Source organism: Ascaphus truei, unplaced genomic scaffold, assembly GCF_040206685.1.
Source record: "Ascaphus truei isolate aAscTru1 unplaced genomic scaffold, aAscTru1.hap1 HAP1_SCAFFOLD_576, whole genome shotgun sequence".
Lineage (NCBI taxonomy): Eukaryota > Metazoa > Chordata > Amphibia > Anura > Ascaphidae > Ascaphus > Ascaphus truei.
In genome coordinates this window covers 139,074-211,162 of record NW_027456908.1, presented here as the reverse complement: position 1 = coordinate 211,162, position 72,089 = coordinate 139,074, and the positions used below count along the sequence as shown (strand labels likewise).

At 41.8% G+C, this 72,089-nt stretch overlaps 1 long non-coding RNA gene across 9 annotated transcripts; it reads right to left on the bottom strand.

The window, feature by feature from the left end:
• Nucleotides 1-19,003: 19,003 nt before the first annotated feature.
• Nucleotides 19,004-64,935, bottom strand: LOC142485378 (uncharacterized). Of its 9 annotated transcripts, none has more exons than XR_012798409.1 (24): nucleotides 64,717-64,935; nucleotides 62,793-62,912; nucleotides 61,680-61,775; nucleotides 60,144-60,247; nucleotides 58,802-58,911; nucleotides 55,760-55,869; nucleotides 54,654-54,749; nucleotides 53,106-53,209; nucleotides 51,748-51,857; nucleotides 49,214-49,333; nucleotides 48,098-48,193; nucleotides 46,550-46,653; nucleotides 45,208-45,317; nucleotides 42,166-42,275; nucleotides 41,060-41,155; nucleotides 39,512-39,615; nucleotides 35,616-35,735; nucleotides 34,500-34,595; nucleotides 32,946-33,057; nucleotides 29,243-29,362; nucleotides 28,159-28,256; nucleotides 26,127-26,237; nucleotides 22,710-22,819; nucleotides 20,251-21,338 (listed from the first exon to the last, which is right to left on the bottom strand). It is a non-coding gene; the product is annotated as an uncharacterized LOC142485378 (long non-coding RNA). The 9 variants fall into 9 exon arrangements; XR_012798410.1 differs by lacking the exon at nucleotides 64,717-64,935 and adding an exon at nucleotides 64,228-64,556; XR_012798412.1 differs by lacking the exon at nucleotides 64,717-64,935 and adding an exon at nucleotides 64,203-64,326.
• Between the last annotated feature and the right edge of the window lie 7,154 nt (nucleotides 64,936-72,089).

The following is a 72,089-nucleotide window of genomic DNA, read 5'->3' as shown; positions in this document are numbered from 1 at the left end:
GCATAATATTTTTATTACAGCACAATTACTTTCTTTTTGACCAGCACTTCTATCTTCAAAAACAGGGCACTGCCATGGGTACTTCCTTTGCACCTTCCTATGCAAACCTCTTTATGGGCTTCTGGGAAAATAAACACATTTTCGGTGACACTAATCCTTTTCGTAAGCACATTATCTTTTACCGTCGTTATATAGACGACCTTATCCTGATATGGGAGGGGGACCACGACACACTGGGAGCTTTTATTGACTATCTGAATGACAATACTTTCAATTTAAAATTCACATCATCAGTAAACATTAATCATATAGACTTTTTGGATATAAGATTATCCATAGATGTGAACTGTACAATTCAAACGAATTTATTTCGTAAAACAAATGCCCGCAACTCTCTACTAAGGGCAAACAGCAGCCATCCGAGACCTCTATTACGAGGCATACCCAAAGGTCAATATCTCCGACTGAGAAGGCTTTGTTCTACTGAAGAAGCCTTCATACAACAGTCGGAGATACTGAACGAGAGGTTCAGGAACAGAGGATATCAAGAAACAGATATACAGTCTGCATTTATGCATGCACTGCAACTAAATCGTTCAGAATTGTTGAAAAATACAAAACAGAGGAAAAAAACAATAAAAACAAAGATCACAGAACCTGAATCTGAGACCCCGCTCTTTATCACCACCTATAGCAACCAGGCTAGTAAGATTAGAAGCATCATAGAAAAACACTGGAGGGTATTAGAACTAGATAGAGGGCTGAAATCGGTCACAAAAAATCTACCAAAATTTGTATATAAAAAGGCAAAAACCATAGGATATCATCTATCTCCTAGTTTATACACTGCAGGACACAAGACATCCCGAGATAGACTCCCAAAAGGCTTCCATAAATGCGGCAAATGTACATACTGTAGATATGCCACACCACTAAGTTCAGTTACTAATAAATATACGTGTCAGAAATACAAACTAAAACAATTTATGACATGTTCTACCAATTATGTTATATACAAACTTAATTGTGCTTGTGGTATGACCTATATTGGGAGGACGATCAGACCTCTAAAAGTGAGAATTTCAGAACACCTAAGATCAATAAAAAAGGAAGATCCTAACCTACCAGTGTCTAAACATTTCTCACATTGTCCAAAAGGCTCCAGTGACACTCTCTCATTCAGTGCATTAGAACACATTCCTAGACACACAAGAGGAGGTAATAGGGAGAATGTACTGAACCAGAGAGAAATGTTCTGGATTTATACCCTCGGGTCTTTGGCACCCGGGGGTATAAATACAGATTGGGAACTTAAGCACTTCTTGTGAAATGTATGTTCATTATTTTCTCCATACATCTATGTTGAAAGAAGAACTAACCTGTTGTACCTAACGTTATGCACATCAAAAATAATGCATATATTTACAATACATCACAAGACTATTTAAAATATCAAGATGTATATACATTGCCTTTCTCATATTGTCTTTATCTCCTTAAAAATATAAATAATAGAATGTAATTATAACGAGATGTATAACATATGCTTCACACATTGCTTAGATATAGTCATCAGTCTTTCTTAAATTACCTCGAATAAATCTGTGCAACTGTTCCAAATGTATACTTTCATGCAAGAATTGGCACAATAGATTCTTATTGGTATATTAATCCATCATGTATGATCGCAATATAAACTATATTACCCGTATCAATGATTCAAATCTTATCATTATAAACTATTTACATAGTCACCAGACACTCAAAAACGTTTACAAACATGAGTGCGACCATACATTATGGATAATATCAAATTGTTTACAAAGAGTCCTTCAGTTTATGCATAGTTTATATGCTTTAGATGTTGTTTTTAACCACCACCTTTGATTATGTATGTTTTTTGTATGGTGGGGTGATAATGCTGGGTCCCGTTTGTAATTATGATTTCCCCATTGCTACGGAGTGATGACGCTGCGATCTCCATGACTACAAGCATAGCTTGTAAACAAACCATCCAGGCATGGAGCCCGTCGCGTCACATCCGGTTCCTGACTTCCGGTGTCGTCACTTCCGGCCAATCGAGCCGCGGCTGTGAGCAATTTGAAACGCAATGAGAGGCACTATATCAAGGGGGTCCCAGCATTACTTTTTCACTCTCTGACGAAGCGCCAACGAGGCGTGAAACGCGTAAGAGCTCCCTCCATTTTCCTGACTGCACCATGATGTCCGAATAAAGAATATCTTTTAACAACAAGCTGCTTTCCTGATCATTTATGGCTGTGCTCTGACACACTGCCTCCAGCAGAATACCCACCTATCTACCACTTTTCCGGATGCACGCCACCAACAAGAAGAAACCAGGCTTTTTTCATGTGAGTTTATCCTTTATTCTATTTTGGAGGTATACACTAGGGTGGTTCAAGCGTGTGTGACATTGTCCTCATTAGGAGTGATGTGATGGAGCTTAACACTCTTCATTCACAACACCTCTAGGACTTCAATATACATGTCCTTTACACAGCGCTCACCTATATACCCAATACTCACCTGTACATTATTAGCCTGCATCAAGACATCTTCTATCAAGAATATTTGTATAGACATTGTTATCTTCATTATCCATAGTCATTTAGAGCACTATTGATGAACTCTGTTCTTCTACTGCTGTATAAACAAACCTAATAGTAGCTCATGACTGGATGATCTTATCAATTATTGGAATAAGGATTTCAGCTTATCTTCTATCAAGAAATATATACATTTTTTACATTTGACATATGGTGACAGCAACTGATTATGGATGTTTTATCTGAAGACTCTGACAATAGCCAATCCAAGTCCATGTCGTATGCACACATTTGCACAGACAATTCTAGACGCAGTAAACAAGCAGCACAGGTTTTTGAAGGACTGACATTACCAACTGATGATGATGATGACATTGACCTACCAATGTTCTTTAATAGATTCGAGAAAGCCCTATCAATAGACATACGACTATGGTGGGATATAACGACATTAGAGAATTATCGGTCAATGAATAGACTACCACGGGGATTACGTATTACCAAAACACCATCTTTTGGGTTCCCCACAAAAGAATTTGAGCTAAAATGGATTAAACTCCTAGATGAATGCTCATTCAAACTAATTGACCTGATAATAGAACACAAGGTAGAGGAGAAGAAATCCACATCAAAGACAGTTACAGACCTTCAAAAGAATTTGAATAATTTACAAAACTTTGAGGAATATAATACATGTGATGAGAAACTGAGTAAACATATCAAATCAATGGAACAGGATTTAATGACACAAAAACAAAAAAAGTATGAACGAGACAAAATGGACTATATACACAATCAAGTCTATATGTGGCAAAAGCCCAACCAATATAGAAATGCATATAAAAACAAAAATCAAAAAAGACACCCACAGAGAGATAGAGACAACTTTAACAAATCTACACCTAATAAGTCCATCCTGAAAAACAAAGCTGACAACTCCAGTATGTCTGATATCTCAGACAACGAAGGACGTCCTTCATCTGTTTCCTTTTCTAATGACACAGACACAGAGAGGTATACACATGCGAATAGCGATCAGGACTCTAGACCATCTACCTCGTATACCAGGAGATATGAGTCCTCCACTTCATATCAATCGAAGGCTCCAAAAAACTGTTCAAGAGAACAAGGCGCTCGGCCAAAAGAAAAAAGTCAGAAAGAAAAGAAAAGAAAGATGGACATTTGAATCTAAATGAGAATAATGTTATAAACATCTCTGGGACAGTCCTCATTCCAGATGAGATTGATTTACTAAACAAAGGGTTAAATTTCGCGCCGAATGACAACTTTGACTTGTTTACCACTGTAATTGATGTTCAAAGATTTATTAGGAAATTATTACTGAAGAAATGGTTCAACAATAGATCAGAGACTGCATGCCCCTCGTCCCCGCCTCGGGTTCCCGAGGCCTCTCCTCGGGAGCCACGGGTGGGTGCGACGAGCATGCATTCCTTTGACTTCAATGAGCTCACTAGGGTTCAAGATCTTAACGAGTTGCTAGCAGAACAAGAAGAAATAGAAATAGATGACTTTACCACATTCCTCACACATACAAAACATTCAGGGCTAAAAAATAGATCGACCTTTTGTCCAACATACAATAAGGGACCTTACTTAGAGACCTTTGAAAAACTAGTAGAGCGTGACCTGCAGACTTTAGCAAGGGGATACACTTTTTCCAACAAAAAACCTGACAATTTGACTACAGCAGAACGGAACACCCTCTTTCAGCTTAAACATAACAACACGTTAATTATAAAAAACGCTGACAAGGGCGGAGCCGTAGTAGTGATGTCCAAAGACAATTACTACAAAGAATCAATTAGACAACTAAGTGACAGTAACTCTTATTGTAGGTTGGACAAAGACCCCACATCATCATATCTTGGAGAGCTACAAACACTGATTGACCTTGGTAGGGAGTTGCGGGTATTGTCAATACAAGAATCTCAATATCTATTTAACCGATTTCCCACAGTACCTATTTTTCACCATCTCCCAAAGATCCACAAGTCCCTGGAGAATCCACCAGGCAGACCAATAATTTCTAGCATTGGATCTTTGGGAGATGGTGTATCTAGGTACGTGGATATTTATCTCCAACCCCTAGTAGTGGTTCTCCCGTCCTATATCAGAGATTCAACACATTTACTAAATTTGTTACAAGAGATCACTTGGTGTCACAATTATACATGGGTCACACTAGATGTATCATCACTATACACCATTATTAGTCACAATCTTGGCATCCTAGCTGTCACTCATTTCCTTAATTTATCAAATTTACACACTCCACAAATCACTTTTCTTTTGGATTGCATAATATTTTTATTACAGCACAATTACTTTCTTTTTGACCAGCACTTCTATCTTCAAAAACAGGGCACTGCCATGGGTACTTCCTTTGCACCTTCCTATGCAAACCTCTTTATGGGCTTCTGGGAAAATAAACACATTTTCGGTGACACTAATCCTTTTCGTAAGCACATTATCTTTTACCGTCGTTATATAGACGACCTTATCCTGATATGGGAGGGGGACCACGACACACTGGGAGCTTTTATTGACTATCTGAATGACAATACTTTCAATTTAAAATTCACATCATCAGTAAACATTAATCATATAGACTTTTTGGATATAAGATTATCCATAGATGTGAACTGTACAATTCAAACGAATTTATTTCGTAAAACAAATGCCCGCAACTCTCTACTAAGGGCAAACAGCAGCCATCCGAGACCTCTATTACGAGGCATACCCAAAGGTCAATATCTCCGACTGAGAAGGCTTTGTTCTACTGAAGAAGCCTTCATACAACAGTCGGAGATACTGAACGAGAGGTTCAGGAACAGAGGATATCAAGAAACAGATATACAGTCTGCATTTATGCATGCACTGCAACTAAATCGTTCAGAATTGTTGAAAAATACAAAACAGAGGAAAAAAACAATAAAAACAAAGATCACAGAACCTGAATCTGAGACCCCGCTCTTTATCACCACCTATAGCAACCAGGCTAGTAAGATTAGAAGCATCATAGAAAAACACTGGAGGGTATTAGAACTAGATAGAGGGCTGAAATCGGTCACAAAAAATCTACCAAAATTTGTATATAAAAAGGCAAAAACCATAGGATATCATCTATCTCCTAGTTTATACACTGCAGGACACAAGACATCCCGAGATAGACTCCCAAAAGGCTTCCATAAATGCGGCAAATGTACATACTGTAGATATGCCACACCACTAAGTTCAGTTACTAATAAATATACGTGTCAGAAATACAAACTAAAACAATTTATGACATGTTCTACCAATTATGTTATATACAAACTTAATTGTGCTTGTGGTATGACCTATATTGGGAGGACGATCAGACCTCTAAAAGTGAGAATTTCAGAACACCTAAGATCAATAAAAAAGGAAGATCCTAACCTACCAGTGTCTAAACATTTCTCACATTGTCCAAAAGGCTCCAGTGACACTTTCTCATTCAGTGCATTAGAACACATTCCTAGACACACAAGAGGAGGTAATAGGGAGAATGTACTGAGCCAGAGAGAAATGTTCTGGATTTATACCCTCGGGTCTTTGGCACCCGGGGGTATAAATACAGATTGGGAACTTAAGCACTTCTTGTGAAATGTATGTTCATTATTTTCTCCATACACTGGCGACACACTTTATTCGAGCTCGGCTAGTCCCACGAATTCGGGTATACCCGGGTGTATTGAGGTTTGTGACTGTTTTCTGCCCGAGTGCGTTGAGTTATTTTCCGGCAGGGATTGAAGCATTTTATTCCCGTTGGCTGCAATACTGCACACTACATATATATATACTGCATTATAATTCATGAATTTATGCCATCTGGTAGACACGCGAAGCATTGCAGCCTATTAAATCCTAATCATTATCATTTAACAGATCAGCCGCCCATCAGCCAGGCATGAACCCAGGCTGGGAAGGCAAATGCAATGGGGCTTGTCAGAGGTGAGGAGCGGCGCATTCCAGGTATCTGCCAGGTACATACCGGGTATTTGCTCGAATAAAGTGTGTCGGTGCAGTACATCTATGTTGAAAGAAGAACTAACCTGTTGTACCTAACGTTATGCACATCAAAAATAATGCATATATTTACAATACATCACAAGACTATTTAAAATATCAAGATGTATATACATTGCCTTTCTCATATTGTCTTTATCTCCTTAAAAATATAAATAATAGAATGTAATTATAACGAGATGTATAACATATGCTTCACACATTGCTTAGATATAGTCATCAGTCTTTCTTAAATTACCTCGAATAAATCTGTGCAACTGTTCCAAATGTATACTTTCATGCAAGAATTGGCACAATAGATTCTTATTGGTATATTAATCCATCATGTATGATCGCAATATAAACTATATTACCCGTATCAATGATTCAAATCTTATCATTATAAACTATTTACATAGTCACCAGACACTCAAAAACGTTTACAAACATGAGTGCGACCATACATTATGGATAATATCAAATTGTTTACAAAGAGTCCTTCAGTTTATGCATAGTTTATATGCTTTAGATGTTGTTTTTAACCACCACCTTTGATTATGTATGTTTTTTGTATGGTGGGGTGATAATGCTGGGTCCCGTTTGTAATTATGATTTCCCCATTGCTACGGAGTGATGACGCTGCGATCTCCATGACTACAAGCATAGCTTGTAAACAAACCATCCAGGCATGGAGCCCGTCGCGTCACATCCGGTTCCTGACTTCCGGTGTCGTCACTTCCGGCCAATCGAGCCGCGGCTGTGAGCAATTTGAAACGCAATGAGAGGCACTATATCAAGGGGGTCCCAGCATTACTTTTTCACTCTCTGACGAAGCGCCAACGAGGCGTGAAACGCGTAAGAGCTCCCTCCATTTTCCTGACTGCACCATGATGTCCGAATAAAGAATATCTTTTAACCACAAGCTGCTTTCCTGATCATTTATGGCTGTGCTCTGACACACTGCCTCCAGCAGAATACCCACCTATCTACCACTTTTCCGGATGCACGCCACCAACAAGAAGAAACCAGGCTTTTTTCATGTGAGTTTATCCTTTATTCTATTTTGGAGGTATACACTAGGGTGGTTCAAGCGTGTGTGACATTGTCCTCATTAGGAGTGATGTGATGGAGCTTAACACTCTTCATTCACAACACCTCTAGGACTTCAATATACATGTCCTTTACACAGCGCTCACCTATATACCCAATACTCACCTGTACATTATTAGCCTGCATCAAGACATCTTCTATCAAGAATATTTGTATAGACATTGTTATCTTCATTATCCATAGTCATTTAGAGCACTATTGATGAACTCTGTTCTTCTACTGCTGTATAAACAAACCTAATAGTAGCTCATGACTGGATGATCTTATCAATTATTGGAATAAGGATTTCAGCTTATCTTCTATCAAGAAATATATACATTTTTTACATTTGACATATGGTGACAGCAACTGATTATGGATGTTTTATCTGAAGACTCTGACAATAGCCAATCCAAGTCCATGTCGTATGCACACATTTGCACAGACAATTCTAGACGCAGTAAACAAGCAGCACAGGTTTTTGAAGGACTGACATTACCAACTGATGATGATGATGACATTGACCTACCAATGTTCTTTAATAGATTCGAGAAAGCCCTATCAATAGACATACGACTATGGTGGGATATAACGACATTAGAGAATTATCGGTCAATGAATAGACTACCACGGGGATTACGTATTACCAAAACACCATCTTTTGGGTTCCCCACAAAATAATTTGAGCTAAAATGGATTAAACTCCTAGATGAATGCTCATTCAAACTAATTGACCTGATAATAGAACACAAGGTAGAGGAGAAGAAATCCACATCAAAGACAGTTACAGACCTTCAAAAGAATTTGAATAATTTACAAAACTTTGAGGAATATAATACATGTGATGAGAAACTGAGTAAACATATCAAATCAATGGAACAGGATTTAATGACACAAAAACAAAAAAAGTATGAACGAGACAAAATGGACTATATACACAATCAAGTCTATATGTGGCAAAAGCCCAACCAATATAGAAATGCATATAAAAACAAAAATCAAAAAAGACACCCACAGAGAGATAGAGACAACTTTAACAAATCTACACCTAATAAGTCCATCCTGAAAAACAAAGCTGACAACTCCAGTATGTCTGATATCTCAGACAACGAAGGACGTCCTTCATCTGTTTCCTTTTCTAATGACACAGACACAGAGAGGTATACACATGCGAATAGCGATCAGGACTCTAGACCATCTACCTCGTATACCAGGAGATATGAGTCCTCCACTTCATATCAATCGAAGGCTCCAAAAAACTGTTCAAGAGAACAAGGCGCTCGGCCAAAAGAAAAAAGTCAGAAAGAAAAGAAAGATGGACATTTGAATCTAAATGAGAATAATGTTATAAACATCTCTGGGACAGTCCTCATTCCAGATGAGATTGATTTACTAAACAAAGGGTTAAATTTCGCGCCGAATGACAACTTTGACTTGTTTACCACTGTAATTGATGTTTAAAGATTTATTAGGAAATTATTACTGAAGAAATGGTTCAACAATAGATCAGAGACTGCATGCCCCTCGTCCCCGCCTCGGGTTCCCGAGGCCTCTCCTCGGGAGCCATGGGTGGGTGCGACGAGCATGCATTCCTTTGACTTCAATGAGCTCACTAGGGTTCAAGATTTTAACGAGTTGCTAGCAGAACAAGAAGAAATAGAAATAGATGACTTTACCACATTCCTCACACATACAAAACATTCAGGGCTAAAAAATAGATCGACCTTTTGTCCAACATACAATAAGGGACCTTACTTAGAGACCTTTGAAAAACTAGTAGAGCGTGACCTGCAGACTTTAGCAAGGGGATACACTTTTTCCAACAAAAAACCTGACAATTTGACTACAGCAGAACGGAACACCCTCTTTCAGCTTAAACATAACAACACGTTAATTATAAAAAACGCTGACAAGGGCGGAGCCGTAGTAGTGATGTCCAAAGACAATTACTACAAAGAATCAATTAGACAACTAAGTGACAGTAACTCTTATTGTAGGTTGGACAAAGACCCCACATCATCATATCTTGGAGAGCTACAAACACTGATTGACCTTGGTAGGGAGTTGCGGGTATTGTCAATACAAGAATCTCAATATCTATTTAACCGATTTCCCACAGTACCTATTTTTCACCATCTCCCAAAGATCCACAAGTCCCTGGAGAATCCACCAGGCAGACCAATAATTTCTAGCATTGGATCTTTGGGAGATGGTGTATCTAGGTACGTGGATATTTATCTCCAACCCCTAGTAGTGGTTCTCCCGTCCTATATCAGAGATTCAACACATTTACTAAATTTGTTACAAGAGATCACTTGGTGTCACAATTATACATGGGTCACACTAGATGTATCATCACTATACACCATTATTAGTCACAATCTTGGCATCCTAGCTGTCACTCATTTCCTTAATTTATCAAATTTACACACTCCACAAATCACTTTTCTTTTGGATTGCATAATATTTTTATTACAGCACAATTACTTTCTTTTTGACCAGCACTTCTATCTTCAAAAACAGGGCACTGCCATGGGTACTTCCTTTGCACCTTCCTATGCAAACCTCTTTATGGGCTTCTGGGAAAATAAACACATTTTCGGTGACACTAATCCTTTTCGTAAGCACATTATCTTTTACCGTCGTTATATAGACGACCTTATCCTGATATGGGAGGGGGACCACGACACACTGGGAGCTTTTATTGACTATCTGAATGACAATACTTTCAATTTAAAATTCACATCATCAGTAAACATTAATCATATAGACTTTTTGGATATAAGATTATCCATAGATGTGAACTGTACAATTCAAACGAATTTATTTCGTAAAACAAATGCCCGCAACTCTCTACTAAGGGCAAACAGCAGCCATCCGAGACCTCTATTACGAGGCATACCCAAAGGTCAATATCTCCGACTGAGAAGGCTTTGTTCTACTGAAGAAGCCTTCATACAACAGTCGGAGATACTGAACGAGAGGTTCAGGAACAGAGGATATCAAGAAACAGATATACAGTCTGCATTTATGCATGCACTGCAACTAAATCGTTCAGAATTGTTGAAAAATACAAAACAGAGGAAAAAAACAATAAAAACAAAGATCACAGAACCTGAATCTGAGACCCCGCTCTTTATCACCACCTATAGCAACCAGGCTAGTAAGATTAGAAGCATCATAGAAAAACACTGGAGGGTATTAGAACTAGATAGAGGGCTGAAATCGGTCACAAATAATCTACCAAAATTTGTATATAAAAAGGCAAAAACCATAGGATATCATCTATCTCCTAGTTTATACACTGCAGGACACAAGACATCCCGAGATAGACTCCCAAAAGGCTTCCATAAATGCGGCAAATGTACATACTGTAGATATGCCACACCACTAAGTTCAGTTACTAATAAATATACGTGTCAGAAATACAAACTAAAACAATTTATGACATGTTCTACCAATTATGTTATATACAAACTTAATTGTGCTTGTGGTATGACCTATATTGGGAGGACGATCAGACCTCTAAAAGTGAGAATTTCAGAACACCTAAGATCAATAAAAAAGGAAGATCCTAACCTACCAGTGTCTAAACATTTCTCACATTGTCCAAAAGGCTCCAGTGACACTTTCTCATTCAGTGCATTAGAACACATTCCTAGACACACAAGAGGAGGTAATAGGGAGAATGTACTGAGCCAGAGAGAAATGTTCTGGATTTATACCCTCGGGTCTTTGGCACCCGGGGGTATAAATACAGATTGGGAACTTAAGCACTTCTTGTGAAATGTATGTTCATTATTTTCTCCATACACTGGCGACACACTTTATTCGAGCTCGGCTAGTCCCACGAATTCGGGTATACCCGGGTGTATTGAGGTTTGTGACTGTTTTCTGCCCGAGTGCGTTGAGTTATTTTCCGGCAGGGATTGAAGCATTTTATTCCCGTTGGCTGCAATACTGCACACTACATATATATATACTGCATTATAATTCATGAATTTATGCCATCTGGTAGACACGCGAAGCATTGCAGCCTATTAAATCCTAATCATTATCATTTAACAGATCAGCCGCCCATCAGCCAGGCATGAACCCAGGCTGGGAAGGCAAATGCAACGGGGCTTGTCAGAGGTGAGGAGCGGCGCATTCCAGGTATCTGCCAGGTACATACCGGGTATTTGCTCGAATAAAGTGTGTCGGTGCAGTACATCTATGTTGAAAGAAGAACTAACCTGTTGTACCTAACGTTATGCACATCAAAAATAATGCATATATTTACAATACATCACAAGACTATTTAAAATATCAAGATGTATATACATTGCCTTTCTCATATTGTCTTTATCTCCTTAAAAATATAAATAATAGAATGTAATTATAACGAGATGTATAACATATGCTTCACACATTGCTTAGATATAGTCATCAGTCTTTCTTAAATTACCTCGAATAAATCTGTGCAACTGTTCCAAATGTATACTTTCATGCAAGAATTGGCACAATAGATTCTTATTGGTATATTAATCCATCATGTATGATCGCAATATAAACTATATTACCCGTATCAATGATTCAAATCTTATCATTATAAACTATTTACATAGTCACCAGACACTCAAAAACGTTTACAAACATGAGTGCGACCATACATTATGGATAATATCAAATTGTTTACAAAGAGTCCTTCAGTTTATGCATAGTTTATATGCTTTAGATGTTGTTTTTAACCACCACCTTTGATTATGTATGTTTTTTGTATGGTGGGGTGATAATGCTGGGTCCCGTTTGTAATTATGATTTCCCCATTGCTACGGAGTGATGACGCTGCGATCTCCATGACTACAAGCATAGCTTGTAAACAAACCATCCAGGCATGGAGCCCGTCGCGTCACATCCGGTTCCTGACTTCCGGTGTCGTCACTTCCGGCCAATCGAGCCGCGGCTGTGAGCAATTTGAAACGCAATGAGAGGCACTATATCAAGGGGGTCCCAGCATTACTTTTTCACTCTCTGACGAAGCGCCAACGAGGCGTGAAACGCGTAAGAGCTCCCTCCATTTTCCTGACTGCACCATGATGTCCGAATAAAGAATATCTTTTAACCACAAGCTGCTTTCCTGATCATTTATGGCTGTGCTCTGACACACTGCCTCCAGCAGAATACCCACCTATCTACCACTTTTCCGGATGCACGCCACCAACAAGAAGAAACCAGGCTTTTTTCATGTGAGTTTATCCTTTATTCTATTTTGGAGGTATACACTAGGGTGGTTCAAGCGTGTGTGACATTGTCCTCATTAGGAGTGATGTGATGGAGCTTAACACTCTTCATTCACAACACCTCTAGGACTTCAATATACATGTCCTTTACACAGCGCTCACCTATATACCCAATACTCACCTGTACATTATTAGCCTGCATCAAGACATCTTCTATCAAGAATATTTGTATAGACATTGTTATCTTCATTATCCATAGTCATTTAGAGCACTATTGATGAACTCTGTTCTTCTACTGCTGTATAAACAAACCTAATAGTAGCTCATGACTGGATGATCTTATCAATTATTGGAATAAGGATTTCAGCTTATCTTCTATCAAGAAATATATACATTTTTTACATTTGACATATGGTGACAGCAACTGATTATGGATGTTTTATCTGAAGACTCTGACAATAGCCAATCCAAGTCCATGTCGTATGCACACATTTGCACAGACAATTCTAGACGCAGTAAACAAGCAGCACAGGTTTTTGAAGGACTGACATTACCAACTGATGATGATGATGACATTGACCTACCAATGTTCTTTAATAGATTCGAGAAAGCCCTATCAATAGACATACGACTATGGTGGGATATAACGACATTAGAGAATTATCGGTCAATGAATAGACTACCACGGGGATTACGTATTACCAAAACACCATCTTTTGGGTTCCCCACAAAATAATTTGAGCTAAAATGGATTAAACTCCTAGATGAATGCTCATTCAAACTAATTGACCTGATAATAGAACACAAGGTAGAGGAGAAGAAATCCACATCAAAGACAGTTACAGACCTTCAAAAGAATTTGAATAATTTACAAAACTTTGAGGAATATAATACATGTGATGAGAAACTGAGTAAACATATCAAATCAATGGAACAGGATTTAATGACACAAAAACAAAAAAAGTATGAACGAGACAAAATGGACTATATACACAATCAAGTCTATATGTGGCAAAAGCCCAACCAATATAGAAATGCATATAAAAACAAAAATCAAAAAAGACACCCACAGAGAGATAGAGACAACTTTAACAAATCTACACCTAATAAGTCCATCCTGAAAAACAAAGCTGACAACTCCAGTATATCTGATATCTCAGACAACGAAGGACGTCCTTCATCTGTTTCCTTTTCTAATGACACAGACACAGAGAGGTATACACATGCGAATAGCGATCAGGACTCTAGACCATCTACCTCGTATACCAGGAGATATGAGTCCTCCACTTCATATCAATCGAAGGCTCCAAAAAACTGTTCAAGAGAACAAGGCGCTCGGCCAAAAGAAAAAAGTCAGAAAGAAAAGAAAAGAAAGATGGACATTTGAATCTAAATGAGAATAATGTTATAAACATCTCTGGGACAGTCCTCATTCCAGATGAGATTGATTTACTAAACAAAGGGTTAAATTTCGCGCCGAATGACAACTTTGACTTGTTTACCACTGTAATTGATGTTCAAAGATTTATTAGGAAATTATTACTGAAGAAATGGTTCAACAATAGATCAGAGACTGCATGCCCCTCGTCCCCGCCTCGGGTTCCCGAGGCCTCTCCTCGGGAGCCACGGGTGGGTGCGACGAGCATGCATTCCTTTGACTTCAATGAGCTCACTAGGGTTCAAGATCTTAACGAGTTGCTAGCAGAACAAGAAGAAATAGAAATAGATGACTTTACCACATTCCTCACACATACAAAACATTCAGGGCTAAAAAATAGATCGACCTTTTGTCCAACATACAATAAGGGACCTTACTTAGAGACCTTTGAAAAACTAGTAGAGCGTGACCTGCAGACTTTAGCAAGGGGATACACTTTTTCCAACAAAAAACCTGACAATTTGACTACAGCAGAACGGAACACCCTCTTTCAGCTTAAACATAACAACACGTTAATTATAAAAAACGCTGACAAGGGCGGAGCCGTAGTAGTGATGTCCAAAGACAATTACTACAAAGAATCAATTAGACAACTAAGTGACAGTAACTCTTATTGTAGGTTGGACAAAGACCCCACATCATCATATCTTGGAGAGCTACAAACACTGATTGACCTTGGTAGGGAGTTGCGGGTATTGTCAATACAAGAATCTCAATATCTATTTAACCGATTTCCCACAGTACCTATTTTTCACCATCTCCCAAAGATCCACAAGTCCCTGGAGAATCCACCAGGCAGACCAATAATTTCTAGCATTGGATCTTTGGGAGATGGTGTATCTAGGTACGTGGATATTTATCTCCAACCCCTAGTAGTGGTTCTCCCGTCCTATATCAGAGATTCAACACATTTACTAAATTTGTTACAAGAGATCACTTGGTGTCACAATTATACATGGGTCACACTAGATGTATCATCACTATACACCATTATTAGTCACAATCTTGGCATCCTAGCTGTCACTCATTTCCTTAATTTATCAAATTTACACACTCCACAAATCACTTTTCTTTTGGATTGCATAATATTTTTATTACAGCACAATTACTTTCTTTTTGACCAGCACTTCTATCTTCAAAAACAGGGCACTGCCATGGGTACTTCCTTTGCACCTTCCTATGCAAACCTCTTTATGGGCTTCTGGGAAAATAAACACATTTTCGGTGACACTAATCCTTTTCGTAAGCACATTATCTTTTACCGTCGTTATATAGACGACCTTATCCTGATATGGGAGGGGGACCACGACACACTGGGAGCTTTTATTGACTATCTGAATGACAATACTTTCAATTTAAAATTCACATCATCAGTAAACATTAATCATATAGACTTTTTGGATATAAGATTATCCATAGATGTGAACTGTACAATTCAAACGAATTTATTTCGTAAAACAAATGCCCGCAACTCTCTACTAAGGGCAAACAGCAGCCATCCGAGACCTCTATTACGAGGCATACCCAAAGGTCAATATCTCCGACTGAGAAGGCTTTGTTCTACTGAAGAAGCCTTCATACAACAGTCGGAGATACTGAACGAGAGGTTCAGGAACAGAGGATATCAAGAAACAGATATACAGTCTGCATTTATGCATGCACTGCAACTAAATCGTTCAGAATTGTTGAAAAATACAAAACAGAGGAAAAAAACAATAAAAACAAAGATCACAGAACCTGAATCTGAGACCCCGCTCTTTATCACCACCTATAGCAACCAGGCTAGTAAGATTAGAAGCATCATAGAAAAACACTGGAGGGTATTAGAACTAGATAGAGGGCTGAAATCGGTCACAAAAAATCTACCAAAATTTGTATATAAAAAGGCAAAAACCATAGGATATCATCTATCTCCTAGTTTATACACTGCAGGACACAAGACATCCCGAGATAGACTCCCAAAAGGCTTCCATAAATGCGGCAAATGTACATACTGTAGATATGCCACACCACTAAGTTCAGTTACTAATAAATATACGTGTCAGAAATACAAACTAAAACAATTTATGACATGTTCTACCAATTATGTTATATACAAACTTAATTGTGCTTGTGGTATGACCTATATTGGGAGGACGATCAGACCTCTAAAAGTGAGAATTTCAGAACACCTAAGATCAATAAAAAAGGAAGATCCTAACCTACCAGTGTCTAAACATTTCTCACATTGTCCAAAAGGCTCCAGTGACACTCTCTCATTCAGTGCATTAGAACACATTCCTAGACACACAAGAGGAGGTAATAGGGAGAATGTACTGAACCAGAGAGAAATGTTCTGGATTTATACCCTCGGGTCTTTGGCACCCGGGGGTATAAATACAGATTGGGAACTTAAGCACTTCTTGTGAAATGTATGTTCATTATTTTCTCCATACATCTATGTTGAAAGAAGAACTAACCTGTTGTACCTAACGTTATGCACATCAAAAATAATGCATATATTTACAATACATCACAAGACTATTTAAAATATCAAGATGTATATACATTGCCTTTCTCATATTGTCTTTATCTCCTTAAAAATATAAATAATAGAATGTAATTATAACGAGATGTATAACATATGCTTCACACATTGCTTAGATATAGTCATCAGTCTTTCTTAAATTACCTCGAATAAATCTGTGCAACTGTTCCAAATGTATACTTTCATGCAAGAATTGGCACAATAGATTCTTATTGGTATATTAATCCATCATGTATGATCGCAATATAAACTATATTACCCGTATCAATGATTCAAATCTTATCATTATAAACTATTTACATAGTCACCAGACACTCAAAAACGTTTACAAACATGAGTGCGACCATACATTATGGATAATATCAAATTGTTTACAAAGAGTCCTTCAGTTTATGCATAGTTTATATGCTTTAGATGTTGTTTTTAACCACCACCTTTGATTATGTATGTTTTTTGTATGGTGGGGTGATAATGCTGGGTCCCGTTTGTAATTATGATTTCCCCATTGCTACGGAGTGATGACGCTGCGATCTCCATGACTACAAGCATAGCTTGTAAACAAACCATCCAGGCATGGAGCCCGTCGCGTCACATCCGGTTCCTGACTTCCGGTGTCGTCACTTCCGGCCAATCGAGCCGCGGCTGTGAGCAATTTGAAACGCAATGAGAGGCACTATATCAAGGGGGTCCCAGCATTACTTTTTCACTCTCTGACGAAGCGCCAACGAGGCGTGAAACGCGTAAGAGCTCCCTCCATTTTCCTGACTGCACCATGATGTCCAAATAAAGAATATCTTTTAACCACAAGCTGCTTTCCTGATCATTTATGGCTGTGCTCTGACACACTGCCTCCAGCAGAATACCCACCTATCTACCACTTTTCCGGATGCACGCCACCAACAAGAAGAAACCAGGCTTTTTTCATGTGAGTTTATCCTTTATTCTATTTTGGAGGTATACACTAGGGTGGTTCAAGCGTGTGTGACATTGTCCTCATTAGGAGTGATGTGATGGAGCTTAACACTCTTCATTCACAACACCTCTAGGACTTCAATATACATGTCCTTTACACAGTGCTCACCTATATACCCAATACTCACCTGTACATTATTAGCCTGCATCAAGACATCTTCTATCAAGAATATTTGTATAGACATTGTTATCTTCATTATCCATAGTCATTTAGAGCACTATTGATGAACTCTGTTCTTCTACTGCTGTATTCCCCTATAACCTGGGCCAAACAAAAGTAGAAAAATAATCCTAAGTGTCAACCCTAACCCTAACTTTGAACCCTAACCCTAACTCTTCTCTGATTGGTTAGTACCCAAATGAGTCACATACCTAAATTTTCGTATTCCCCTATAACCCTGGGCCAAACAAAAGTAGAAAAATAATCCTAAGTGTCAACCCTAACTTTGAACCCTAACCCTAACTTTGAACCCTAACCCTAACTCTTCTCTGATTGGTTAGTACCCAAATGAGTCACATACCTAAATTTTCGTATTCCCCTATAACCCTGGGCCAAACAAAAGTAGAAAAATAATCCTAAGTGTCAACCCTAACCCTAACTTTGAACCCTAACCCTAACTTTGAACCCTAACCCTAACTCTTCTCTGATTGGTTAGTACCCAAATGAGTCACATACCTAAATTTTCGTATTCCCCTATAACCCTAACCCTAACCCTAAGTTTGAACCCTAACCCTAACCCTAACTCTTCTCTGATTGGTTAGTACCCAAATGAGTCACATACCTAAATTTTCATATTGCCCTATAACCCTAACCCTAACCCTAAATTTTCGTATTCCTCTATAACCCTGGGCCAAACAAAAATAGAAAAATAATCCTAAGTGTCAACCCTAACTTTCAACCCTAACTTTCAACCCTAACTCTTCTCTGATTGGTTAGTACCCAAATGAGTCACATACCTAAATTTTCGTATTCCCCTATAACCCTAACCCTAATTGAGGGAGCAAATGTATAACTCAAAACCTGAGGGGGAGGTATAGCACGAAAGCTTGCACAGCAGCTGATGAAGATTATAGTCTTAAAGTTACGTGTACCTGTCAGGGCATTCAAGAATGTCAATTCTCACAAGTGCAGAGTTTATGATAATGCTGAATCCAGTTCCCCTCCAATTTAATTTTAATATAACTTTTTCATTCTTCATTACTGCAAAAATCAAACCAAAAAAGAACACATTGTATAACTATTTTCCAAATGGATTGAATGGCATATTCAACATTGACTGTGTAATGCCAATACACCCCACTCACTCGTAGTGAAGCACATACTGTACCAGTGTTGAAAGTAGGCTGGTACAGTCAGGCAAAACAATAAGTGCGTGTACTAAGTACCTTTATGAATTAAAAGGACATTTAAATCTCACAGTCTCTCTCCATCTCCGCAACAGTGCGGGCGTCACATCAGTGACATGGATGCACATATATGGATAAGCCCATATTAAGGCCTCACACGTCACTGATGAGACCCAGCTGTGTATGGATATATGCAAAGAAACAGGGAGATGCAAGGAAAAGGAGGGAGAGAGACAGGGAGAAGGGAAACGGAGGCACGGATGGAGAGAGGGAGTTCTTCCCAGCTTCTGCGGGCCTCTCTCTTCCACTGGTGCATGCCGGGAGCTGGTCCAAACATCCACAAAGTGTGTGTGTGTATTATTGGTTGTATTTTATGGGGGTAGGAGGTTAGTGTGTATATTGTGTGTGTGTGGAAGTATAATATTGTGTTTAGGATATTAGAGTGTGCATATTATGTTGAGGTGCAGAGGAGAGTATTAGATTGTGTATCTTGTGTATGGGGTATTGTGTATATTGTGTTTGGAGCTATAATATTATTGGGGAGATATTATATTATTGAGGAGGTATTATAGTGTGTATTGTGGGGAGAATTAGTGTGTGTGTTGTTTGGGAGTGATATTCGGGAGGATTGTGTGTGCAGAAGGAAGAATGAGTGAGGGGGGAGTAAGGGAGCAGGATTGAATGAGAGGGGGTCATTGAGTGATAGCGGGGAGGGGAGGGAAGAGTGAGGAGAGTGGGTGTAGGAGGGAGCAGTGCAAGAGACCGTCGGGGGCAGAATACATGGTGAGAAGGGAGGCTGCCTAGAAGCATAAAAATCTACTTCACCACTGTTCTGTACTCTCTTCAATACTCTGTGTTACAGATCTCTCTGGCAAGAAATGGGGTCCAATGGCAAAGACTGCTCTAAATAAGATAGTATAAATGAACACAGAGAGAAATTCCAAAGAGTAACCCAAGAAAATACAAGTGAAATCTAATCGTAAGGTAATTAGTCCCATTAAGTGAAATACATAAAGGAATAGTCCATAAAAAAGCACAAAGGAAAAAAATAGGAGTACTTTATTGTGATGTTACATTTCAGAGAATATAAAATTATAGGAAAACAATTCCACTTTGTTCAGAAAACCAGAAAGTCTTGGTCCCAGGTGGACTGAATTTTTATTGCAAATAAGTTCCTTAATACACAAGTAAAGAATATAGTTACTTATTCTATTCTCTACTGTAAGACGTGCCACATTGCCCAATATTTGGGTACAGTGCCCAGATTGTGACCATGCACTACAGAGGTGAGATTCCCCCAACTCCAATTTGCTACACACTCCAAGAGAGATTATTGTGATCAGAGATGGAATGAGAGGGGTGAGAAGGGTCGCTGCCCAGGGAGTAGCCTGACAGGGGGTACAGAAATCTCTTTTGGTGCATATATTGCGGAGCTGCATTGATTGACTTGTCAATCAGCTCTGCTGCCTATCCCATTGACATCATGATCCGGCACTGTGATCAGCTGCAGCGCTGACCCAGGTGTGTTAGTGCAGCACTTTACAGGGAGGGAACAGAGGTTGTGGATGACAGATGCTGGGGATAGGCCATGAGTACGGGCCAGAGTAAGGTGGAGACTTTCTGTACTCTGCATACAGGACACTGCATGCATGACAGTGTCTGTGTGTGTGTGTGTGTGTGTGTGTGTGTATTCCAAGTGTCAGTGTGCATAAGTAAGTGTGCTCTGTAAGTATGCCTGTGTGGCAGGTGTAGGGGGGTGGTTCAGCTGGAGGAACTTATCCAGGCACAAAAGCACATAGATGCCCCAGATTATACCACCCCAAATGCTGATAATATCCTGCTGCACTTTACAGAAGATGATGCAGATGTCAGTGGGTGGTGGGTTCATTAAATCCATCCATCATATCATAGCCACACTGTGCATATGATGTACTGAATCAATCACAGGAAGACATCTCCATGGTAGGGGTAGAAGTTAACAGAATATGTCCAGCACTGTGGTGTGTAGCCCATAAATAATAATTGTGCACATTACAGAACATACTTGCAACTGCAAGATCATTTTGCTGCTTGTAGTGTTTGCTCTTGTCCTGTGCAGTGTTGTCGTAGATCTGTCTCTTCAGTGTTCACTGCAATAAAAGTAAGACATTGCATTAATATTACAGAAGTTTGGGAGCTGAAATCCCACTATGCTGCAGACATTTTCCCTTTGCATAAGATTCTTGTGCTTATATCTCAATGATGATCAATAACAACTACATCATAACACAGCCGCTCAATACAAAATATGTATTTGCTATCAATGGTCATGGAGGCCAAACGTCACACAATGTACAGATATACTGCTGCGGCCGAGTTTATTCGAGCATTTGCCCGTTCTTGGCCGCAGCAGTAACCTGGCGCACGCCGGAGGGTGCCGGGCCCACGCCGAAGCAGCGGAGGAGCGCCCTCCGATCGGGGCTTTCTCCCTTCCGCTGCCGGGTCCGTCGGGTCCCCCGGAACCCCCTGCCGCTGTCCCCCACATCGCGGGACACCAGTGCTCCCTCGGGGAGCCCTGGACACGCGTGCAGGGGGCGCAGGCACCCGCTGACGCGTGACCGTGCATCGGTGATGCGCGGCACGCTGAGGGAGTGCGGCTAGCACGCCGGGGCATCCCCCAGCTTGCGGTGCTAGCCGTGCTTCAATAAAACGTGTCGTTAGTGTAGCAAGGATTATTTCTTCATCTGGTGCATTATGATGGGATGTGTTGTAAGATTCTGCATTAGTAGCATCACTGAATCTTTTGGAAACTGAGTAATAGTCTATGTTTTAATGCAATATTATGGATGATCAGCCGGTAAAATAAAGCTTACTGTTTCTGTAGCCATGCTCTACCCATGATGTGCTGAATCAATGACTGCAGAGTGATTCAGAGTGGTAAACATGACTGGAACTCATCTCTGAATAGAGGACAGAACAGCAGTGCAGAGTAGGAGGTGAATGTATCTCAAATGGAAGACTTAGTAGCTGTGTGGGGAGTAGACAGTACAGACTGATCAAATAAATAGTTAAAGGAGTATCTTCAACATTACTTGGCTTTGTTATCCACATTGAAGTTTCTCTTGTTTTTTCTGTTCTTTAAATCACTACTACTGATGCCATGTGTAACCTGTACTGAGAGATATACTCTACTGGCCTAGATGAAACCATATGATGCAAACAGGATTCATCCCACTCCAGATTCATATGATTGCACCACTTCAACCTTTAATAAAACACATAGAACTACAGCAGTGCGCTACTGCACATGTTCTTGTTATGAATGGTAGTAGATGTGGTCCTTGGGTCAATACTTCATACAGCAGCCACACTCTACTCATGATGTATTGAATCAACAAAAACCTGCATGGTACAGATCACAGGAAGGGTAGAGTAGAGGGGAATATGTCCAATGCGAAACCCTTAGCAGCTGGATTGTGTGGAGTCAACAAAACGACAAATACTAAATGAGAAATATACACATTGCTTATCTGTCTCTGTGTAGTCATTTTCCTCCTCTTCAACTGTCTTTCAAAATTTCTCTTCTGACAGAAAAGAAACACATGGCTTCAATATTCACTGTTCTTCCCTCCTGAAATAAAAGTTAAGCATTGCATGGTTATGATCATACATACAATGAACCTTGCGCCAAACCATGTGATCCAAAGTAAATCCACCTCCCTCCCATAGCTGGGTTCCTTCTAGAGCTTCTACCACACAAGTCATTAATGTTCGTGACACTGTACTGCAGTCACAGTCTGCACACAAAGTACTGAATCAATTACATCACACTGAAAAGGCAGTCTACATGATGCAATAGTTAACCATAATAACTCTATCATGCAAATGACAGGAAAACCTATATGTATATCATTAGGGGAGAGGGGAAAAATAATTAAAAAATAAGTGCGACAAATAAAAACAGATTATAGGAAAGTAAATCCTTGCCCTGGGAACTTTACAATCTAATAGAAATGTTAGAAGACTTAAAGAGAGGCAGCAGTTGGGGGAAGAAGTGCAGTAGATGACAATGCTTGTCCTTAATGGTGGGTACAATTAGTAGAAAGCACATCTTGGGAACAATAGTTGGTAGCAGTGACTGTGGGTGTGGGACAGTAGCCACGAGTCAAAGTTTTTGAAATGCTTGATTTAAGTCGTGAATTTTAAGATTGGTCTTACATGTGGGTGGAAGAGGTTATGTTGGCATATACTGAGTGTGAGGAAGTTTCACATGTACGGTGCAGTGATGGAAAATGGTTTCAGGCAAGTGAGAGAACAGTAGAGGTGAAAGAAGTTTACAGGAGACAGTTATGGTTATAGTGCAAGAGACAAGTAAGGGCATAACGAGAGATCAAAGATGATATGCAAGAAGGAGCAGATTAATGGAGAGCCTTAACAAAAAGGTAAGGAGGAGAACTTTGTAGGTGATACAAAAACTTGATGGGATGCCAGGACAGGGATTTAAGGAGATGAGCAGAGACTGTTGTGGGAGAAAGTGAGATAATTCAAGCAGCAGAGTTTTGCATAGGAGAAAGTTGTGAAGCATGGAGGCCTGTTAGTAGTATGTTAAAATAACCTATAGGATAACAGTATACATTGGAGTTTTAGCAGTAGGTTGAGAGGGGAAAGGGAAGATCTTGGCAATATTACAGAGAAAGAGGCAACACATTTTACCCATAGCCGTGCATGTGAATGGAGATGGAATTGAAGAGCCAAATGTTACTCCTATGCAACATGTTTGATGACAAGATAGATGGTAGTACTGTTTACTGTGATGGAGAAAGGGGATAATATGAGCCCAGTTTTAGACATTAAGTTTAAGGCAGTGGAGTGCCATCCATGAGCATATAGCCAGGAGACAACCCAAGAGTAGGGACTGGATTGCAGGAGTGAGAACAGGGGTGGATAGATTTGTGTGTGTATCATCCGCATAGAGATTATATCTAAGGCCAAAAGCATTGATGAAGTCACCAAATGATAGTATGTAGAGAGAAAGAGAGATCTCAGAACAGAGACCTGATGTATACCCACAGATAGATCAATAGAAGACGAAGACATGTTAGCAACAGAGATGGAGAATGTGTGACAGGAAAGTTATGATGAAAACCAGGATAGAACTTTGTTACTGAAACCAAGAGAGAGTTTAGAATATGAAGGAGGAGAGTGATTGAGAGCATCAAACGCAGCCGATAGATCAAGTAGGATTAGTAGGGAAAAGTGACCTTGGGAATTAGCTTTAAGCACAGTCTGTAGAACGTGCTGTACGAAAGGCAGGTTGTAAAGGATCCAGGAGGGCATGTGATTTAAGAATGTTGACACTAGCAATTAGAAGGCAAACAGCATGAGGGATACAGAGCGGTAGTTAGTAAGGCACATAGGGTGTAGTTTGTTTCTGACAAAAGGGTGACCGCTACAGGCTTAAAGTAAGAGGGCAAAAATCCAGAGAATAGGGAGAAATTGAAGATGTGGGTGAGAGTGGGGACTAAGAGATGCAGTAAGGTGTGAGGGGATACGATCTAGAGGGCATGTGGTAGAGGGAGAATAGAAGATGATTAGCTTCCAGCTCTGTAAGAGAAGAAAAGGAGTCAAGTGCAGAAGGAGATTTGGGTAGAAGGAGAGAAGGGGGAAGGGACAGAAGGAATCTCCTTTTGGGTGGCATCCACCTTGCCTCTGAAGTAGTCAAATGCTTGAGGAGAAGTGAAGGAAGGATGGCAAGTGGGAGGAGAAGGTCAGTGGAGGGAGTCAAATACAGAGAAAAAAACAGCGTAAATTAAATTTGAGTGTTGATGAGTGTGGAAAAAAGTAGTGTATTTAGCCCTAGAGAGCAGCTTTATACAGGACAGAAGACATTTTTACTGTAGAAAAATCAAACAAAGTGTGAGATTTCCTCCGTAGGTATTAAGAACAGCGAGTGGAAGTGTGATGAGTGTGTTTGGGAATTTAGCCAAAGGTGTGGGTTAGAGGGATGAGTGTGTCAGAGCCTAGAGGGGGCATATAGATAGGAGGATAGCATTGTAAGAGTTAATAAGATTGTTAGTTTAAGCAGAAAGAGAGAGAGAGAAGAGAGGTTAGAGTAGATGTCAGAAGAGAGTTTAATTAAGCAGAGGCAAATCAGTGGGACAGGTAAGATGCGGTGAGGGGAATGACTGATTGTGACTGATGAGAGCAGAAGAGGTTATGTACAACTAGAGCCTTGTTAGTAAGAGTGGACATTCCAGAGGGCACAGGAGAAGGGAAGAGAAAAGTAAGGAAAGGAATGTGGATTACATTAGATAGGTTAACACTCTTAGTAGGGAGGCCTGATGTGTATATGAGCCGGTCCAAGATTATAAGAGATATCCCCCAACATCAGCGAGCATAGAAGGAGACACAGAGATAGGTGTAGAGAGAGACAGAGATAGGGATATGTAGAGAGAGAAGGGCGTCAAGAGAATGAGACAGATAGGCGTAGAGAGAGGAGACATAGAGAGAGGGGGCTTTGAGAGGGGGGCGTAGAGAATGAGGGAAGGTGGAAGAGAATAGGATGTGCAGGAGTGCATTTCATTGAGCAGTGCAGAAATAGCTGCAATAGAGGTCTGTACAAATGGTGCTTTGTGTAGACACATGCAAAGGTAGGGGAAGGAAAGTGTATAGAACATGTGGATAAAAGCAGGAGTGTGGAAGTTAGAGAAATTAGAAAAGTTTTACAGAGCAGTGAGGAAACAGTAAACAGAAAGAACAAGAGAGAGGTTACATTGGGATGACGTGCTGTGGTAGAGAGAAATGCTAGGAGAGAGCCTCCAGATATTAGAGGACATGAATTGAGAGAGCAAATGTATAAATCAAAACCGGAGGGGGAGGTATAGCACGAAAGCTTGCACAGCAGTTGATGAAGATTATAGTCTTAAAGTTGCGTGTACCTGTCAGGGCACTCAAGAAGGTCAATGCTCACAAGTGCAGAGTTCATGAAGAAATGCTGAATCCAGTTCCCCTCCAATTTAATTTTAATATAACTCTTTCATTCTTCATTACTGCAAAAAGCAAACAAAACAAAACCACATTGCATTACTATTTTCAAAATGGATTGAATGACATATTCAACAGTAACTGTGTGATGCCAATATTGCCTTCTCACTCGTAGGCCAGTACGGTCAGGTACCCAGTACTGATAAAACAATAAGTGCCCGTACTAAGTACCAATATGAATTATAAGGAAATGTAAAATCTCCAGGTCTCTCTCCATCTCTGCAAAAGATATATGGATAAGCCCATATTAAGGCATCACGTGACTGTCACTGACTGGGTATACGCAAAGATGCAGGGAGATGCAAAGAAAGGGAGGGAGAGAGACAGGGAGAAGATGGGAAACGGAGGGAGGCACGGATGGCAGGCCTCTCTCTTTCACTGGTGCATGCAAGGAGCTGGTCCCAACATCCACAAAGTGTGTGTGTATTATTGGTTGTGTTTCATGGCGGTAGGAGGATAGTGTGTATATTGTGTGTGTGTGGGAGTATTATATTGTGTGTAGGGTATTATAGTGTGTACACTGCCGACACGTTTAAATCGAGCAGGGCTAGTTCCGCAAGCCGGGGGATGCCCCGGCTTGCTAGCCCCACTCCCTCGGCGTGCCGCGCGTCATCGATGCGCGGTCACGCGTCATCGGGTGTCAGCGCCCCCTGCACGCGCGTCCAGGGCTCCCCGAGGGAGCCCTGGTGTCCCGAGATCGCGGGACGGCTGCAGGGGGTTCCGGGGGACCCGGCGGACCCGGCAGCGGTAGGGAGAGCGCCCCGATCGGAGGGCGCTCTTCCGCTGCTTCGGCGCGCGCCCGGCACCCTCTGTCGCGCGCCAGGTTACTGCTGCGGCAGAGAACGGGCAAATGCTCGAATAAACTCTGCCGCAGCAGTATATTATGTTGAGGTGCAGAGGAGAGTATTAGATTGGGTATCTTGTGTTAGGGGGTATTGTGTATATTGTGTTTAAGACTATAATATTATTGGGGAGATTATTATTGAGGAGGTATTAAAGTGTGTATTGTGGGGAGTATTAGTGTATGTATTATTTGTGGGTGACAGATGCTGTGGGTAGGCCAAGAGTACGGGCCAGACTAAGGTGGAGACTTTCTGTACTCTGCATACAGGACTCTACATGCACTGCAGAGGTGAAATTCCCCCAACTCCAATTTGCTACACTCTCCAAGAGAGAATATTGTGATCAGAGGTGGAAGATGAGCAGGGTCACTGCCCAGGGAGTAGCCTGTCAGGGGGCATGGAAATCTCTTTTGGTGCGTATGTTGCCACGTGGCATTGATTGACCGGTCAATTAGCACTGCTTCCTATCACAGTGACATGATCCGGTGCTGTGATCGGTTGCAGCGCTGACCAAGGTGTGTTAGTGCAGCAATTTACAGGGAGGGAACAGAGGTTGTGGGTGACAGATGCTGGGGGTAGGCCAAGAGTACGGGCCAGAGCAAGGTGGAGATATTCTGTACTCTGCATGCCCATCCTGCATGCCCAGGACTCTGCATGCATGCCAGTGGCTGTGGGGTGTGTGTGTGTAGGTATGCCAAGTGTCAGTGTGCATAAGTAAGTGTGCTGTGTGTGTAAGTAAGTTTGCCTGTGTGGCAGGAGGTGTAGGGGGGTGGGGGGCGGGGGGCGGTTCAGCTGGAGGACTTTACCCAGCACAAAAGCACATAGATGCCTCTGATTATATCACCCCAAATGCTGATAATATCCTGCTGTAGATGCACTTTACAGAAGATGATACAGATGTCATCAGTGTTTGGTGGGTTCATTAAATCAATCCATCATATAATAGCCACACTGTGCATATGATGTACTGAATCAGTAACACCAATCACAGGAAGACATCTCCATGGTAGGGGTAGTGTTGAAGTTAACAAAATATGTCCAGCACTGTGGTGTGGAGCCCATACATAATAATTGTGCACATTACCAGAACAACATACTGTCAACTGCATGATCATTTTGCTGCTTGTAGTGTATACTCTTGTCCTGTGCAGTGTTGTAGTAGATCCGTCTCTTCGGTGTTCACTGCAATAAAAGTAAGACATTGCATTAATATTACAGAAGTTTGGGGGCTGAAATCCCACTATGCTAATGACAGTTTCCCTTTGCATAAGATTCTTGTGATTATATCTCAATGATGATCAATAACAACTACATCATAACACAGCTGCTCTATACAGAATATGTATTTGCCATCAATGGTCATGGAGGCAATATGTCACACAATGTACATATATAGCAAGGATTATTTCTTCCTCTGGTGTATTATGATGGGAGGGTGAGATTCTGCATTATCAGCATCAGTAAATCTGTAGGAAACTGAGTGATATTCTATTTTTTAATGCAATATTAGGGTAAAATAAAGCTTGCTGTATCTATAGCCATGCTCTACCCATGATGTGCTGAATCAATGACTGCAGAGCGATTTAGAGTGGTAAACATGACTTGAACTCATCTCTGAATAGAGGGTAGCACAGTAGTGCAGAGTAGAAGGTGAATGTATCTCAAATGGAAACCCTTAGCAGCTGTGTGGGGAGTAGACAGTACAGACTGACCAAGTAAATAGTAAAAAGTAGTAACTTCAACATTACTTGGTTTTGTTCTCCACTCCTGTTTTTCTGTTCTTTAAATCACTAATACTGATGCCATATGTAACCTGTACTGAGAGTTATATACTCTACTGGCCTAGATCAAATTAAATGATGCAAACAGGATTCCTCCCACTCAAGATTCATATGATTGCACCACCTCAACCTTTCATAACAATAACATAGAACTGCAGCAGTGCGCTACTGCACATGTTCTTGTTATGAATGGTAGTAGATGTGGTCCTTGGGTCAGTACTTCATACTGTAGCCACACTCTATTCATGATGTATTGAATCAACAAAAATCTGCATGGTACAGATCACAGGAAGGGGTGGAGTAGAGGTGAATATGTCCAATGCGAAACCCTTAGCAGCCGGATTTTTTGGAGTCAATAAAACGACAAATACTAAATGAGAAATATACACATTGCTTATCTGTCTCTGTGTAGTCATTTTCCTCCTCTTCAACTGTCCTTCAATTTTCTATTTTGCAAGAAAATGAACACATGGCTTCAATATTCACTTCTGTTCTGCAGTCTTTCCTCTTGAAATAAAAAAGTTAAGCATTGCATTATTATTATTATAATTATTATTGACGATACATACAATGAACCTTGCTCCAAACCATGTGATACAAAGCAAATCCACCTCCCTCCCACAGCTGTGCTCCTTCTAGAGCTTCTACCACACAAGTTATTCATGTCAGTGAAACTGTACTGCAGTCTCGGTCTGCACACAATCTACTGAATCAATGACATCACACTGTGTCACACTATGTCATGCTAACGACAGGAAACAATCTTTGTATATATAATAATAATAATAATAATAATAAAAAAAAAAAGACAGGACAGACACTCCTACATTGCAATCAATAGAAAATAACTGGGACAGGCACTTCAAGGATGCATACGGTCCCGGATAAACTGTAGCTACCTATACATGTGTGCCTTGTCTCTAGACTCTGCATATATCTCTATTTATATACCACCCATTGTGTACTCAGCGCTTTACAAGAGAGACCAAAAAGTACAGGAAATTATTATACGATAAGTTCAACAAACAAAAACAGACAATAGGAAAGTAAATCCCTGTCCTGGGTAGTTTACAATCTAAGAGAAATGTAAGGAGACTTACAGAGAGACAACAGGTGGGGGAACAAGTGCAGTAGATGACAATGCTTGTCCTTAATGGTGGGTACTTGTAGTATAAAGCACTTCTTGGGAACAATAGTTAGTGACTGAATGAGTGACAGTAGCAACGAGTAAAAGCTATTGAAATGCTTCATTTAAGTTGTGAATTTTAAGGTTGGCATATACTGAGTGTGTGTGAGTTTCACAGGTAAATTGATGGGAAAGGGTTTCAGGCAAGAGAGCGAGTGCGCAGTAGAGGTGTAAGAAGTATAATGGAGACAGTTATTAGTAGAGCTTAGGAGACGAGGAAGGGCATAACGAGACCAAAGATGATATGTAGGAAGGGGCAGATGAATAGAGAATAGTGTTGGACTGGGTCCTCAACTATAAAAAAAATGGGTAGCGGGTACCCGGCCAAAATGAAAGGTTCTACCCGGTCAGGTACACGGTTTGGCACTTACCTTCTGGGTGGCGGTGACATCTAGGATAAGCAGCAGTCCTGTGACGGTGGCAGCATCTGTGGTGTCTTCAGCCAGCAGGGGAGCTGCAGGCTCACAGACACAGCTTACCTGCTTCGGTGCTGTGGAAGTGATTCCTGCAGCTCCCCCCGCCAGGTGAAGACACCTCTGATGCTGCCACCATCAGAGGACTGCTGCTGCTGATCCTAGATGTCTTAGGAAAGGTAAGTATAAAAGATTATTTCCAGCTGCCCTGACATTACCCGACGCCGGGTATTACCCGGCCAAGTCCACTTCTCAGTGGCCGGTTTCGAGTAATATCCGGGTAGCTGGAAATGTGTCGGGTAACGCCGGGTACTCGGTACACCACTAATAGAGAACCTTAACAAAAAGGTAAGGAGGAGAACTTTGTAGGTGATCTGAAACTTGATGGGAAGCAAGGAGAGGGATTTAAGGAGGAGGAGGAGATGAGCAGATACGGTTGTGGGAGAAAGGGAAATTATTCAAGCAGCAGAGTTTTGGATAGATTGCAAATGAGAAAGTTGTGAAGCAGGGAGCCCTGTTAGCAGTATGTTAACCCATACGATAAGGGCATGCATTGGCGTTTTAGCAGTAGATTGACAGAGAAAAGGGCAAATCTTGGAAATATTACAGAGAAAGAATCAACAAACTTTAGCCAGTGTCGTGAATGAAGATGGAAAGGGAAGAGTCAAATGTTACTCCTAGGCAATGTGCTTTCATGACAGGATGATGGTAGTACTGTTTACTGCGATGGAGAAAGGTGATATTAGGCCAGATTTAGGGGGAAATATGAGGAGCTCAGTTTTAGACATTAGGTTTAAGGCAGAAGAGTGTCATCCATGGAGGATATAGCCAGGAGGCAACCCGAAACTAGGGACTAAATTGCAGGAGTGACGGTAGGGTGGATAGGTGTGTGTATCATCTGCATAGAGATGATATCAAGGGCCAAAATAGTTGATAAGGTCAACTAGTGATAGTATGTAGTGAGAGAGGTCCCAGAACAGAGTCCTGAGGTATACCAACAGACAAAACAACAGGAGACAAAGACACGTTAGCAACAGAGATGGAGAATGTGTGATGGAGAAGTATGATGAAAACAAGGATATAAGTTTGCTGCGGATACGAAGAAAGAGTTTAGAATATGAATGAGAAGAGTGATTGACAGTATCAAAAGCAGAAGAGAGATCAAGCAGGATTAGTAAGTAAGATGGACCTTGGGAATTTTCTTTATGTACATAATTGGTTACATTGGGAAAAGCAGATTGTGAAGGGCCCAGAAGAGCATGTGATTTAAGAATGTTGATCAAACGGGAGATCACAAGACGTTCTAGCAATTAGGAGGCAAATGGTAGGAAGGATACAGGGCGATAGTTAGAAATTCACACAAGGTCAAGGTTATTTTTGAGAATAGGGGTCACCACTGCATGCTTAAAAGGAAGAGTTGAAAGAGCCAAAGGATATGGAGGAATTGAAGATGTGGGTGAGAGTGAGAATATAGGATTGAGAGGGCATGTGGTAGAGGGAGAAGAGAAGATCAGGTTCCAGCTTTGTGACAGGAGAAAAGGAGTCAAGAGTGCAATGAGATCTAGATAGAAAAAGAGAGAGGGGGAAGGGAGAGAATGAATCTACTTGTGGATGGCATCCACCTTGCCTCAAGTGAGCAAAGGCTTGAGGAGAAATAAAGGATGGATGTTAAGTGGGAGGAGAAAGTCAATGGTGGGACTCAAATACATAGAAGACAGTGTGAATGAAATTGGAGTGTTGATGAGTGAGGGAAAAGTAGTGTTTGACCTTAAAAAAATGAGCAGAGAACAGGACAAAGGTTTAGTGTAGAAAATCAGACTGTGAGATTTCCTCCATAGGTGTTAAGAGCAGCAGTGTGATGTGATGAAGTGTGATGAGAGCGTGCTTGTGAATTTAACCAATGCATGGGTTAGGCTGCGTCTATAGTAAGCACGCAACAGAAGGCAAAGTTAGCGCATGCCTGTCGCTCCAGCAATCCCTGCACTGAGGTCCGAGGCGACGGGGAGGCCCTGCATCGCTTGCACGCACTGTGGACGACCAAGCGTGTGCCCATGATAATCACGGCCTTAGAGGGATGAGTGTGACAGAGCCTAGAAGGGGCATATAGATGATGGAGGAGGGAGGAGGAGGGAGGAGGAGGAGATGCTAGCATTGTAAAAGTTAACAAGATAGTTAGTTTAAGCAGAAAGTGAGGAGAGGTTAGAGATAAGGGTAGATGTCAGAGGAGAGAGTTCAATTAAGCTGAGGTATCGAGTAGGACAGGGGTGAGGGGAATGAGAGGTGGTGGATGATGAGAGCAGAAGAGGTCATGTACAAATAGACCATGTTAGTCGTAGAGCAGACATTCCAGAGGGCACGTGAGAAGGGAAGAGAAAAGTGAGACAAGGAATGTGGATTACATTAGATGGGTTACTACGCTTAGCAGGGAGGTGGAGAGAGAGGCAAGAGGCAGAGGGTGATGTAGGGGTAGAGGAAGAGATGTTGCATGTACCTTGTCAGAACATTAAAGAACGTCAATTCACACTGGTGCAGAGTTGAGGATGAAATGCTAAATCCAGTTCACGTCCAATTCAATTTTAACAGAACTTTTTCATTCTTCATTACTGCAAAAAAAAAAGTAAAAAACAATGCATTACTATTTTCAAAATGGATTGAATTCCCCCAACAATGACTATGTGTTACCAATATATCCCTCTCAGTCCCACTGCAGCACATACTGTACCAGTGTGAAAGTAAGAAGGTACACAGTACCGGTAAAACAATACGTGCCGGTACTATGCACCATATGAATTATAAGAGGATGTAAATCTCCCAGTCTCTCTCCATATCCGCAACAGAGCGGGCTCCGGTCAGTGGCATGGATGCCCATATATGGATATGCTCATATTTGGGCATCCCATGTCACTGACCGGAGCCGGCTCTGAGTATAGGGATATATGCGGAGATGCAGAGGTGCAAGGAAATGGGAGGAGGCACGGTGAGAAACAGGGAGAGACCACAGGAAGATAGAGGGCAACAACTTCCACAAGGTACTTGTATGGGTATAATTGTTTGTATTTTGTGCAGAGGGGGTAATTTCAGATAAAATACAATTCTCCACCCTCTACGAAACAATTCCACTTTGTTCAGTAAGCCAGAAAGTCTTGGTCCCATGTGGACTAAATTTAAGGCAAATAAGGTCCTTAATACACAAGTAAAGAATAAAGTTACTTATTCTCTACTGTAAGAAGTGCCACATTGCCCACTATTTGGGTCCTGTGCCCAGATTGTGACCATGCATGGCAGAGGTGAGATTCCCCCAACTCCAATTTGCTACACTCTCCAAGAGAGATAATTGTGATCAGAGGTGGAACTAGGGGAGGGTATGAGCAGGGTCACTGCCCAGGGAGTAACCTGACTGGGGGCACGGAAATCTCATTTAGTGCATATGTTGCGGCACTGCATTGATTGACCGGTCAATCTGCACTGCTGCCTGTCACAGTGACATCCTGATCGGGCACTGTGATCAGCTATAGCACTGACCCAGGTGAGATAGTTCAGCACTTTACAAGGAGGGAACAGATGTTGTGGGTGACAGATGCTGGGGGTAGGTCAAGACTGTTGGCCAGAGTAACGTGGAGACTTACTGCACTCTGCATGCCCATCCTCTCCCTGACATCAGGGGAAGGAAGTGGCCCTGGGGTGTGTGTAGGTATGCCAGATGTCAGTGTATGCATAAGTAAGTATGCCTGTGTAGTGGGAGGTGTAGGGGCGTTAAGCTGGAGGACTTAAAACAGGCACAAAAGCACATAGATACCTCTGATTATACCGCACCAAATGCTGATAATATCATGCTGTAGCTGCACTTTACAGAAGATGATGCAGATGCCATCATTGGTTGTTGGGTTCATTAAATCAATCCATCATATCATAACCACACTGTGCATATGATGTACTGAATCAGTAACACCAGGAAGACATCTCCATGTTAGGAGTAGAGTTGAAGTTAACAGAATATGTCCAGCACTGTGGTGTGTAGCCCATAAATAATAATTGTGCACATTACCAGAACAACATACTGTCAACTGCAAGATCATTTTGCTGCTTGTAGTGTATGCTTATCCTGTACAGTGTTGTAGTAGATCCGTCTCTTCAGTGTTCACTGCAACAAAAGTAAGACATTGCATTAATATTACAGACGTTTGGGGGCTGAAATCTCACTTCGCTGCGGACAATTTCCCTTTGCATAAGATTCTTGTGATTATGTCAATGATGATCAATAACTGCATCATAACACAGCCGCTCTATACAGAAGATGTACTTGCTCTCAATGGTCATGGAGGTAATACGTCACACAATGTACAGATATAGCAAGGATTATTTCTCCCACTGGTGCATTATGGCATTATGATGGGAAATGTTGTGAGATTCTGCATTATCAGCATCACTGAATCTTTTGGAAATTAAGTGATATTCTATGTTTTAATGCAATATTATGGATGATCAGCCGGTAAAATAATAATAGCTTGCTGTATCTGTAGCCATGCTCTACCCATGATGTGCTGAATCAATGACTGCAGAGAGATTCAGAGTGGTAAACATGACTGGAACGCATCTCTGAATAATGGGCAGCAAAGCAGTGCAGAATAGGAGGTGAAAGTATTTAAAATGGAAGATCCTTAGCAGCTGTGTGGAGAGTAGACAGTACAGACTGACCAAGTAAATGGTAAAAGGAGTAACTTCAACATTACTTGGCTTTGTTCTCCACATTGAAGCTTTCCTCCTCTTTAAATCACTAATACTGATGCCATGTGTAACCTGTACTGAGAGTTATATAATCTACTGGCCTAGATGAAACCATATGATGCAAACAGGTTCCATCCCACTCCAGATTCATAGAATTGAACCACCTCAACCTTTCATAACAATCACATAGAACTGCAGCTGTGCGCTACTGCACATGTTCTTGTTATGAATGGTAGTAGATGTGGTCCTTGGGTCTTTACTTCATACTGTAGCCACCCTCTACTCATGATGTATTGAATCAACGAAAACTTGCATGGTTCAGATCACAGGAAGGGGTAGAGTAGAGATGAAAATATTCAATGTGAAACCCGTAGCAGCCGGATTGTGTGGAGTCAATAAAACGACAAATACCAAATGGTAAATGAGAAATATACACATTGCTTATCTGTCTCTGTGTAGTAATTTTCCTTCTCTTCAACTGTCCTTCAAATTTTCTCTTTTGCAAGAAAAGGAACACATGGCTTCAATATTCACTTCTGTTCTGCAGTCATCCCTCCTGAAATAAAAGTTAAGCATTGCATTGTTATTATGATAATACATACAATAAACCTTGCTCCAAACCATTTAATGCAAAGCAAATCCACCTCCCACCCACAGCTGTGCTCCTTCTAGAGCATGCATGTCAAACTCCAGTCATCGAGGGTCCCAAACAGGCCAGGTTTTCAGTAGGGATATCCTGAAAACCTGGCCTGTTTGCTGCCCTCGAGGACTGGAGTTTGACATCCTTGTTCTTGAGCTTCTACCACGCAAGTCATCCATGTGAGTGACACTGTACCACAGTCCTGGTCTGCACACAATCTACTGAATCAATGACATCACACTGTAAAGGCAATCTACAAGATGTATTAGTTGTCCACACTTCCGAAATGTTACTCTTATGTCCAAATCACTTATTCCCATGACCTGATATTTGTATTTGTTATTTATAGGATTGTCACAAAGAGTTGATGAGGTCACCAAATGATAGTATGTAGAGAGAAAGAGAGATCTCAGAACAGAGCCCTGATGTATACCCACAGACAGATCAATAGAAGACGAAGACATGTTAGCAACAGAGATGGAGAATGTGTGACAGGAAAGTTATGATGAAAACCAGGATAGAACTGTGTTACGGATACCAAGAGAGAGTTTAGAATATGAAGGAGGAGAGTGATTGAGAGCATCAAACGCAGCAGATAGATCAAGTAGGATTAGTAGGGAAAAGTGACCTTGGGAATTTGCTTTAAGCACAGTCTGTAGAACGAGCTGTACGAAAGGCAGGTTGTAAAGGATCCAGGAGGGCATGTGATTTAAGAATGTTGACATTCTAGCAATTAGGAGACAAACAGCAGGAGGGATACAGGGCGGTAGTTAGTAAGGCACATAGGGTGTAGGTTGTTTCTGAGAAAAGGGTGACCACTACAGGCTTAAAGTAAGAGGGTAAAGAGCCAGAGAATAGGGAGGAATTGAAGATGTGGGTGAGAGTGGGGACTAAGATGCAGTAAGGTGTGAGGGGATACGATCTAGAGGGCATGTGGTAGAGGGAGAAGAGAAGATGATTAGCTTCCAGCTCTGTAAGAGAAGAAAAAGAGTCAAATGCAGAAGGAGAATTAGGTAGAAGGAGAGAAGGGGGAAGGTACAGAAGGAATCTCCTTGTGGGTGGCATCCACCTTGCCTCTGAAGTAGTCAAATGCTTGAGGAGAAGTGAAGGAAGGATGGCAAGTGTGAGGAGAAGGTTAGTGGAGGGAGTCAAATACAGGGGAAAAAAGACAGCGTAAATTAAATTTGAGTGTTGATGAATGTGAAAAAAAAGTAGTGTGGTTTGGCCCAAGAGAGAAGCTTTATACAGGACTGGAGACATTTTTACTGTAGAAAAATCAAATATCAATTGTGTGATTTCCTTCATAGGCATTAAGAACAGCGAGTGGAAGTGTGATGAACATGTTTGGGAATTTAGCCAAGGGTGTGGGGCTAGAGGGACAAGTGTGTCAGAGCCTAGAGGGGGCATATAGATAGGAGGATAGCATTGTAAGAGTTAATAAGATTGTTAGTTTAAGCAGAAAGAGAGAGAGAGCAGAGAGGTTAGAGTAGATGTCAGAGGAGAGTTTAATTAAGCAGAGGAAAATCAGTGGGACAGGTAAGATGGGGTGAGGGGAATGACTGATTGTGAATGATGAGAGCAGAAGAGGTCATGTACAACTAGAGCCTTGTTAGTCAGAGAACGGGCATTCCAGATGGCATAGGAGAAGGGAAGAGAAAAGTAAGGAAAGGAATGTGGATTACATTAGATAGGTTAACACTCTTAGCAGGGAGGCAGAGGCAGGGAGGCCCGATGTGTATATGAGCAGGTTCAAGATTATAAGAGATATCCCACACATCAGCAAACATAGAAGGAGACACAGAGATAGGTGTAGAGAGAGACAGAGATAGCTCTATGTAGAGAGAGAGGGACGTAGAGAGAATGAGACAGATAGGCGCAGAGAGAGGGGGCGCAGAGAGAGGAGGCGCCAAAAGAGGGGGCGCAGAGAGAGAGGGGGCGCAGAGAGAGGGGGCACAGAGAATAGGATATTAAAGAGTGCTTTTCATTGAGCAGTGCAGAAATAGCTGCAATAGAGGTCTGTACAAATGGTGCAGTGTGTAGACACATGCAAAGGTAGGGGAAGGAAAGAGGAGAACATGTGGATAAAAGCAGGAGTGTGGAAGTTAGAGAAATTAGAAAAGTTTAACAGAGGAGTGAGGAAACAGCAAGCAGAAAGAACAAGAGAGAGGTTACATTGGGATGACGTTCTGTGGTAAAGAGAAAATGCTAGGAGAGAGCTTTCAAATATTAGAGGACATGAATTGAGGGAGCAAATGTATAAATCAAAACCTGAGGGGGAGGTATAGCACGAAAGCTTGCACAGCAGATTATAGTCTTAATGTTGCGTGTACCTGTCAGGTTCAGGTTATTCAAGAAGTTAAATTCTCACAAGTGCAGAGTTCATGATGAAATGCTGAATCTAGTTCCCCTCCAATTTAATTTTAATATAACTTTTCCATTCTTCATTACTGCAAAAAGCAAACAAAACAAAACCACATTGCATTACTATTTTCAAAATGGATTGAATGGCATATTCAACAGTGACTGTGTGATGCCAATATTCCCCACTCACTCGTAGTGAAGCACATATTGTACTAGTGTTGAAAGTAGGCCGGTAGAGTCAGGTACGCAGTACTGATAAAACAATAAGTGCCCGTCGTAAGTACCAGCTCCGCAACAGTGCGGGCATCACATTAGTGACGTGGATGAACATATATGGATAAGCCCATATTAAGGCATCACGTGACCAGAGCCGTCACTGACTGGGTATACGTAAAGACGCAGGGAGATGCAAGGAAAGGGAGGGAGAGAGACAGGGAGAAGATGTGAAACGGAGGAAGGCACGGATGGAGAGAGGGCGTTCTTCCGAGCTTCTGCGGGCCTCTCTCTTTCACTGGTGCATGCCGGGAGCTGGTCCCAACATCCACAAAGTATGTGTGTATTATTGGTTGTATTTTATGGGGGTAGGAGGGTAGTGTGTATATTGTGTGTGTGGGAGTATTATATTGTGTGTAGAGGTGCAGAGGAGAGTACTAGATTGTGTATCTTGTGTAAGGGTGTTGTGTATATTGTGTTTGGAGCTATAATATTATTGGGGAGATTAGTATTGAGGAGGTATTATAGTGTGTATTGTGGGGAGTATTAGTGTGTGTATTGTTTGTGGGTGACAGATGCTGGGGGTATGCAGCAATCCCTGCACTGAGGTCCGAGGCGGCTCTGCATCGCTCGCACACACTGTGGACGACCAAGCATGTGCCCATGATAATCATGGCCTTAGAGGGATGAGTGTGTCAGAGCCTAGAAGGGGCATATATATGATGGAGGAGGGAGGAGGAGGAGGGAGGAGGAGGGAGGAGGAGGAGATGATAGCATTGTAAAAGTTAACAAGATAGTTAGTTTAAGCAGAAAGTGAGGAGAGGTTAGAGATAAGGGTAGATGTCAGAGGAGAGAGTTCAATTAAGCTGAGGTATCGAGTAGGACAGGGGTGAGGGGAATGAGAGGTGGTGGATGATGAGAGCAGAAGAGGTCATGTACAAATAGACCTTGTTAGTCAGAGAGCAGACATTCCAGAGGGCACGTGAGAAGTGAAGAGTAAAGTGAGACATGGAATGTGGATTACATTAGATGGGTTAATACGCTTAGCAGGGAGGTGGAGAGAGAGAGGCAAGAGGCAGAGAGTGGTGCAGGGGTTGAGGAAGAGATGTTGCATGTACCTTATCAGAACATTAAAGAACATCAATTCACACTGGTGCAGAGTTGATGATGAATCCAGTTCACCTCCAATTCAATTTTAACAGAAATTTTTCATTCTTCATTACTGAAAAAAAAGAAAAGTAAAAAACATTGCATTACTATTTTCAAAATGGATTGAGTTCCCCCAACAATGACTATGTGTTACCAATATATCCCTCTCAGTCCCACTGCAGCATATACTGTACCAGTGTGAAAGTAGGAAGGTACACAGTACCGGTAAAACAATACGTGCCGGTACTATGCACCATATGAATTATAAGGGGATGTAAATCTCCCAGTCTCTCTCCATATCCGCAACAGAGCGGGCTCCGGTCAGTGGCATGGATGCCCATATATGGGTATGCTCATATTTGGGCATCCCATGTCACTGACCGGAGCCGGCTCTGAGTATAGGGATATATGCGGAGACGCAGAGGTGCAAGGAAATGGGAGGAGGCACGGTGAGAAACAGGGAGAGACCACAGGAAGATAGAGGGCAACAACTTCCACAAGGTACTTGTATGGGTATAATTGTTTGTATTTTGTGCAGAGGGGGTAATTTCAGATAAAATACAATTCTCCACCCTCTACGAAACAATTCCACTTTGTTCAGTAAGCCAGAAAGTCTTGGTCCCATGTGGACTGAATTTAATGCAAATAAGGTCCTTAATACACAAGTAAAGAATATAGTTACTTATTCTCTACTGTAAGAAGTGCCACATTGCCCACTATTTGGGTCCTGTGCCCAGATTGTGACCATGCATGGCAGAGGTGAGATTCCCCCAACTCCAATTTGCTACACTCTCCAAGAGAGATAATTGTGATCAGAGGTGGAACTAGGGGAGTGGATGAGCAGGGTCGCTGCCCAGGGAGTAACCTGACTGGGGGCACGGAAATCTCATTTAGTGCATATGTTGCGGCACTGCATTGATTGACCGGTCAATCTGCACTGCTGCCTGTCACAGTGACATCATGATCGGGCTCTGTGATCAGCTATAGCACTGACCCAGGTGAGATAGTTCAGCACTTTACAAGGAGGGAACAGATGTTGTGGGTGACAGATGCTGGGGGTAGGCCAAGACTGTTGGCCAGAGTAATGTGGAGACTTACTGCACTCTGCATGCCCATCCTCTCCCTGACATCAAAAGAAGGAAGTGGCCCTGGGGTGTGTGTAGGTATGCCAGATGACAGTGTATGCATAAGTAAGTATGCCTGTGTAGTGGGAGGTGTAGGGGCGTTAATCTGGAGGACTTAAACCAGGCACAAAAGCACATAGATACCTCTGATTATACCGCACCAAATGCTGATAATATCATGCTGTAGCTGCACTTTACAGAAGATGATGCAGATGTCATCAGTTGTTGGTGGGTTCATTAAATCAATCCATCATATCATAGCCACATTGTGCATATGATGTACTGAATCAGTAACACCAGGAAGACATCTCCATGTTAGGGGTAGAGTTGAAGTTAACAGAATATGTCCAGCACTGTGGTGTGTAGCCCATAAATAATAATTGTGCACATTACCAGAACAACATACTGTCAACTGCAAGATCATTTTGCTGCTTGTAGTGTATGCTCGTCCTGTGCAGTGTTGTAGTAGATCCATCTCTTCAGTGTTCACTGCAACAAAAGTAAGACATTGCATTAATATTACAGACGTTTGGGGGCTGAAATCTCACTTCGCTGCGGACAATTTCCCTTTGCATAAGATTCTTGTGATTATGTCAATGATGATCAATAACTACATCATAACACAGCCGCTCTATACAGAAGATGTACTTGCTATCAATGGTCATGGAGGTAATACGTCACACAATGTACAGATATAGCAAGGATTATTTCTTCCTCTGGTGCATTATGGCATTATGATGGGAAATGTTGTGAGATTCTGCATTATCAGCATCACTGAATCTTTTGGAAATTAAGTGATATTCTATGTTTTAATGCAATATTATGGATGATCAGCCGGTAAAATAATAATAGCTTGCTGTATCTGTAGCCATGCTCTACCCATGATGTGCTGAATCAATGACTGCAGAGAGATTCAGAGTGGTAAACATGACTGGAACGCATCTCTGAATAATGGGCAGCAAAGCAGTGCAGAATAGGAGGTGAAAGTATTTAAAATGGAAGACCCTTAGCAGCTGTGTGGGGAGTAGACAGTACAGACTGACCAAGTAAATGGTAAAAGGAGTAACTTCAACATTACTTGGCTTTGTTCTCCACATTGAAGCTTTCCTCCTCTTTAAATCACTAATACTGATGCCATGTGTAACCTGTACTGAGAGTTATATAATCTACTGGCCTAGATGAAACCATATGATGCAAACAGGTTCCATCCCACTCGATTCATAGAATTGAACCACCTCAACCTTTCATAACAATCACATAGAACTGCAGCAGTGCGCTACTGCACATGTTCTTGTTATGAATGGTAGTAGATGTGGTCCTTGGGTCAAAACTTCATACAGCAGCCACACTCTACTCATGATGTATTGAATCAACAAAAACCTGCATGGTACAGATCACAGGAAGGGTAGAGTAGAGGTGAATATGTCCAATGCGAAACCCTTAGCAGCTGGATTGTGTGGAGTCAATAAAACGACAAATACTAAATGAGAAATATACACATTGCTTATCTGTCTCTGTGTAGTCATTTTCCTCCTCTTCAACTGTCCTTCAAAATTTCTCTTCTGCCAGAAAAGAAACACATGGCTTCAATATTCACTGTTCTTCCCTCCTGAAATAAAAGTTAAGCATTGCATGGTTATGATCATACATACAATTAACCTTGCGCCAAACTACGTGATCCAAAGTAAATCCACCTCCCTCCCACAGCTGTGTTCCTTCTAGAGCTTCTACCACACAAGTCATTAATGTTCGTGACACTGTACTGCAGTAACAGTCTGCACACAAAGTACTGAATCAATTACATCACCCTGAAAAGGCAGTCTACATGATGCAATAGTTATCCATAATAACTCTGTCATGCAAATGACAGGAAAACCTATATGTATATCATTAGGGGAGAGGGGAAAAAAATAAATAAAAAATAAGTGCGACAAATTAAAACAGACAATAGGAAAGTAAATCCTTGCCCTGGGAACTTTACAATCTAAGAGAAATGTTAGAAGACTTAAAGAGAGGCAGCAGTTGGGGGAAGAAGTGCAGTAGATAACACTGCTTGTCCTTAATGGTGGGTACTTTTAGTAGAAAGCACTTCTTGGGAACAATAGTTGTTAGCAGTGACTGTGGGTGTGGGACAGTAGCCACGAGTCAAAGTTTTTGAAATTCTTGATTTAAGTCGTGAATTTTAAGATTGGTAAGGAGGAGAACTTTGTAGGTGATACAAAAACTTGATGGGATGCCAGGACAGGGATTTAAGGAGATGAACAGAGACTGTTGTGGGAGAAAGTGAGATTATTCAAGCAGCAGAGTTTTGCATAGGAGAAAGTTGTGAATCAGGGAGGCCTGTTAATAGTATTTTAAAATAACCCATAGGATAACAGTATACATTGGAGTTTTAGAAGTAGGTTGAGAGGGGAAAGGGAAGATCTTGGTAATATTACAGAGAAAGAGGATCCAAACTTTACCCATGGCCATGCATGTGAATGGAGATGGAATTGAAGAGCCAAATGTTACTCCTAGGCAACATGTTTGATGACAAGATAGATGGTAGTACTGTTTACTGTGATGGAGAAAGGGGATAATATGAGCCCAGTTTTAGACATTAAGTTTAAGGCAGTGGAGTGCCATCCATGAGCATATAGCCAGGAGGCAACCCAAGAGTAGGGACTGGATTGCAGGAGTGAGAGCAGGGGTGGATATTTTTGTGTGTGTATCATCTGCATAGAGATTATACTGTATCTAAGGCCAAAAGAGTTGATGAGGTCACCAAATGATAGTATGTAGAGAGAAAGAGAGATCTCAGAACAGAGCCCTGATGTATACCCACAGACAGATCAATAGAAGACGAAGACATGTTAGCAACAGAGATGGAGAATGTGTGACAGGAAAGTTATGATGAAAACCAGGATAGAACTGTGTTACGGATACCAAGAGAGAGTTTAGAATATGAAGGAGGAGAGTGATTGAGAGCATCAAACGCAGCAGATAGATCAAGTAGGATTAGTAGGGAAAAGTGACCTTGGGAATTTGCTTTAAGCACAGTCTGTAGAACGAGCTGTACGAAAGGCAGGTTGTAAAGGATCCAGGAGGGCATGTGATTTAAGAATGTTGACATTCTAGCAATTAGGAGACAAACAGCAGGAGGGATACAGGGCGGTAGTTAGTAAGGCACATAGGGTGTAGGTTGTTTCTGAGAAAAGGGTGACCACTACAGGCTTAAAGTAAGAGGGTAAAGAGCCAGAGAATAGGGAGGAATTGAAGATGTGGGTGAGAGTGGGGACTAAGAGATGCAGTAAGGTGTGAGGGGATACGATCTAGAGGGCATGTGGTAGAGGGAGAAGAGAAAATTATTAGCTTCCAGCTCTGTAAGAGAAGAAAAGGAGTCAAATGCAGAAGGAGAATTAGGTAGAAGGAGAGAAGGAGGAAGGGACAGAAGGAATCTCCTTGTGGGTGGCATCCACCTTGCCTCTGAAGTAGTCAAATGCTTGAGGAGAAGTGAAGGAAGGATGGCAAGTGTGAGGAGAAGGTTAGTGGAGGGAGTCAAATACAGGGAAAAAAAGACAGCGTAAATTAAATTTGAGTGTTGATGAATGTGGAAAAAAAAGTAGTGTGGTTTGGCTCCAGAGAGCAGCTTTATACAGGACTGGAGACATTTTTACTGTAGAAAAATCAAACATCAAGTGTGAGATTTCCTTCATAGGCATTAAGAACAGCGAGTGGAAGTGTGATGAACATGTTTGGGAATTTAGCCAAGGGTGTGGGTTAGAGGGACGAGTGTGTCAGAGCCTAGAAGGGGCATATAGATAGGAGGATAGCATTGTAAGAGTTAATAATTTAATAGCATTGTAAGAGTTAGTTTAAGTGGGAAGAGAGAGAGAGCAGAGAGGTTAGAGTAGATGTCAGAGGAGAGTTTAATTAAGCAGAGGAAAATCAGTGGGACAGGTAAGATGGGGTGAGGGGAATGACTGATTGTGAATGATGAGAGCAGAAGAGGTCATGTACAACTAGAGCCTTGTTAGTAAGAGAAAGGACATTCCAGAGGGCATAGGAGAAGGGGAGAGAAAAGTAAGGAAAGGAATGTGGATTACATTAGATAGGTTAACACTCTTAGCAGGGAGGCAGAGGCAGGGAGACCCGATGTGTATATGAGCAGGTTCAAGATTATAAGAGATATCCCACACATCAGCAAACATAGAAGGAGACACAGAGATAGGTGTAGAGAGAGACAGAGATAGCTCTATGTAGAGAGAGAGTGACGTAGAGAGAATGAGACAGATAGGCGCAGAGAGAGGGGGCGCAGAAAGAGGGGGCGCAGAGAAAGAGGGGGCAGAGAAAGAGGGGGCAGAGAATAGGATGTACAGGAGTGCTTTTCATTGAGCAGTGCAGAAATAGCTGCAATAGAGGTCTGTACAAATGGTGCAGTGTGTAGACACATGCAAAGGTAGGGAAATGAATTGAGGGAGCAAATGTATAAATCTAAACCTGAGGGGGAGGTATAGCACAAAAGCTTGCACAGCAGATTATAGTCTTAAAGTTGTGTGTACCTGTCAGGGCATTGAAGAAGGTAAATTCTCACAAGTGCAGAGTTCATGATGAAATGCTGAATCCGTTCCCCTCCAATTTAATTTTAATATAACTTTTCCATTCCTCATTACTGCAAAAAGCAAACAAAACAACACAACATTGCATTACTATTTTCAAAATCAATTGAATGGCATATTCAACAGTGACTGTGTGATGCCAATATTCCCCACTCACTCGTAGTGAAGCACATATTGTACTAGTGTTGAAAGTAGGCCGGTAGAGTCAGGTACGCAGTACTGATAAAACAATAAGTGCCCGTCGTAAGTACCAGCTCCGCAACAGTGCGGGCATCACATTAGTGACGTGGATGAACATATATGGATAAGCCCATATTAAGGCATCACGTGACCAGAGCCGTCACTGACTGGGTATACGTAAAGACGCAGGGAGATGCAAGGAAAGGGAGGGAGAGAGACAGGGAGAAGATGGGAAATGGAGGGAGGCACGGATGGAGAGAGGGAGTTCTTCCGAGCTTCTGCGGGCCTCTCTCTTTCACTGGTGCATGCCGGGAGCTGGTCCCAATATCCACAAAGTGTGTGTGTATTATTGGTTGTATTTTATGGGGGTAGGAGGGTAGTGTGTATATTGTGTGTGTGGGAATATTATATTGTGTGTAGAGGTGCAGAGGAGAGTACTTGATTGTGTATCTTGTGTAAGGGTGTTGTGTATATTGTGTTTGGAGCTATAATATTATTGGGGAGATTAGTATTGAGGAGGTATTATAGTGTGTATTGTGGGGAGTATTAGTGTGTGTATTGTTTGTGGGTGACAGATGCTGGGGGTATGCAGCAATCCCTGCACTGATGTCCGAGGCGGCTCTGCATCGCTCGCACGCACTGTGGACGACCAAGGATGTGCCCATGATAATCATGGCCTTAGAGGGATGAGTGTGTCAGAGCCTAGAAGGGGCATATATATGATGGAGGAGGGAGGAGGAGGGAGGAGGAGGAGATGATAGCATTGTAAAAGTTAACAAGATAGTTAGTTTAAGCAGAAAGTGAGGAGAGGTTAGAGATAAGGGTAGATGTCAGAGGAGAGAGTTCAATTAAGCTGAGGTATCGAGTAGGACAGGGGTGAGGGGAATGAGAGGTGGTGGATGATGAGAGCAGAAGAGGTCATGTACAAATAGACCTTGTTAGTCAGAGAGCAGACATTCCAGAGGGCACGTGAGAAGTGAAGAGTAAAGTGAGACATGGAATGTGGATTACATTAGATGGGTTAATACGCTTAGCAGGGAGGTGGAGAGAGAGAGGCAAGAGGCAGAGAGTGGTGCAGGGGTTGAGGAAGAGATGTTGCATGTACCTTATCAGAACATTAAAGAACATCAATTCACACTGGTGCAGAGTTGATGATGAATCCAGTTCACCTCCAATTCAATTTTAACAGAAATTTTTCATTCTTCATTACTGAAAAAAAAGAAAAGTAAAAAACATTGCATTACTATTTTCAAAATGGATTGAGTTCCCCCAACAATGACTATGTGTTACCAATATATCCCTCTCAGTCCCACTGCAGCATATACTGTACCAGTGTGAAAGTAGGAAGGTACACAGTACCGGTAAAACAATACGTGCCGGTACTATGCACCATATGAATTATAAGGGGATGTAAATCTCCCAGTCTCTCTCCATATCCGCAACAGAGCGGGCTCCGGTCAGTGGCATGGATGCCCATATATGGGTATGCTCATATTTGGGCATCCCATGTCACTGACCGGAGCCGGCTCTGAGTATAGGGATATATGCGGAGACGCAGAGGTGCAAGGAAATGGGAGGAGGCACGGTGAGAAACAGGGAGAGACCACAGGAAGATAGAGGGCAACAACTTCCACAAGGTACTTGTATGGGTATAATTGTTTGTATTTTGTGCAGAGGGGGTAATTTCAGATAAAATACAATTCTCCACCCTCTACGAAACAATTCCACTTTGTTCAGTAAGCCAGAAAGTCTTGGTCCCATGTGGACTGAATTTAATGCAAATAAGGTCCTTAATACACAAGTAAAGAATATAGTTACTTATTCTCTACTGTAAGAAGTGCCACATTGCCCACTATTTGGGTCCTGTGCCCAGATTGTGACCATGCATGGCAGAGGTGAGATTCCCCCAACTCCAATTTGCTACACTCTCCAAGAGAGATAATTGTGATCAGAGGTGGAACTAGGGGAGTGGATGAGCAGGGTCGCTGCCCAGGGAGTAACCTGACTGGGGGCACGGAAATCTCATTTAGTGCATATGTTGCGGCACTGCATTGATTGACCGGTCAATCTGCACTGCTGCCTGTCACAGTGACATCATGATCGGGCTCTGTGATCAGCTATAGCACTGACCCAGGTGAGATAGTTCAGCACTTTACAAGGAGGGAACAGATGTTGTGGGTGACAGATGCTGGGGGTAGGCCAAGACTGTTGGCCAGAGTAACGTGGAGACTTACTGCACTCTGCATGCCCATCCTCTCCCTGACATCAGGGGAAGGAAGTGGCCCTGGGGTGTGTGTAGGTATGCCAGATGTCAGTGTATGCATAAGTAAGTATGCCTGTGTAGTGGGAGGTGTAGGGGCGTTAAGCTGGAGGACTTAAAACAGGCACAAAAGCACATAGATACCTCTGATTATACCGCACCAAATGCTGATAATATCATGCTGTAGCTGCACTTTACAGAAGATGATGCAGATGTCATCATTGGTTGTTGGGTTCATTAAATCAATCCATCATATCATAACCACACTGTGCATATGATGTACTGAATCAGTAACACCAGGAAGACATCTCCATGTTAGGAGTAGAGTTGAAGTTAACAGAATATGTCCAGCACTGTGGTGTGTAGCCCATAAATAATAATTGTGCACATTACCAGAACAACATACTGTCAACTGCAAGATCATTTTGCTGCTTGTAGTGTATGCTCATCCTGTACAGTGTTGTAGTAGATCCGTCTCTTCAGTGTTCACTGCAACAAAAGTAAGACATTGCATTAATATTACAGACGTTTGGGGGCTGAAATCTCACTTCGCTGCGGACAATTTCCCTTTGCATAAGATTCTTGTGATTATGTCAATGATGATCAATAACTGCATCATAACACAGCCGCTCTATACAGAAGATGTACTTGCTCTCAATGGTCATGGAGGTAATACGTCACACAATGTACAGATATAGCAAGGATTATTTCTCCCACTGGTGCATTATGGCATTATGATGGGAAATGTTGTGAGATTCTGCATTATCAGCATCACTGAATCTTTTGGAAATTAAGTGATATTCTATGTTTTAATGCAATATTATGGATGATCAGCCGGTAAAATAATAATAGCTTGCTGTATCTGTAGCCATGCTCTACCCATGATGTGCTGAATCAATGACTGCAGAGAGATTCAGAGTGGTAAACATGACTGGAACGCATCTCTGAATAATGGGCAGCAAAGCAGTGCAGAATAGGAGGTGAAAGTATTTAAAATGGAAGATCCTTAGCAGCTGTGTGGAGAGTAGACAGTACAGACTGACCAAGTAAATGGTAAAAGGAGTAACTTCAACATTACTTGGCTTTGTTCTCCACATTGAAGCTTTCCTCCTCTTTAAATCACTAATACTGATGCCATGTGTAACCTGTACTGAGAGTTATATAATCTACTGGCCTAGATGAAACCATATGATGCAAACAGGTTCCATCCCACTCCAGATTCATAGAATTGAACCACCTCAACCTTTCATAACAATCACATAGAACTGCAGCTGTGCGCTACTGCACATGTTCTTGTTATGAATGGTAGTAGATGTGGTCCTTGGGTCTTTACTTCATACTGTAGCCACCCTCTACTCATGATGTATTGAATCAACGAAAACTTGCATGGTTCAGATCACAGGAAGGGGTAGAGTAGAGATGAAAATATTCAATGTGAAACCCGTAGCAGCCGGATTGTGTGGAGTCAATAAAACGACAAATACCAAATGGTAAATGAGAAATATACACATTGCTTATCTGTCTCTGTGTAGTAATTTTCCTTCTCTTCAACTGTCCTTCAAATTTTCTCTTTTGCAAGAAAAGGAACACATGGCTTCAATATTCACTTCTGTTCTGCAGTCATCCCTCCTGAAATAAAAGTTAAGCATTGCATTGTTATTATGATAATACATACAATAAACCTTGCTCCAAACCATTTAATGCAAAGCAAATCCACCTCCCACCCACAGCTGTGCTCCTTCTAGAGCATGCATGTCAAACTCCAGTCATCGAGGGTCCCAAACAGGCCAGGTTTTCAGTAGGGATATCCTGAAAACCTGGCCTGTTTGCTGCCCTCGAGGACTGGAGTTTGACATCCTTGTTCTTGAGCTTCTACCACGCAAGTCATCCATGTGAGTGACACTGTACCACAGTCCTGGTCTGCACACAATCTACTGAATCAATGACATCACACTGTAAAGGCAATCTACAAGATGTATTAGTTGTCCACACTTCCGAAATGTTACTCTTATGTCCAAATCACTTATTCCCATGACCTGATATTTGTATTTGTTATTTATAGGATTGTCACAAAGAGTTGATGAGGTCACCAAATGATAGTATGTAGAGAGAAAGAGAGATCTCAGAACAGAGCCCTGATGTATACCCACAGACAGATCAATAGAAGACGAAGACATGTTAGCAACAGAGATGGAGAATGTGTGACAGGAAAGTTATGATGAAAACCAGGATAGAACTGTGTTACGGATACCAAGAGAGAGTTTAGAATATGAAGGAGGAGAGTGATTGAGAGCATCAAACGCAGCAGATAGATCAAGTAGGATTAGTAGGGAAAAGTGACCTTGGGAATTTGCTTTAAGCACAGTCTGTAGAACGAGCTGTACGAAAGGCAGGTTGTAAAGGATCCAGGAGGGCATGTGATTTAAGAATGTTGACATTCTAGCAATTAGGAGACAAACAGCAGGAGGGATACAGGGCGGTAGTTAGTAAGGCACATAGGGTGTAGGTTGTTTCTGAGAAAAGGGTGACCACTACAGGCTTAAAGTAAGAGGGTAAAGAGCCAGAGAATAGGGAGGAATTGAAGATGTGGGTGAGAGTGGGGACTAAGATGCAGTAAGGTGTGAGGGGATACGATCTAGAGGGCATGTGGTAGAGGGAGAAGAGAAGATGATTAGCTTCCAGCTCTGTAAGAGAAGAAAAAGAGTCAAATGCAGAAGGAGAATTAGGTAGAAGGAGAGAAGGGGGAAGGTACAGAAGGAATCTCCTTTTGGGTGGCATCCACCTTGCCTCTGAAGTAGTCAAATGCTTGAGGAGAAGTGAAGGAAGGATGGCAAGTGTGAGGAGAAGGTTAGTGGAGGGAGTCAAATACAGGGGAAAAAAGACAGCGTAAATTAAATTTGAGTGTTGATGAATGTGAAAAAAAAGTAGTGTGGTTTGGCCCAAGAGAGAAGCTTTATACAGGACTGGAGACATTTTTACTGTAGAAAAATCAAATATCAATTGTGTGATTTCCTTCATAGGCATTAAGAACAGCGAGTGGAAGTGTGATGAACATGTTTGGGAATTTAGCCAAGGGTGTGGGGCTAGAGGGACAAGTGTGTCAGAGCCTAGAGGGGGCATATAGATAGGAGGATAGCATTGTAAGAGTTAATAAGATTGTTAGTTTAAGCAGAAAGAGAGAGAGAGCAGAGAGGTTAGAGTAGATGTCAGAGGAGAGTTTAATTAAGCAGAGGAAAATCAGTGGGACAGGTAAGATGGGGTGAGGGGAATGACTGATTGTGAATGATGAGAGCAGAAGAGGTCATGTACAACTAGAGCCTTGTTAGTCAGAGAACGGGCATTCCAGATGGCATAGGAGAAGGGAAGAGAAAAGTAAGGAAAGGAATGTGGATTACATTAGATAGGTTAACACTCTTAGCAGGGAGGCAGAGGCAGGGAGGCCCGATGTGTATATGAGCAGGTTCAAGATTATAAGAGATATCCCACACATCAGCAAACATAGAAGGAGACACAGAGATAGGTGTAGAGAGAGACAGAGATAGCTCTATGTAGAGAGAGAGGGACGTAGAGAGAATGAGACAGATAGGCGCAGAGAGAGGGGGCGCAGAGAGAGGAGGCGCCAAAAGAGGGGGCGCAGAGAGAGAGGGGGCGCAGAGAGAGGGGGCACAGAGAATAGGATATTAAAGAGTGCTTTTCATTGAGCAGTGCAGAAATAGCTGCAATAGAGGTCTGTACAAATGGTGCAGTGTGTAGACACATGCAAAGGTAGGGGAAGGAAAGAGGAGAACATGTGGATAAAAGCAGGAGTGTGGAAGTTAGAGAAATTAGAAAAGTTTAACAGAGGAGTGAGGAAACAGCAAGCAGAAAGAACAAGAGAGAGGTTACATTGGGATGACGTTCTGTGGTAAAGAGAAAATGCTAGGAGAGAGCTTTCAAATATTAGAGGACATGAATTGAGGGAGCAAATGTATAAATCAAAACCTGAGGGGGAGGTATAGCACGAAAGCTTGCACAGCAGATTATAGTCTTAAAGTTGTGTGTACCTGTCAGGGCATTGAAGAAGGTAAATTCTCACAAGTGCAGAGTTCATGATGAAATGCTGAATCCGTTCCCCTCCAATTTAATTTTAATATAACTTTTCCATTCCTCATTACTGCAAAAAGCAAACAAAACAAAACCACATTGCATTACTATTTTCAAAATGGATTGAATGGCATATTCAACAGTGACTGTGTGATGCCAATATTCCCCACTCACTCGTAGTGAAGCACATATTGTACTAGTGTTGAAAGTAGGCCGGTAGAGTCAGGTACGCAGTACTGATAAAACAATAAGTGCCCGTCGTAAGTACCAGCTCCGCAACAGTGCGGGCATCACATTAGTGACGTGGATGAACATATATGGATAAGCCCATATTAAGGCATCACGTGACCAGAGCCGTCACTGACTGGGTATACGTAAAGACGCAGGGAGATGCAAGGAAAGGGAGGGAGAGAGACAGGGAGAAGATGTGAAACGGAGGAAGGCACGGATGGAGAGAGGGCGTTCTTCCGAGCTTCTGCGGGCCTCTCTCTTTCACTGGTGCATGCCGGGAGCTGGTCCCAACATCCACAAAGTATGTGTGTATTATTGGTTGTATTTTATGGGGGTAGGAGGGTAGTGTGTATATTGTGTGTGTGGGAGTATTATATTGTGTGTAGAGGTGCAGAGGAGAGTACTAGATTGTGTATCTTGTGTAAGGGTGTTGTGTATATTGTGTTTGGAGCTATAATATTATTGGGGAGATTAGTATTGAGGAGGTATTATAGTGTGTATTGTGGGGAGTATTAGTGTGTGTATTGTTTGTGGGTGACAGATGCTGGGGGTATGCAGCAATCCCTGCACTGAGGTCCGAGGCGGCTCTGCATCGCTCGCACACACTGTGGACGACCAAGCATGTGCCCATGATAATCATGGCCTTAGAGGGATGAGTGTGTCAGAGCCTAGAAGGGGCATATATATGATGGAGGAGGGAGGAGGAGGAGGGAGGAGGAGGAGGGAGGAGGAGGAGATGATAGCATTGTAAAAGTTAACAAGATAGTTAGTTTAAGCAGAAAGTGAGGAGAGGTTAGAGATAAGGGTAGATGTCAGAGGAGAGAGTTCAATTAAGCTGAGGTATCGAGTAGGACAGGGGTGAGGGGAATGAGAGGTGGTGGATGATGAGAGCAGAAGAGGTCATGTACAAATAGACCTTGTTAGTCAGAGAGCAGACATTCCAGAGGGCACGTGAGAAGTGAAGAGTAAAGTGAGACATGGAATGTGGATTACATTAGATGGGTTAATACGCTTAGCAGGGAGGTGGAGAGAGAGAGGCAAGAGGCAGAGAGTGGTGCAGGGGTTGAGGAAGAGATGTTGCATGTACCTTATCAGAACATTAAAGAACATCAATTCACACTGGTGCAGAGTTGATGATGAATCCAGTTCACCTCCAATTCAATTTTAACAGAAATTTTTCATTCTTCATTACTGAAAAAAAAGAAAAGTAAAAAACATTGCATTACTATTTTCAAAATGGATTGAGTTCCCCCAACAATGACTATGTGTTACCAATATATCCCTCTCAGTCCCACTGCAGCATATACTGTACCAGTGTGAAAGTAGGAAGGTACACAGTACCGGTAAAACAATACGTGCCGGTACTATGCACCATATGAATTATAAGGGGATGTAAATCTCCCAGTCTCTCTCCATATCCGCAACAGAGCGGGCTCCGGTCAGTGGCATGGATGCCCATATATGGGTATGCTCATATTTGGGCATCCCATGTCACTGACCGGAGCCGGCTCTGAGTATAGGGATATATGCGGAGACGCAGAGGTGCAAGGAAATGGGAGGAGGCACGGTGAGAAACAGGGAGAGACCACAGGAAGATAGAGGGCAACAACTTCCACAAGGTACTTGTATGGGTATAATTGTTTGTATTTTGTGCAGAGGGGGTAATTTCAGATAAAATACAATTCTCCACCCTCTACGAAACAATTCCACTTTGTTCAGTAAGCCAGAAAGTCTTGGTCCCATGTGGACTGAATTTAATGCAAATAAGGTCCTTAATACACAAGTAAAGAATATAGTTACTTATTCTCTACTGTAAGAAGTGCCACATTGCCCACTATTTGGGTCCTGTGCCCAGATTGTGACCATGCATGGCAGAGGTGAGATTCCCCCAACTCCAATTTGCTACACTCTCCAAGAGAGATAATTGTGATCAGAGGTGGAACTAGGGGAGTGGATGAGCAGGGTCGCTGCCCAGGGAGTAACCTGACTGGGGGCACGGAAATCTCATTTAGTGCATATGTTGCGGCACTGCATTGATTGACCGGTCAATCTGCACTGCTGCCTGTCACAGTGACATCATGATCGGGCTCTGTGATCAGCTATAGCACTGACCCAGGTGAGATAGTTCAGCACTTTACAAGGAGGGAACAGATGTTGTGGGTGACAGATGCTGGGGGTAGGCCAAGACTGTTGGCCAGAGTAATGTGGAGACTTACTGCACTCTGCATGCCCATCCTCTCCCTGACATCAGGGGAAGGAAGTGGCCCTGGGGTGTGTGTAAGTATGCCAGATGACAGTGTATGCATAAGTAAGTATGCCTGTGTAGTGGGAGGTGTAGGGGCGTTAATCTGGAGGACTTAAACCAGGCACAAAAGCACATAGATACCTCTGATTATACCGCACCAAATGCTGATAATATCATGCTGTAGCTGCACTTTACAGAAGATGATGCAGATGTCATCAGTTGTTGGTGGGTTCATTAAATCAATCCATCATATCATAGCCACATTGTGCATATGATGTACTGAATCAGTAACACCAGGAAGACATCTCCATGTTAGGGGTAGAGTTGAAGTTAACAGAATATGTCCAGCACTGTGGTGTGTAGCCCATAAATAATAATTGTGCACATTACCAGAACAACATACTGTCAACTGCAAGATCATTTTGCTGCTTGTAGTGTATGCTCGTCCTGTGCAGTGTTGTAGTAGATCCATCTCTTCAGTGTTCACTGCAACAAAAGTAAGACATTGCATTAATATTACAGACGTTTGGGGGCTGAAATCTCACTTCGCTGCGGACAATTTCCCTTTGCATAAGATTCTTGTGATTATGTCAATGATGATCAATAACTACATCATAACACAGCCGCTCTATACAGAAGATGTACTTGCTATCAATGGTCATGGAGGTAATACGTCACACAATGTACAGATATAGCAAGGATTATTTCTTCCTCTGGTGCATTATGGCATTATGATGGGAAATGTTGTGAGATTCTGCATTATCAGCATCACTGAATCTTTTGGAAATTAAGTGATATTCTATGTTTTAATGCAATATTATGGATGATCAGCCGGTAAAATAATAATAGCTTGCTGTATCTGTAGCCATGCTCTACCCATGATGTGCTGAATCAATGACTGCAGAGAGATTCAGAGTGGTAAACATGACTGGAACGCATCTCTGAATAATGGGCAGCAAAGCAGTGCAGAATAGGAGGTGAAAGTATTTAAAATGGAAGACCCTTAGCAGCTGTGTGGGGAGTAGACAGTACAGACTGACCAAGTAAATGGTAAAAGGAGTAACTTCAACATTACTTGGCTTTGTTCTCCACATTGAAGCTTTCCTCCTCTTTAAATCACTAATACTGATGCCATGTGTAACCTGTACTGAGAGTTATATAATCTACTGGCCTAGATGAAACCATATGATGCAAACAGGTTCCATCCCACTCGATTCATAGAATTGAACCACCTCAACCTTTCATAACAATCACATAGAACTGCAGCAGTGCGCTACTGCACATGTTCTTGTTATGAATGGTAGTAGATGTGGTCCTTGGGTCAAAACTTCATACAGCAGCCACACTCTACTCATGATGTATTGAATCAACAAAAACCTGCATGGTACAGATCACAGGAAGGGTAGAGTAGAGGTGAATATGTCCAATGCGAAACCCTTAGCAGCTGGATTGTGTGGAGTCAATAAAACGACAAATACTAAATGAGAAATATACACATTGCTTATCTGTCTCTGTGTAGTCATTTTCCTCCTCTTCAACTGTCCTTCAAAATTTCTCTTCTGCCAGAAAAGAAACACATGGCTTCAATATTCACTGTTCTTCCCTCCTGAAATAAAAGTTAAGCATTGCATGGTTATGATCATACATACAATTAACCTTGCGCCAAACTACGTGATCCAAAGTAAATCCACCTCCCTCCCACAGCTGTGTTCCTTCTAGAGCTTCTACCACACAAGTCATTAATGTTCGTGACACTGTACTGCAGTCACAGTCTGCACACAAAGTACTGAATCAATTACATCACCCTGAAAAGGCAGTCTACATGATGCAATAGTTATCCATAATAACTCTGTCATGCAAATGACAGGAAAACCTATATGTATATCATTAGGGGAGAGGGGAAAAAAATAAATAAAAAATAAGTGCGACAAATTAAAACAGACAATAGGAAAGTAAATCCTTGCCCTGGGAACTTTACAATCTAAGAGAAATGTTAGAAGACTTAAAGAGAGGCAGCAGTTGGGGGAAGAAGTGCAGTAGATAACACTGCTTGTCCTTAATGGTGGGTACTTTTAGTAGAAAGCACTTCTTGGGAACAATAGTTGTTAGCAGTGACTGTGGGTGTGGGACAGTAGCCACGAGTCAAAGTTTTTGAAATTCTTGATTTAAGTCGTGAATTTTAAGATTGGTAAGGAGGAGAACTTTGTAGGTGATACAAAAACTTGATGGGATGCCAGGACAGGGATTTAAGGAGATGAACAGAGACTGTTGTGGGAGAAAGTGAGATTATTCAAGCAGCAGAGTTTTGCATAGGAGAAAGTTGTGAATCAGGGAGGCCTGTTAATAGTATTTTAAAATAACCCATAGGATAACAGTATACATTGGAGTTTTAGAAGTAGGTTGAGAGGGGAAAGGGAAGATCTTGGTAATATTACAGAGAAAGAGGATCCAAACTTTACCCATGGCCATGCATGTGAATGGAGATGGAATTGAAGAGCCAAATGTTACTCCTAGGCAACATGTTTGATGACAAGATAGATGGTAGTACTGTTTACTGTGATGGAGAAAGGGGATAATATGAGCCCAGTTTTAGACATTAAGTTTAAGGCAGTGGAGTGCCATCCATGAGCATATAGCCAGGAGGCAACCCAAGAGTAGGGACTGGATTGCAGGAGTGAGAGCAGGGGTGGATATTTTTGTGTGTGTATCATCTGCATAGAGATTATACTGTATCTAAGGCCAAAAGAGTTGATGAGGTCACCAAATGATAGTATGTAGAGAGAAAGAGAGATCTCAGAACAGAGCCCTGATGTATACCCACAGACAGATCAATAGAAGACGAAGACATGTTAGCAACAGAGATGGAGAATGTGTGACAGGAAAGTTATGATGAAAACCAGGATAGAACTGTGTTACGGATACCAAGAGAGAGTTTAGAATATGAAGGAGGAGAGTGATTGAGAGCATCAAACGCAGCAGATAGATCAAGTAGGATTAGTAGGGAAAAGTGACCTTGGGAATTTGCTTTAAGCACAGTCTGTAGAACGAGCTGTACGAAAGGCAGGTTGTAAAGGATCCAGGAGGGCATGTGATTTAAGAATGTTGACATTCTAGCAATTAGGAGACAAACAGCAGGAGGGATACAGGGCGGTAGTTAGTAAGGCACATAGGGTGTAGGTTGTTTCTGAGAAAAGGGTGACCACTACAGGCTTAAAGTAAGAGGGTAAAGAGCCAGAGAATAGGGAGGAATTGAAGATGTGGGTGAGAGTGGGGACTAAGAGATGCAGTAAGGTGTGAGGGGATACGATCTAGAGGGCATGTGGTAGAGGGAGAAGAGAAAATTATTAGCTTCCAGCTCTGTAAGAGAAGAAAAGGAGTCAAATGCAGAAGGAGAATTAGGTAGAAGGAGAGAAGGAGGAAGGGACAGAAGGAATCTCCTTGTGGGTGGCATCCACCTTGCCTCTGAAGTAGTCAAATGCTTGAGGAGAAGTGAAGGAAGGATGGCAAGTGTGAGGAGAAGGTTAGTGGAGGGAGTCAAATACAGGGAAAAAAAGACAGCGTAAATTAAATTTGAGTGTTGATGAATGTGGAAAAAAAAGTAGTGTGGTTTGGCTCCAGAGAGCAGCTTTATACAGGACTGGAGACATTTTTACTGTAGAAAAATCAAACATCAAGTGTGAGATTTCCTTCATAGGCATTAAGAACAGCGAGTGGAAGTGTGATGAACATGTTTGGGAATTTAGCCAAGGGTGTGGGTTAGAGGGACGAGTGTGTCAGAGCCTAGAAGGGGCATATAGATAGGAGGATAGCATTGTAAGAGTTAATAATTTAATAGCATTGTAAGAGTTAGTTTAAGTGGAAAGAGAGAGAGAGCAGAGAGGTTAGAGTAGATGTCAGAGGAGAGTTTAATTAAGCAGAGGAAAATCAGTGGGACAGGTAAGATGGGGTGAGGGGAATGACTGATTGTGAATGATGAGAGCAGAAGAGGTCATGTACAACTAGAGCCTTGTTAGTAAGAGAAAGGACATTCCAGAGGGCATAGGAGAAGGGGAGAGAAAAGTAAGGAAAGGAATGTGGATTACATTAGATAGGTTAACACTCTTAGCAGGGAGGCAGAGGCAGGGAGACCCGATGTGTATATGAGCAGGTTCAAGATTATAAGAGATATCCCACACATCAGCAAACATAGAAGGAGACACAGAGATAGGTGTAGAGAGAGACAGAGATAGCTCTATGTAGAGAGAGAGTGACGTAGAGAGAATGAGACAGATAGGCGCAGAGAGAGGGGGTGCAGAAAGAGGGGGCGCAGAGAAAGAGGGGGCAGAGAAAGAGGGGGCAGAGAATAGGATGTACAGGAGTGCTTTTCATTGAGCAGTGCAGAAATAGCTGCAATAGAGGTCTGTACAAATGGTGCAGTGTGTAGACACATGCAAAGGTAGGGAAATGAATTGAGGGAGCAAATGTATAAATCTAAACCTGAGGGGGAGGTATAGCACAAAAGCTTGCACAGCAGATTATAGTCTTAAAGTTGTGTGTACCTGTCAGGGCATTGAAGAAGGTAAATTCTCACAAGTGCAGAGTTCATGATGAAATGCTGAATCCGTTCCCCTCCAATTTAATTTTAATATAACTTTTCCATTCCTCATTACTGCAAAAAGCAAACAAAACAACACAACATTGCATTACTATTTTCAAAATCAATTGAATGGCATATTCAACAGTGACTGTGTGATGCCAATATTCCCCACTCACTCGTAGTGAAGCACATATTGTACTAGTGTTGAAAGTAGGCCGGTAGAGTCAGGTACGCAGTACTGATAAAACAATAAGTGCCCGTCGTAAGTACCAGCTCCGCAACAGTGCGGGCATCACATTAGTGACGTGGATGAACATATATGGATAAGCCCATATTAAGGCATCACGTGACCAGAGCCGTCACTGACTGGGTATACGTAAAGACGCAGGGAGATGCAAGGAAAGGGAGGGAGAGAGACAGGGAGAAGATGGGAAATGGAGGGAGGCACGGATGGAGAGAGGGAGTTCTTCCGAGCTTCTGCGGGCCTCTCTCTTTCACTGGTGCATGCCGGGAGCTGGTCCCAATATCCACAAAGTGTGTGTGTATTATTGGTTGTATTTTATGGGGGTAGGAGGGTAGTGTGTATATTGTGTGTGTGGGAATATTATATTGTGTGTAGAGGTGCAGAGGAGAGTACTTGATTGTGTATCTTGTGTAAGGGTGTTGTGTATATTGTGTTTGGAGCTATAATATTATTGGGGAGATTAGTATTGAGGAGGTATTATAGTGTGTATTGTGGGGAGTATTAGTGTGTGTATTGTTTGTGGGTGACAGATGCTGGGGGTATGCAGCAATCCCTGCACTGATGTCCGAGGCGGCTCTGCATCGCTCGCACGCACTGTGGACGACCAAGGATGTGCCCATGATAATCATGGCCTTAGAGGGATGAGTGTGTCAGAGCCTAGAAGGGGCATATATATGATGGAGGAGGGAGGAGGAGGGAGGAGGAGGAGATGATAGCATTGTAAAAGTTAACAAGATAGTTAGTTTAAGCAGAAAGTGAGGAGAGGTTAGAGATAAGGGTAGATGTCAGAGGAGAGAGTTCAATTAAGCTGAGGTATCGAGTAGGACAGGGGTGAGGGGAATGCGAGGTGGTGGATGATGAGAGCAGAAGAGGTCATGTACAAATAGACCTTGTTAGTCAGAGAGCAGACATTCCAGAGGGCACGTGAGAAGTGAAGAGTAAAGTGAGACATGGAATGTGGATTACATTAGATGGGTTAATACGCTTAGCAGGGAGGTGGAGAGAGAGAGGCAAGAGGCAGAGAGTGGTGTAGGGGTTGAGGAAGAGATGTTGCATGTACCTTATCAGAACATTAAAGAACATCAATTCACACTGGTGCAGAGTTGATGATGAATCCAGTTCACCTCCAATTCAATTTTAACAGAACTTTTTCATTCTTCATTACTGCAAAAAAAAGTAAAAAACATTGCATTACTATTTTCAAAATGGATTGAATTCCCCCAACAATGACTATGTATATCCCTCTCAGTCCCACTGCAGCACATACTGTACCAGTGTGAAAGTAGGAAGGTACACAGTACCGGTAAAACAATACGTGCCAGTTCTATGCACCATATGAATTATAAGGGGATGTAAATCTCCCAGTCTCTCTCCATATCCGCAACAGAGCGGGCTCCGGTCAGTGGCATGGATGCCCATATATGGATATGCTCATATTTGGGCATCCCATGTCACTGACCAGTGCCGGCTCTGAGTATAGGGATATGTGTGGAGACGCAGAGGTGCAAGGAAATGGGAGGAGGCATGGTGAGAAACAGGGAGAGACCACAGGAAGATAGAGGGCAACAACTTCCACAAGGTACGTGTATGTGTATAATTGTTTGTATTTTGTGCAGAGGGGGTAATTTCAGATAAAATACAATTCTCCACCCTCTACGAAACAATTCCACTTTGTTCAGTAAGCCAGAAAGTCTTGGTCCCATGGGGACTGAATTTTAATGCAAATAAGGTCCTTAATACACAATTAAAGAATATAGTTACTTATTCTCTACTGTAAGAAGTGCCACATTGCCCACTATTTGGGTCCTGTGCCCAGATTGTGATCATGCATGGCAGAGGGGAGATTCCCCCAACTCCAATTTGCTACACTCTCCAAGAGAGATAATTGTGATCAGAGGTGGAACTAGGGGAGGGGGTGAGCAGGGTCGCTGCCCAGGGAGTAACCCGACTGGGGGCACGGAAATCTCATTTGGTGCATATGTTGCGGCACTGCATTGATTGACCGGTCAATCTGCACTGCTGCCTGTCACAGTGACATCATGATCGGGCACTGTGATCAGCTATAGCACTGACCCAGGTGAGATAGTTCAGCACATTACAAGGAGGGAACAGATGTTGTGGGTGACAGATGCTGGAGGTAGGCCAAGACTGTTGGCCAGAGTAACGTGGAGACTTACTGCACTCTGCATGCCCATCCTCTCCCTGACATCAGGGGAAGGAAGTGGCCCTGGGGTGTGTGTAGGTATACCAGATGTCAGTGTATGCATAAGTAAGTATGCCTGTGTAGTGGGAGGTGTAGGGGCGTTAAGCTGGAGGACTTAAACCAGGCACAAAAGCACATAGATACCTCTGATTATACCGCACCAAATGCTGATAATATCATGCTGTAGCAGCACTTTACAGAAGATGATGCAGATGTCATCAGTCGTTGGTGGGTTCATTAAATCAATCCATCATATAATAACCACACTGTGCATATGATGTACTGAATCAGTAACACCAGGAAGACATCTCCATGTTAGGGGTAGAGTTGAAGTTAACAGAATATGTCCAGCACTGTGGTGTGTAGCCCATAAATAATAATTGTGCACATTACCAGAACAACATACTGTCAACTGCAAGATCATTTTGCTGCTTGTAGTGTATGCTCGTCCTGTGCAGTGTTGTAGTAGATCCGTCTCTTCAGTGTTCACTGCAACAAAAGTAAGACATTGCATTAATATTACAGACGTTTGGGGGCTGAAATCTCACTTCGCTGCGGACAATTTCCCTTTGCATAAGATTCTTGTGATTATGTCAATGATGATCAATAACTACATCATAACACAGCCGCTCTATACAGAAGATGTACTTGCTCTCAATGGTCATGGAGGTAATACGTCACACAATGTACAGATATAGCAAGGATTATTTCTTCCTCTGGTGCATTATGGCATTATGATGGGAAATGTTGAGATTCTGCATTATCAGCATCACTGAATCTTTTGTAAATTAAGTGATATTCTATGTTTTAATGCAATATTATGGATGATCAGTCAGTAAAATAATAAAAGCTTGCTGTATCTGTAGCCATGCTCTACCCATGATGTGCTGAATCAATGACTGCAGAGAGATTCAGAGTGGTAAACATGACTGGAACGCATCTCTAAATAATGGGCAGCAAAGCAGTGCAGAATAGGAGGTGAAAGTATTTAAAATGGAAGACCCTTAGCAGCTGTGTGGGGAGTAGACCGTACAGACTGACCAAGTAAATGGTAAAAGGAGTAACTTCAACATTACTTGGCTTTGTTCTCCACATTGAAGCTTTCCTCCTCTTTACATCACTAATACTGATGCCATGTGTAACCTGTACTGAGAGTTATATAATCTACTGGCCTAGATGAAACCATGTGATGCAAACAGGATCCATCCCACTCCAGATTCATAGAATTGAACCACCTCAGCTTTCATAACAATCACATAGAACTGCAGCTGTGCGCTTCTGCACATGTTCTTGTTATGAATGGTAGTAGATGTGGTCCATGGGTCTTTACTTCATACTGTAGCCACACTCTACTCATGATGTATTGAATCAATGAAAACTTGCATGGTTCAGATCACATGAAGGGGTAGAGTAGAGATGAAAATGTTCAATGTGAAACCCATAGCAGCCGGATTGTGTGGAGTCAATAAAACGACAAATACTAAATGGTAAATGAGAAATATACACATTGCTTATCTGTCTCTGTGTAGTAATTTTCCTTCTCTTCAACTGTCCTTCAAATTTTCTCTTTTGCAAGAAAAGGAACACATGGCTTCAATATTCACTTCTGTTCTGCAGTCATCCCTCCTGAAATAAAAGTTAAACATTGCATTGTTATTATGATAATACATACAATAAACCTTGCTCCAAACCATTTGATGCAAAGCAAATCCACCTCCCACCCACAGCTGTGCTCTTTCTAGAGCATGCATGTCAAACTCCAGTCCTCGAGGGTTCCAAACAGGCCAGGTTTTCAGTAGGGATATCCTGAAAACCTGACCTGTTTGCTGCCCTCGAGGACTGGAGTTTGACATCCTTGTTCTTGAGCTTCTACCACGCAAGTCATCCATGTGAGTGACACTGTACTGCAGTCCTGGTCTGCACACAATCTACTGAATCAATGACATCACACTGTAAAGGCAATCTACAAGATGTATTAGTTGTCCACACTTCCGAAATGTTACTTTTATGTCCAAATCACTTATTCCCATGACCTGATATTTGTATTTGTCATTTATAGGATTGTCACATGTATTACTACTGTGAAACACTATGTACATTAATAGTGCTATATAAATAAATACATACACATTTATATATATAATAATAATAATAATAATAATAACAGCATGTTCTTTTATAGCGCTGCTAGTTTTACGTAGCGCTTTACAGAGACATTTTGCAGACACAAGTCCCTGCCCCATAGAGCTTACAATCTATGACATTGGTGCCTGAGGCACAGAGGATATGAAGTGACTTGCCCAAGGTCACACACACACATAAATATATACATATATACACACACACAATATATATATATATATATATATATATATATATAAAAAAATACATATAAATATACATATAAATATATACATATAATTATATACATACATATATACACGCATATATACATGCATATAAATATAAACACACACACACACACACACACACACATATATATGAAAACTAACACAGAAAAAAAGAATCCCCTGAATAGCACTCTAACATACACAAATTGTATCAAAAAAGGTTTATTAATCACATACACATAAATGGTTAAAATGAGGAGCAGTGGTGACCTACAAAGCTGTTATAAACTGAACCTTAAGGTGTGGGGAAAAATGCTACACTGCAGTAATAAGTACAAAGTGTGTAAATAAAGTGTAGAGGCAAGAAATACTTGCATCAGAACACTCAGACCGGCCGGTCAAGTACTACCTAAGTTGAAGACCCCTGTGTGAAGTGCTTGTATGAAACTAGTATGTAACTAACAAGCAAGGAAATTAATAAGTTAATTATATAAGTTAGTAATATGATCCAAGCCTATAGATATGACACACACAGATGAGCAAAAAATTGGCAGATATAACTAACAAGCCAAAATAGGTAGCACAAGTACTTAGACCAGTCCTGAGTGTACAGCAAAGTGTCCAGCAGAGTGATAGCAGATATCACCAGCTTAACTGCTCGTAGGTACAGGGAGAGTGAGTCTCAGCACATGCTCCCAGGGTTGCTTGGAGCACAGACTGTAAGATTCAGCGGAGCGAAGGAGAAACAGCTGAGATCACCACCACATCCTAGATGAGACAGACAAGCCCTGACTTGCTTGTTTCACCGCCTGCTTTGTCCGGGGGCTTAACATAAAGACAGTTGATAGATGTATTTGAAGTTGCATATTCTGTGCCGTGGATTAATCAGTATACTGAAAGCAACTGAAGATGGTACAGTAGCTGTGATAGGTTGGCCTCATAGCGCCTCCTTCAATGGAGGAATCGTCTCACAGAGCACTTAACTCCCTAAATGCCCAAAGAAAAAAGTAAGCATGCAGTACTTAAAGTGAAAGTAAAATGAGAAATGAAATAAACACACACATTGAAAAATCACTCACCCGACTGAGAGCGCCTTCTACAGAGCGCTGTACCACTGCTCAGCTAGCAGCTAAAACTGTCTCATTTTCCCACCATTGAAGTTTACACATGTCCACGCCCCACTCTAACAAGACGCTGTGTACGGAAGCTAGCAGGAGACAAACTAGTGAGAGAAGGCGTAGCTGCTAGCCACACTCCACGAGGTGCATTGTGGGAAATGTAGTTCTTTGCCTGCTAGCTTCTCTGACTGGTTACTGATCACGTGATGTCACTAGGGGCGGGATTAGTGTGTTGCAATGTAACGGCCCGGCTGCATGATTGTCACAGAAGGGGGGAGCCTGAGAATGTCACGGATTTAATTACACATGTAATGATGTAATAACACAGCCATGAACTAAGCCAGTATACTTATGGTCATGTGATTTTTACAATGCTTTTATTAACATTATTGTGTAGATTTGGGCTGAATTAAACTTGTATGGGATTGTCACTTTAATATCACAGTACCACTACTGTTTAACACTTATAATGACCTCCTGATTACAGATTATTAGGGACAGACTTAAAAAGGCCTGTGTAAATATTTATTATAGAGTGGCCTCTTTACTTTATAATATCAGGGAGTATCAGACAGGCCTGTGTTTATTTTTAATATACATTAGGGTGACCTGACTCCAGATTATTGGCCTTTCCCTCTGACAAATGCATATTTTCCTATACTGTGTTAATTTTGTTAGAACAAAATAAATATTCATGCGCTAAATGACAGTACCAGTGTGAGTCCCAATAAGAAGTGACAGGTTCCTGTACTAGGGCCTGTCCCTGTGACCACCCACCCTCACTAGTGGGAAGTCAGGGCCTCAACTCTAGCCTGGGGATTTCTGGCCTAGGGCAGAATCTCGCAGCTCTCTGCCCACCTTCTTTCCCCCTCTGTCCCCTAAGTCTCACTCACTCATGTGCTTCCCAGTCTGCTTCCTGACTGCACGAAACAATGTATCAAATTCCCTGCTGCAGAGAATCTGCAAGTCTCAGTGGCTGGTTGGCTGCAGGTGACAGGGAACATAGGGCATTCACCAGAGGCTGCTGGGGGATGTAGTCCACTCCGAACCTCTTTCCTATGGGGACTGTGTGCGCGGTCTCTACTGCACCTGTGCAAAGCTGTAGTGGCCACCGCTACACATAACTGCACCTGCGCAACCTACCAGATCTCCTGTACACTTGTAATGGCCACCACTACCCTTGCCAACCTCTGCGTATTGCGCGAACCTCGCGCCAAACACAACATGGCCGCTGTGGCTATCTGCGCATGCTCGAGCATCAGGGCCCCCGACGGCACCGTCACAGATAGCGGCGCCAACTGGGAAAAGTCGCCATCCCCTTCCCCCACTGCCACAGGGGTAAGGCAAGGGGCAAAGGAACATCAGGGAAACCGGGAGTGGCCCCCTTACATATATATATATTTTGTGGTTGACAAATCACCCAAAAATCTACTCGCTGAACAAAAAAATCTACTCATCACCTAGCCCCGCCCCAGGCCCGCTTTAAAAAAAATTGAATAAATTCCTAGTAAGAACAACATTTGTTTTTGACATGTTTATTTATTGTATTACATTATACTACAATTAGTCCTTGTTAAGAGTGTGTGTGTGACACAGAGAGAGTGTGCGTGTGTGTGTGACACAGAGAGTGTGTGAGACACAGAGAGTGTGTGAGACACAGAGAGTGTGTGAGACACAGAGAGCGTGTGAGATAGGGTGAGGCAGAGGGTGACAGGGTGAGGCAGAGGGTGACAGGGTGAGACAGAGAATGACAGGGTGATACCGAGAGATACAGAGGTTGACAGGGAGAAAATGGGTGACATGGTGTGACACAGGGTGACAGGGTGAGACAGAGGGTGACAGGGTGAGACAGAGGGTGACAGGGGGAAACAGAGGGTGACAGAAAGTGAGACAGAGGGTGACAGAAAGTGAGACAGGGGGTGACAGAAAGTGAGACAGAGGGAGACAGGGTGGGTGACATTCTCACACTTACACACACACACACACACACACACACACACACACACACACACACACACACACACACACACACACACACACACACACACACACACACACACACACACACACACACACACACACACACACACACACACACACACTCTCCCTCTTACACACACACACTCTCTCTCCCTCTCACACACACACACACACAGACAGACATCAAACCCCTCCCCTCTGCAAGAGCGAGGGTCCGCCCTCACAAATTCCTCTATCCCTCTTATCAGCGGTGCAGACAGGAGATGAAATACAGCAGTGACCGCACGACCCTTCTTTTGGCGATGTTACATATAAATACTGGTAATAGTAAAAAGCAGAACAAATAATATAAAAAGGCAATTGCTTGCTTGGGAAGTAGCTTCTGCTGGGCCCAATTTGAGGAATCCCTTGTCAGTAGGGCCGCCAGCAGAAATCTTGGGGCCCAGGACAAATGCAAGGATCAGGCCCCCCTCCCTACCCCATAGCACACCTACCATGACATTTTTTTTAGGGCACAACTTTTACTCAAATGGTAGTGTTGCAAGGCCTATTTCACACCTCGCAAACCCCCCCATTTTACACTTTGTAGGCCCCCTCTATTTCCCTCCCTTTTCCCATGTATTTTTCTTCCCTCTGTCTCACCTCTCACTTTCCCCCCGCCATCAATTACCCAACTCTCCCTCTAAACCTGCCCCCCCTCACATGTATTTCTTACCCCTACTCCCTCTTTTCCTCACTCTCTCTCCTCTCACCCTTCCATCAATTACAACACTCTGACTCAATTCCCTCTCCCTCACATAATTCCACCCACAAAATATATGCCAAAAAAAACCACCCCAATGCAAAAAAATTCCCACCCCCAAATACATACAAAAAAATCTGTAACCCCCAAATTCACACAACCACCCACCTCCCCAATGCACATAAAACCCCTCCAATTCATATAAAAAAGCCCCAAGACATATATAGAAGCCCCCACTCCCTCCCAATACGTTTAAAAACATATGACTACTTCCTGTATCAGGAAAGGGATTCCCTGGGCCCGCAGTAGCTGGTCTCCAAACAGCTGACAAAGCTCTGTGATCATACAGGATGCCTCTGCACAGCCTAGGAGTGCTGCAGCTAAGGCAACGGGTTCTAGCTCATGCTAGCTGGTGGCAAATGCTCCAACACTAACTCGTAATGCATTTCGCCACTAGGTGACTTCATCTGAGATACCCCAGATGGGGAACAGCCCCCAATTTATACACTGGGAGTGCAATGTCTATAGATGGTGATTGGTGCAAATAAATTCAGTGGTATAACACTATATGACCTAAGTTTACCTCCTCCCAGCATGTGAAATGGGTTGACTGTCAGCTCCTTGGGTAAAAGATTTTTTAAATAAATATAATAAAATAAATAATGGCATAAAATTGACATGAATAAAAATACATATGAATGAGCTCAAACATCCTCAGCTAGGGAAAACTCAACAATAACATTTTAAGAGAGGTATTATTTGGTCCTTGACACTTTGATGCCCATTTATTAAACATACATGAATAATAATAAACATAAAAGTGCAAGTAATTATGGGTATGAATATATTTTTAAAAAGCCATAATGAGAAAAAAACTTAATGGTTAAAAGTATTTTTCTTTTTTTCACCCAAGTGTTTTCATTATAGCACTTATAGTGCTAGTGAAATCCATATAGGAACTAAAGTTAAAATAATTTTTATTAAAGTTCTAACAATAATAAAATGATAAAATCAAAATGGGAAACAATGTTAATACATAATGTCTGCTCGGTAGGCATCCTATTCAATCTAGGCAATATCATAACACTTTTCATTCATTGAGGTTTGCCCAAAGCTATTCGTGTAAGTGGCATTTCAACCTGTTCCAGGCTTTGGGCCTAGAAAATCTAATCACCCCTTCATATAACAAAAGTGGGAAAAGTTCATAATGCTCCACCTACTTAGAGAATATTAGGGGATCTTATGAAGATATCTCTGTGCACTCGTATATTTGCTGGCTGTTTTGTTCAATAAATGGTTCATTAAGCATAATACAATCTCAAATTCTAATTTTAATTTTATTAGATTATATCGGTGTCCCTGTATTCAACAGTTTTTGTAAGCTTGCAATACCTATTACTTAATGGGCATGCATTTTAAATGACCCTTCAGATTTACATAGGAACCGCTGTACATCTCTGACTATAGTGCTCCTGAGCCCTTGATATCCCGTTATCAGAAAATTCCTTGATTCGGTTTATCACCTTCCTGATAGCTACTGAAAGGACTACGAATCCCTTGACATTAGTGCGCCGATGTTCTAAAAACTTTTTGCACATTGTTCGTTTCGTATGGCCTACATAGTGTAGGCCGCATGTGCATGTCAGGAGATATACCACATATTGAGTATTACAGTTGATGAATCCCTTTATCTGAAAGGATTCCTTGGTTGTACCTGCTGTAAACTCTGTGTTTGTTTGTTTGTTTCTATTTGCTATATGTGTACTGGTGAGACACCATTGCGCCCACATTTGTAGCATCCAGGAGGGCGCTCTGAAATCCAATAGCCATTTATACTCGTTTAACAAAAACTAGATTATTTATTTATAAAATGTTTACCAGGAAGTAATACAGTGAGAGTTACCTCTCATTTTCAAGAATGACCTGGGAACAGAGTTATAACCATACATGATTACATTAAATTAACAGGGTTATACAGTCAACTCACTGACATATTAATGATACAATGTATGTAGTATATCTGAGGAATTGCATCAAGAATTATAGAGTAGATAGAGGATAATAATAAATAGGGAAATAATTGTGTGGTCATGTTATACTCACTATCTGTGTGCAGTGCAGTCAGTATATATATATATATATATATATATATATATATATATATATATATATATATATAGAGAGAGAGAGAGAGAGAGAGAGAGAGAGAGAGAGAGAGAGAGACAATCAAGTGGTTTCTTCTTCTCTTAGCCAAAGACGTACTACTCTATGTTCCTTTTCTCATTCTCCTATTTTTGTACCTTGGTATAATTGTATATAAATACTTCACAGCATATGTTCCACCAAAGTAACCACGTCAGGGATGACAGCGACCAACAGTGGCACTACTGTGTTTAGGGTTCTACAGTGCACAGCCACCCTCCACTACCCATCTGGTATTTCCACAGCCCAGATAGTTAAACAAACTGGCTGCGGTCCATATTACCTCTGACTCCAGCAATGCTTGGACAGTTTCCCCTATCTCTTTCTGCTCAATTTATTGGATACATAGCTTTGGATATATTTCAGCATTCTATGACACTCAGGATAGCGCTCATGATATCATCAACAACCAAGGGACTCCCAATAGTTTCTGTTATGTGATCAATTTTTACTGCACGCAGTCCTGAGTATACTATCATCTTTGCCACAGTTGAGAGTCTGGCACATTTCTCTACTGTACAAAGGTATCAGAGAACACATCCAGGCATTCAGTATACATCCCAGTTAGGCAGCGCTTATAGTAAGTGCGACGCGACGGGAGCAACGCTGGCGACTCAAAATTTGGAGCCGGGGAAATCAGATTTTTCAGAGGTTGTCGCCACATGTGACAGCCTCTGAACCAATCAATGCCCATGTCGCCAGCGACATCCCCGAAAGTTAAATTATAACTTTCGCGGGTGACGTCACCCATCACTTCGCCAGTCGCGTTGCTGGCACTATAAGCATGACCTAGGGGAGGGCCCAGGAGACTCCCATACAACTCTGGAGAGTTTCTCTTAATTAAAGTAACTTTCCACTATGTATCCTGTTCACAGCAATGCAGTACTAACTACATTTAAGCATGTCTGTAAGATACAAAAGTTAACCCATCATGCACCTTGGCCTAGGGAGGATTTGTTCCTATAAAGTACACCCAGTTTGGCAATGATTTTGGATGTTAGATTATCAATATGCAACTCAAATTTTAAATGGGAGTGAAACCAGATGCCCAGATATTTAAAATTAGGGACACTTTAGTTGGCTTCAATTAATTACTGCATTTATAAAATTCTGCAGAGCATCTAGTAACCTTGTAATATTAAGAGATGGCAGCCTTGGTATGTTATGCCTCTTTTTTCCTGTATACCGCAAAGGATTTTGTGGCCTATTCTAGTAACTCTGAAGTGAGGCAAACCACTTCTAAATAGCTCTCTTTATGTGAATTGGCCTACTTTGCTATGCTGTAAGCCAGGCCTGCACAGCTCCAGTCCTCGAGAGCCGCAAACAGGCCAGGTTTTCAGGATACCCTAACCCTAACTTCTTTCACTGCAGCCATTGTAATCAGACACTGCTAATGGAGGGTATGATACATTCTCTACCACTGAAAGAATATACATCTCAGTGGTAGACGGCTGATAAGAAGCTGTTTCAGTCTGGTTCTGCCAATTCGATCGGTTTAAAAAATCCTCCATTTTCAGGTCTATGTATGTTGATCTGATTTCTTAGGCTTTCAAGACGTTATAGCAGTCCTGTTTTTAGTGCTCATTCTCTCCCCCTTTATCTCTCAACTTTTCTCTCTCCCTTTATCACTCACTCCCCCTTTCTCTCCTTCTATATGACCCTTGCCTCACTTCCCCTGACTCAAACTAATCAATCTTTAATCACCTCTCTCTACCTCTTCTCCCTCTCCCACTCCCTTCTCGCTCCCTTCTCTCTCACTCTCCCTTCTCTCCATTTTTTCACTCGGACTCCCACTCTATCTCTTTCACTTAAACCCGTCTCTTGCTCTCACACATATTCCCAAAGAGTAACCCTTTTTTTATAAACTGTAGATACCTTACATTTTAGCTATTTGCACTTCGATATTTGTATCACGAGGAATTCCTCTAATAACACTGTTCCTTTTTTTGTGTGTACATATACACACAATAAAAATGCATAGGTTTTGGACGTCAGAGTATCAATATGCAACCTAAATGTTAAATGGGAGTGAAACCATACTAGGCCCAGATATTTAAAATTAGTGACAATTTATTTGGCTTAAAAAATTATTGCATTAAAAAATTCCGTGGAACATCTACCCTTCCTTTTTTTTATGTATCCTGTGCTTGGATTGCAGCGGTCTGTCCCTCATCAAGTTAGAGAGCACTGGTATTAGTATCTCAGATTTATTTTGATTTTTGGTGTGCAAAATTTTTCCACATTACATAGCACTTGTGAGCAAGACATCCAGTCCAGCCACTGCTGATGGGACACTGTACTTTCACTGATCGCTATATCTGAGCTATTGGGAAACAATTTTAAACACTATTACATTCTCTGCTCTTTCTCTCAGCTGCTATCTCGGTCTTTGTGCCCAGCATATGGCGTC